Source organism: Hemicordylus capensis, chromosome 4 (assembly GCF_027244095.1).
Source record: "Hemicordylus capensis ecotype Gifberg chromosome 4, rHemCap1.1.pri, whole genome shotgun sequence".
Lineage (NCBI taxonomy): Eukaryota > Metazoa > Chordata > Lepidosauria > Squamata > Cordylidae > Hemicordylus > Hemicordylus capensis.
The window spans coordinates 87,913,510-87,985,598 of record NC_069660.1 but is presented as its reverse complement, the minus strand read 5'-3'; the positions used below and the strand labels follow the sequence as shown (position 1 = coordinate 87,985,598).

General features: G+C 43.1%; 1 long non-coding RNA gene across 2 annotated transcripts; it reads right to left on the bottom strand.

Moving 5' to 3' along the window:
* Positions 1-23,948: 23,948 nt before the first annotated feature.
* Positions 23,949-38,205, bottom strand: LOC128324572 (uncharacterized). Of its 2 annotated transcripts, none has more exons than XR_008306948.1 (3): positions 38,018-38,205; positions 25,427-25,596; positions 23,949-24,265 (listed from the first exon to the last, which is right to left on the bottom strand). It is a non-coding gene; the product is annotated as an uncharacterized LOC128324572 (long non-coding RNA). The 2 variants fall into 2 exon arrangements; XR_008306947.1 differs by having other exon boundaries at positions 25,439-25,596.
* Positions 38,206-72,089: the final 33,884 nt, after the last annotated feature.

Genomic DNA, 72,089 nt, shown 5'->3' with positions numbered 1-72,089 from the left:
TGTATAGAAGAGCAGGTGCAGTTTGTCATGCAGAGGCAAGAAAAGCTGCAGCTACTGAAATTCTTAAAGGTACAGTACTGGAGAGACCTACTTTTTAAAAGATCTCTTAGAGGTACAGGAGACCTATCTTCTTTTCTGTATAGTACCCTAGGCCCACCGGAATCTTTCATCACTCTCTGGCAGGGTTCAGCCTGTTGGAAGTGACAGATCAGTTTGCCAAAACTGGGGCTGGAAATGCTCCATGATCTGGCACACTAAAACATATCACAAAATGTTGAAGCAGGGCTCTTAGAGCAGCCTTATCCTTCTGGGATGTCTCTTTGGGTTGGGACTTGGGGGCATGGTTATATGGTGGCTCTGCTCCTACCTGGAGGGTCATAGTCAGATGTTGGTGCTGGGGGATTCTTGCTATTCTGTCCCCCACGCTGTTTAATATTTACATGAAACCTCTGGGAGATGTCATACGTGGGTGTGGGTGTGGCGCCATCAATATGCTGATGACACCCAGCTCTACCTATCTTTTAAGGCAGCAGACACCAGGGAGGCAGTGGATGATCTGAACCAGGGCTTGGAGGCTGTTCTGGACTGGAGGGGGGCAAAGAAGCTGAAACTTAATCCAGATAAGACGGAAGTGCTCTGGGTTGGTAGAACTGATCATCTGAGTAATGAGGTAAATCTGGTCTTGGATGGGGTCACACACCCTCTGAAAGACAAAGTCCACAGTTTGAGGGGGGCACGGTTTGCTTCTGGACCCAATGTTGCCCTTAGAGGCGCAGGTGGCAGTGGTGGCAGCGGTGTGCAGAAGTGCCTTTTGCCATCTATGGCTTGTACACCATCTGCGACCCTACTTGGAGAAGTCAGACCCAACCTCAGTCACTCATGCATTGGTAACATCTAGATTGGACTACTTCAATGTGCTCTATGTGTGGCTGCCCTTGAAGACTGTTCAGAAGCTTCAGCTGATCCAGAATGTTGCTGCAATGTTGCTGCAAGAATACCCATGGGCGCAAGTCACTTTATCAGTATCAAACCCATCCTGTGGCAGCTTTATTGGTTACCTGTCCGCTTCTGGGCTACATTCAAGGTGCTGGTCTTGACCTTTAAAGCTCTACACAGCTTGGGGCCAGGGTACCGGTTGGACCACATTCTACTCCCATATTATCCTTCTAGAGCCCTCTGTTCATCATCTCAGGCCATGCTCATGGCCCTGCCACTAACAGAGATCTGGGGATTAGAGACAGGTTGTGGCCCCTCAGATTTGGAACGCCCTCCCTGAAGAGCTTCTCCATGCTCCCTCCCTCCTGTTTTTAAAAAACAACTAAAAACACATCTTTTTAAAGAGGCTTTTAAATGCTCCATCTTTGGTTACATCTGGTAGGTTATTTAGTTTTTAGTTTTTATAATTCTCCATTTTTAGTTTTTAAAATAACTTTCAATTTGAAACTTAATACTGATTATGGGTTTTAATCTGACTTTTAATTTATTTACTTAATTTGGTTAATTTTATTACTTTTATTGTATATTGTATCTATTTTATTTTATTGTTGTGATCTGCCTTGAACAGTAGTGTACTGGAGGGGCAGGATATAAATATTATAGATAGATAGATAGATAGATAGATAGATACAAACAATGCAGCTGGCTTCAGGCTTTGTCATCTTCTCTTTTGTTATTTTTGCTAGATGCCTATAGACAAGTGGGCTGCAGAATGTGGAAGATCTGCTTGATTTTGGTCTTTGTTTATGACTGGGGTCATTTTGGTGCAGTAGCTTTCCATCCTTGGGCAATTAGATTAACATGGGATTATTCAGAGCAGATTCCATGCAGAAACACTTCCTGCCATCCGGCTAGCAACAGCCATCTAAAGCCTAGGTCTGTGTTTTAATTCCTCAAATTCTATTAAATCAGACTGCTGAGATTAGTGGATTAAGCTGTTTGTTTTTCTGATTGTGGTTGTTTGTAAAGCATCGAGAGAAAAACATCAGCAACAGAAGACCAAGAAAATATATTTACACCTCCATTGTGCAGTATACTTCACTTTGTAAAACCTTTGCCCAAGCACAGCTCTTCAGTCCAAGGAAGGAACAACAATAGCTACAATTGAAACATTCTTAAAGCATGATTAGGTGTCTAGGTCTGGCCCCTAGTTGGAAAGCTATAGAACTGGTATCAGTTCACTGGTTTTGTTCTCCACTGTAGTAAGGGAGTTATTAGCATTCAAATGAGTTTATTGATTGTTACAATAAATATGAACCAGCTCAACCCATGCAGAGCATCTGTGCACTAGTACTTGATTGCTCCCCTCACTCCCTGCCACAGCCCCTCTCACCTCAGAGAGATCTCCACCCTCACCTGAGCGCTGCACTCCTGCTCCTCCTCCTTCATCCCTTTACTCCATCCCCCTCACCCCTCTGGGTCGCGGCTGCAGCATTGCAGCGCCTAGTGACCAAGCTGCAGCCCCCTATCCTCCCCACCCTCACCCGAGTCCTGCTTCTCCTCACAGGAACAGCAGCAGTTGACCAGGCCCTTCCTCACTACTGCCACCACCATGGCTCCTCAAGCCTCTGACAGGCTTGGGCCCATCCTTTTCCCTTCATTCTTTTTCTCTTCCCCTCCCTTCTTTTACTCTCTTTCTCTCTCCTGCACTCACTCTTCCCCTGTCTTTCTTTTTCCCCTCCCCCCTCCCTTCCTGAGTTAACAGATCTTGCTCATCTTGTTTCCTCATCTAATTCACACAGCGGCAGCCTTTCCTCCCTCATGATGACCCCTCTCTTTGCAGACCCCTGCCCTCTATCCTTTTATATAAATATAGATTCCTCTCCTCTACAATCAAGAACATTTTCTGACCATTAACAGTTGCATTCCAACTGACCTTAACCATCACAGGCTCCTCCCTCCTATCTGCATATGGAATCCCCACTGCCCAATAACCATGGTGCTTCTGCTCGCGAACTCTCGCAAGAGGTGCCACGCACGGGATTAGCAAAGGGTATGCCTTAGAGAATTATATAGATAGATAGAGATCATGTTAAGTATTTTGATTAGCTCCAGATAGATAAATTAATAATTATAGTTCCAGATATTAGAAATTAAAACAGAAGTCCTCACTTTTAATTCAACCATTTCCATTGTTAATCCTTCATTCTTCATAGGCCTTTCTCTGCTACATTAAGACCATTTTGCTCCATCCCAGTGAAAGTATTTATGCATTCCTCCTCCTTTTGATACATTTCAGACTAGACTCCAATTCTAAGTGCTTTTCATGTACTATCTTGTTGATCTATTTTCATCTGCAATAACCACCAGCTCGCCTGTAGTTGCCACCAACTTGTCTGGTGGCTACTCAGTGACGGGCCTTCTCCGTGGCTTTGGAAGATGCTCCCTGCTGAAATAAGAGCCTCCCCATCTCTGACAACTTTTAAGGAGGGAGTTAAGATACATTTGTTCACCCAGGCTTTAAAGTAGATACTGTTTTAATAGTTTGATGGTTTTTAATAGTTTTAACATTGTTTTAAATTTTAAATTGTTGTAATGTTTTAACCTTTTTACTTGCTTTTATTGTTTTGTTGTAAATCGCCAAGAGACTTGTGTTTTTGGCAGTATACAAATATGGTACATAAATACATAAATAAAATATTTGATATTGTTGATGGGTAGGTGTTGCTCATTAAGTGTACAATTAGTTTTTCATTTATTGTATATAGTTTTTCTCAAGGTTGTGCTTCTATTGCGAGGTTGTCACATTTTCCATGTCATTCAAGCAGCAGTGTTTTCAAAAAGCAGTGTGATGCTTTTTACATACTGAGACTGTTTTCACGTGCAGCTTAACCCAGGCTAGGGATGCCCAGTCCAGGTTAGGCTGCGGGTAAGAACTGCTGGGATCGGGCCTGATCCCAGCGCGGCAGCACTGCCTAGCCCCGCTATTTACTCCAGCTGTTAGGGAGCAAGCACTCCCTTATCCCTGGCTACTTGCTCATGTGTGAGCATGGGCTGCTTCCAGCCTGGCCACACACAGAGACAAGTGCCTAGAGTGCCCATCTCTTTGGGTCATGCAATGCATTGTGGGATTCATAGAGGCCGGAACAAGCCCCGCCCTCAGATCAATCCATCTTGCTCTGGAGCAGGGCTGACTGTGTGGGAGCATGCTGCGTGGGAAAGGCAAGGTTTGGGAAGGCTTTGTCCCTCCCGCCTGCCCAGTAGGTTATGTGAATGGCCCCACATTGTTTTTGTGACTATAGTGTTGAATGTGCTTGTAAATATGTCACAGGACCCTAACAGATATTGCTTTCACATAAACAGACTGAATGACTTTCTACTCTGTTGTTAACAAGAACAACTATGTACCAAATGTGGCAAGTGTGGTTGCTAAGGCACATGCATGATAAAATGCATTGAGCCTTTCTGTGTGTCCAGCTATCCACATGAACAGCCCTACCCGGGTTAGGGCAGACCTAAGTGGGTAGGGCTGCTCATGTGCAGCTCCAGGATCGAGGCCAATCCCGGTGCTGCATCTCCAGGTAGCCCAAGTTTTTTACCTGGGCTTTTACCTGGATTAAAGGGTGTGAGTGTGTCCTTTACCTCAGGTTAGGGGTCATGTGTGTGCTTGGGCGACATTTCATTTATTTATTTATCAAATTTGTACACCCCCCCAAGCTTTCATCTCTGGGCAGTTAACAATAGCATAAAACAAGTTAAAACATATACAAAAACTTAAAACAATTTAACAATTTAAAAATCAACCACAAATTAAAACCTAAAATTTAAAAAGCTGAAAAAGCTTGGGTGAAGAGGTGGGCTTTCAAATGCATTTAAAAAATTGTCAGAGATGGGAAGGATCGTATTTCAGTAGGGAGCGCATTCCACAGTCTTGGTGTAGTAACCGAGATGGCCCCTCCCTGTGTGATCACCAGCCGAGCTGGCGGCAAGTGGAGATGGACCTCTCCAGACAACCTCAATGGGTGGTGGGGCTCATAATGAAGAAGATGTTTTCTTAAATACTCTAAGCCATTTAGGGCTGTATAGGTTATAACCAGCACTTTGTATTTTGCCCGGAAACCTATTGGCAGCCAGTGTAGCTCTGTCAGCAAAGGAGTGATGTGGTCTCTCCAAGATGACCAGAGACCAACCTGGCTGCCACATTCTGTACCATTCTGTGCATGCAGCCTGAGAATACATAGAGCCAGGCAGCAAGCCCGATAGCCCAAGGATAGCCCAGCTATCCTCTCCCAGTAGGCTGAGTTTTTTATCCAGGCTTTTACCTGGGCTGAAGGGCATGAATGAGCCCTTTACCTCAGGCCTGGGGTCATGTGCCTGAGCATACACAGAGCTGAGCAGCAAGAGCTCCCAGCCAAGGGATGATCCCTCAATCCACTGCATTCCTGGTGCTGTGCATTGAGGGATGCTGGAGGACTCCCTTCTCTAGCTCCCTGCTCTGCTGCTCGCTGCAGTATGTCTCATGTGCTGTGTGAGCTGCAGTGCCTGTAAACAAAGATCGATGGTGTGTGGGGAGGCAAGCAGGAGCCTGATTCCCTGCCAGCCTTCTGCCCTGCCAGCATTTTGGTCCTGTGCACAACCTTAAAGTGTTGTTTTGAATGAAGTCAGTAGTTTTTTCTAAGAAGAGTATGACCATTAGAAATTCTTATTCCCAGTTTACTTATTGAAGATGTAACTGGGCCAGACAGAGCTCAACTGTAAGTCGAGAGAGAGAGAAACCAGGAAGTTTTGCCAGAGTATAAATTAGCAAATATGACAGAAAATTCAAGTTTGCTCTCTTTTAGGGGGATTCAAATGGATGACATTTCTATTATTTGCTCCAAGTTTTAAAGAAAAACTTGAATTTCATGCTCTCAATTCTAAAAGGAAAGCTTTGGAAATATTTTCTTTTTGTCCTACAGGAAAGCACAAGGAATGTGTTTATTTGGCTGAGATAAAATGATAATTCCTAAGAAATCATTGTGGATTATGAAGTGAAGCGATTAGAGAGAGACGGTTATATTTATGAATGTGTGCATAGGCCTGCTGGTTAAGGGGAGATTAATCCCTCTTAGTCTGCAAAAGGACCCTCAGACTGCTCAAGCAAGCAGTGCTTAGGCACCGCAAGCCTCCTAGAAAGTCCTAAATCTTCACATTAGCTCCCTGCGTTCCCTTCATCTCAAAGTCTAAGCCGTTTTTCTAAAGGATACTTCCATAAACAAGCCCCTGCGGAATCGGCAAGGGTTTGGAAATCCGGATTGGTGGAATTTTTTTTAATCCAAGGTCCAAGTGGATAGAAGAAGATTAGGCTGCACTTTTAAGAGCTGCTTCTTAAAGTGACAGAGCTGTCCTAGATCTCTTATGCCATCTTTAAGGCTGAATTGGAGGTGGGAGAAGGAGGAGGGAACGAACAAAGGGGAAATGGAAAGGAAGGTAAAGAAAACAAATTGGCAACTACTCTTTTGTGTCTGATACTCACTCAGCCATTGCAATGAGATCTAACATACTGTTTTCAGGAAAGTGTGTTTCTGGGTGTATTTGTGCATATGTTTGGCATCCATTTGTTTCTAGCAGTGTATCTGAGATTCTATTCAGGGATCCAACTATTTGTTGTCGTTTGGACTGTGTAGAAACTCTCTGGATCAATTAGAAAGAGAAATTATCTGAGAAAAGTGAAGGTTATAGACATAGAATAGAAAGATTAAAGTAGCTGTAAAGCCTTCAAAAAGGGGGGGGGGGATAAGTAGTAAACTTCTGCCATGATCTGAGAGTTGTTTCACATATTTAATAGTTCCATCAACTCATACTCATGTTGTATACATATTTGAAATGTCAGGTGCACTAGGCACTTGGGATTCTTTTTCCTTCTGGATGCTGCATACTTCTGAGAAACTACCTTCGAAAGGATTGTATAAAGGGTTATGGAAATATGAGATATTAATTAGCCAGGGTTAGGCACTCTGGCATAAGTTTAATATAAACAGAAAAGAGATGGAATGGACCAGGCCTTGTCAGGGCAAAGAGCTATGGAGAGAAATATGTAGTCAGCAAATTGCTAGTAAAACAGATGATAGAAAACCACTTGATTTATCTGATTAAATAATCTAAAACAATATTATTGGGTTGGGACAGTTGGAATAGTCTCATTAGCTACCTGAAAGCCCACCACACCAAACTGTGTTCATCATCTGACTGTGGGAAAGTGAGTGAAGCCGAGAAGAGAGAATTGCCTGTCACTACACGTATGTGGGAGTCTGTGCATGTGGTCTTTGAGGGTAGATGCTGTGTGTTTTTCTGATGAGTCTGGGCAGATTGTGAAGGCTCATGGCCTCGAAACCTTTATTTATTTATTTATTTAAAATATTAATACCCAGCCTTTCCAGTACACTACTTCTCGGGGCAACTCGCAACATTTATAAAATAGTTACAATGTAAAATCAGACTAACAAAATTAACCAAATTAAACTAAACAAGTTAAAAATCCAAACTAAAACCACAATCAGAATTAAAGATTTTAAAATTTCAAATTAAAATTTATTTATTTATTTATTTAAAAACAACAACACAACCCTAAAAACTAAGAATGGTGAAAACTAATTAACCTACCAGATACAGGCAACAGGTGAAACATTAATAAACCTCTTTAAAAAGATGTTTTTAAAAAAACATTGAGGAAGGGAGCATGGTGAAGCTCTACCAGGAGGGTATTCAAGGGGCCACAACCGAAAAGGCCCTGTCTCTAGTTCCCACCAATTGGATCTCTGTCAGTGGCGGGGCCATGAGCAGGGCCTGAGATGATGAGTGGAGGGCCATGGCAGGTTCATGTGCGTGAATCCGGTCTGAGCGATACCCCGCCCCCAAGCCGTGTAGAGCTTTAAAGGTAAAGACCAGCACCTTGAACCTAGCTCAGAAGCGGACTGGTAACCAATGAAGATAGTTATCTGAACATGAAAGGTTTATGAGAACAAACTGCTGGCTCAGCACAGAAGGGCTTCTTGGAAGCTCTTGAGAAGTATCAGAAAAAGTTCTACTTCAAGGGTTTGCACCTGGAATGCCTCATCTGCATCTACCAGATCACAGGCCACAGTTCTGCCCATTCTGCAGCCCACATCCTAAAGATTCCATGGAGCAGCTACTAAAACCAGACTAAACCCATTTCCTACCTGGTACTCCCAAGAGCCTCTTGGTGGAAATGTGCTTGTGCAACTTCTTAGTGATCAAATGTTTCATGTGGAGAGGGCAAAGAAGATGGGTACTATTGCAGCCCATGTCCCTTACAGAGATGCAAAGAAACACAGGCACACAGTCCAGAAAAAACAAATTCAGAACAGCAGTAGCAGTGGATGATGGAACCAGCTAAATCATTCATGGAAATCAATGTCTCAGTTATAGAGTAAAAAGTGTGGATCATCTTCCATGATTAAAACCAAAGAGCTTGGAATGGCAGGTATCTTGTTTTGGGAAGTTGTCTAGGGGAAACCTCCTTCTGCCTGAATGCTTTTTACTTTATGGAAATCCTCCTTGGCCTCATGCTTCTGTGCTTGTCTCAGCTCCACTATGCACACCACTACCTTCTTTGTGTGTCAGGATCTGATTGTGGTCAGAAATCTTCTGTCCACTTGCAGAGCTTCGAGACTAAACGTCACCTGCTCCTTTTTGCTCGATTCCCAGCAGCTCATTTTCTGTGATTTTTAGACCTCTCCCATGACCCAACATACCGTAGAGGAGCTATGAGTATTCCACACATCCACAACTGCAGTGTGTAGAATTTGCCAGGGGTACAGAATTCAGCTTTGTGAAAAATTCCAGTTTTCACTGGCCAACATCCTAAAGAAACACTGGTATAGCAGTGCTGTATTCCATCCTATCCTGACTAAGGCTGAGCCCACTTACATGGTGCAGGAGGGGGCGAATGATATCCTTTCCTTCTGCAGCTGCTTGCATCTTCTGAAAAGTCTCCCTGAGGCTCTGCGACATATTTTCACATGGCACAGGCAGCTGCAGAAGGAAGTAGAGACTGTGTTTCCCACCTGCATGCACCACAGCGCGGACTTAGTCTGAAACGCAACCTTGCTGCAGTGGTGCTTTGTTAGTTAGGAAGTTGGCCACTAGTATTTTTTTTTTAAAGGTCCCAATCCTAGTATGATTGCTGAGGTAAGTGTGGAAACATGTGAGTAGTGTAATGACAACATCTCAGGAACCAGAAGCCCCAGAAAGCAGGCCTGTTTGGAAGAGATGAGGTTGGGCATTGGATGAGTCCCAAGATTACCAAGCACACCATCACTGCTGCCTTTCTCAGGGAGCTTCGTATTTGCTATGGCTTCCTGCTGCATGTGTCCATATTATGAAATTGGTATTTTCATGTCATATTGTGACAAGTGGCCCGAATTACAAGCCCCAGACATTTGGAGACATAGCATCAGTATAACACAGCTGCCTCTGGAATAGGGCATTTTATAAATGTACAGAAATAAAAACAAGACAGTTTGTATCCAATTTAATTTTCTAAAGCAAATACACCATGTACGCAAAAGGGTAACAGACTGATCTTTACTCTGAACTTGTGCAAAATGTCCTTTTGATTATTGTCATAAATTAGGATTTTCCAGAAGTGGATCCTTAAGATTTGAAACTCCTGAGGAGGGGAAATCCAAAATTTCACCCCTGGAGTCTTTAAAGATTGCTAACTAGTCCTAATATCACTTCTCAGACTAATGCTAATGAGATAATATGCAATTGACCAGAAACAAATAAATTATTCAAAATCCACTGCAAGTGTGAAAAGTATTTAAATGCTATTGATAAAATCATCTAGACAGCCTCATTAGAAATTCACTCACATAGCACCTGTATCGATTGGAGAATGTAAACAACAAAAACAAAAGATGGTGGCGAGGGGTGGGGGAGTAGACACAAATCAAACACCCGGCAGTGCCTTTAATGTAGCTACCTTAGGGGGAGGAAGGGTGCTTGCCCAGTTGTAACTTTTCAAGCCTCTTTATAAGGACTTCAGTTCACACTCCAGATAGCATATTAATGTACTTTGTGTGATGAGATCCCAAATCAAAGAGCCTGTGCCAGTATTTATTTTTCATTCTCTCACACGCGAGCAGATTGGGGAAAGAAAGAATCCTGAACTTGTGATTTTGAAGAATTTGCATTCTTTCCCCCACTCCCCACTCAGGTCATAATCACACTCGGCCGCCCAATCACAGGTCATAATCACACTCGGCCGCCCAGCACAGTGTGGGCCGGCAGCAACCACACCGCCCATGGCAGACCAAAGAGGATTTGGGGGCCCCCCCAGGGGTTGTGGAGGCCCTGGACTTCAGCCCCAAAGTCCAGGGGTAAAAGCGCCACTGCCTCCAAATCCCCACCAGACAGGCTCTGAGCTCTTCTGTCAGCAGGTGAGCTGACAGGTACTCTTGCTATCCCTGCCCTTATGCAGCCAAATTAATAAAAGCTGTGTTTAATAAAGTTGTAGTCTGTTTAAACCAGGGCTGCTCAACTTTGGCCCTCCTGCAGATGTTGGCCTACAGCTCCCATAATCCCTGTCTACTGACCACTGTGGCTGAGAATAATGGGAGTTGTAGTCCAAAGTAGCTGGGGTGGGGGCTAAGTTGAACAAGGCTGGTTTAAACCCACTTTTTGTGTTGGTTATCCTTCTTACTGCCCTGGCCTTAATCCATCTTCTCCTGCAAGCACAAGTTGTGGCCTCTTCCACTGAGGTACTTTTCCCACATTGCTGCAGTCTTGTCATGGCTGAAGAATGCTGCTGTAATGGGTGGGCCATTCTCACAGAGTGACAATGAAACCACATAGGTATGAAGTTAATGCAAACTCTAGAACATATCCCAGAATCTTCTGCAAAATACAAAGATAGAGTGGCAGTAGTTGATGCAAAAAGAGTTCTCTGAAGGTAAATCATTGCATTAGGGGAAAACAGTATACACAACAGGATGAAGGATATGGCAAACAGAGAAAACCAAGTAAGGTTGTTGGTACAGCACACAGACTACAAATAGTGAATGGGGCATTAGTGGGGGATAAGCCAAAGGGCAATGATGTCTAGCTTGTAGAAGTATTTATTTATTTTATCATATTTTAATACCACCTAGTATGTACGTCTCTAGGCAGTGTAGAAAATTTAAAACACAATATAAAAGAGTAAAAACAGATTAAAATTCCACAAAACACAATAAAAAAATCTCATAAAACAGATGATTAAAATTAATTCCAGTTAAAAGCCTGCGAAAACAAGCATGTCTTGATGGTCTTCCTGAAAACAGAGACGGAGATGCACTTATTTCAACAGGGAGCATATTCCAAAGCCCTGGGGCAGCCACAGAGAAAGCCTGGTCTTGAGTCGCCACCAAATGAGCCACAGCAACTGTAACCGGACCTCTCCAGAAGATCATTATAGGCAGCAGTGTTCATGACAAAGAAGGTACTGATGGCCTATTGCTTGAGTTGCTTTGATTATCACCCTATACAGAAAACCATTAATAGTTTGCATGTTGTTCGTCTATTCTGAAGGTAGCTTCTCTTACTCTCAGATTGTTGTTTTTGCACTAAACAGGAATGTACAAAGCACAAATTGGGTATCTTAAGGAAACAAAAAGGCTCATATGTGACTCACAGTCCATACTGGTCCATACACAGTCCATACTGCCATGATCTGCCATGTGATGTGAGGATAAGGTAGGGCCTGCTCAAGGCAGACTCACAATATATGCAGACATGCACTGCGTGCACACCTCTCCTGCTTCTTCAAAACCACCACATTATCTTCCACCCCAACTGAAAGCATCCCAGTTGTTTGATAACTCAGTTTCACGAAGGACCATTTGGCAACATTAAATTCTTTCTGCCTGGAGTAGCATCCCACTCAGCAGCAAGCCTGACAGTTGATATTTGTAACTGGTCCCCTGCCTCTCAAATCCCCCCTTAGGCTCCACCAGGCCGGCCAGTGCACCGTTCCTGTTGGTTCTTTCCTGCTGTCACCAAGCAGTTTGCACCAGGGCAATTACCAAAACAAATCAATCTTCTCTTGACAGTTCATTTACACTGAATTAATTTGGAATTAGATGCTACTATTGCAATTGGCAGTTCCCAATATTCCCAATACAACACAGCATCTATGGGGAAAACAGCTCTGCAGCCCACAGTCTGAATTAAAAAGGACAGTTTGTACAGAATGAGATAATAAATGGAAAAGGTGCTTTTAAAAAAATCATACTTTTTTTATTGCTTCATTGAAGTTATCAGCAAATCTTTGTCTGACCTCTTTGTTAAGCAGTCAGTAAAGGATTATTACATCTTGACTTTGTCTTTTTGTTCTGGTTACTTGCATCTGGCAACTGGTCCTTTAGTTGAAAGTAAATTCCATTCATTTCAATTGAACTTTCCTCCCATCCAACATCTAGTTTTTAGGATCAGCAGGAGAATTTTCAGACAGCAGGCTTTACCATGGGTTTACCATGAGACTTTACTGTAAGTTTGGGGCATAACAGATACTCCGATGCAAAAAGAGGATTTTTATTTTTAATACCCTGGACATAAATCGGGCTAGGTTCCAGAATGGAGGGGAAAAATAGGATTGTGTGTGAAGTGAAATATCGCACGGACTTCGGGGTAAATCTGGCCGATATATGAATGCACACCCACTCTCCCAAAGTAAAGTTGTGGTAAAGTTGCCGTCTGAAAAAGCTCCTGGAGTGCTGCTGGTGTGTTTTCTAAATAATCACCAACAGCCCATCCATAAGGCCTACTGCAGTAGTTAAATCAAGGGGTAGTGGGGCAGATGGGACCCTGGCACAGGGGTGTAGCTATAACTGAGCAGATGGGTTCGAAGAACCCAGGGTCCCCAGCTCCTGAGGGGCCCCCAGCTTCACCCCTCCCTATTTTCTTCATTGTCTCCCTCACTCCGAAGGGCTGCCAGGGAGAGGGTTGAACACGGGCGCCCTCTCCCCTAGCTACACCCCTGCCAAGCACCCACTATTATCCAGCAATACGCTAGTGGTGTGCCACCACCACTGCTGCATCTCTTCCTCCTGCTCCTGGTGCTTTAAAAAGAGAGGGGAGGAGCAGAAGAGGAAATGTGGATGAGAGGTTTGTAGCAGTGCTGCTGGTATGCCACTACATGAAAGAGGGGAAGAGGAGAAGACAGTGGTGCTAGCATGCCGTCAAGTAGGAGTCCACTTGGCACAGCAAGGGCCTGCATCAAAGGAAATAAAATTGCCATACTGCCTCAGGTGCTTGTGGGGTGGTTGGGGTCGACCCTGTAAATAATAGTATAGACGCAATTAAAATAGGCCAGATACACTCCACAAGAGTTGAAATGCCAAGATAAACCTAGATTAATCAGCATCCTTCAAGCATATCCTAGGCAGGACATAGGGCCAGACTTTAGGATATTATGTGGCTCTATGTCTAATCTTTGTTTAATATGCTTGAAAATCAGAACTGTTTTCCATTATTGGTTTTCTTTTCAGTTGCAACAGTGTCAACAGGTTGGGAATCTATTTTGATTACTTTCAAAAGCAGGCATGAGGCCTTCTTGTGAAGCAAACCAATTTATTATAGTTCAGAAATTAGATTATATAGTTAATCTGAAATAAAGTAGGAGAAAACTCCCTATCCCACTTCAGTCTTGAATGTATTCCATTATTATGAAAACACATCCCAAACTGAATAACTTTAAAATGCGTAGTGCGTAATTCAAGATAAGCTGGTACACTGGCCTTGCCTATGTCTCTCTTTGTTTGAACGGTCTGCATGGCAGCTCCCTGCCTGTAGTTAGATAGCTCATATATAACAGCACAACTTTACACGTGAACTGGGAGTAGTCCTTTCTCACAAAAGAGTTTGACTTTTAACCTATATAGGCTATAGTTTTGTCTGTAATGTGTAAAACTGGTAAGATTAACCAAAGGCAGCTTTTTTGTGTGGTCTAGGTGATCAAAATGTGGGGCAGCCCCCGCTTTCAAGACACTAGGAAGGGGTGGGGATTCCAGGGAGAAATATGACAGGTGCAGACTTCTTCTCTACCACCTGCTAAGACATGGGTGAACATAATCCACTTGAGGCAGAGTACCCTGACTGACCCATACTCATCTCCCCTGCTACACCATCCCAAACTACTTGGGCAGGAAAGAAGCTCCAGAAACTCATCTGCAGCACCAGTACATCTCATGTTGCACATGCACTTCATCTCTTATGATGTCGGCCACTGTTTTCTTCTAACAATGCTTCCCTGCCCAATCCACAGACTGGGCTACTCAACTGCATGCAATTATCTCTACATGCTCATCTGCAACATAGAGAGAGGGCCCTTGCTTGTGGGGAGAAGATAAACTTAAAAGCGAGGGGCTACTTCCAAAAAGTTTAAGCAACAGCGCCTTATGGAGACATCTGCAAATACACAGCCCATAACGGGAAAAGTGGAGGAAGGGATAACTTAGATCTCTGCCAGACCTGCAGAGGAGCTGTTCACACCAGTGAAAAGAAATCCCCATTACTTTCACCTTGCATGAGCTCTAAAACCGTAATGCCAGCTTGATTGTTCCATGTGCCTCCAGAATTCTATCTGTTGCAGGGCCTGAGCAGCTGAGACCATGGCCCATCCAAGTCCTTTTTCTGTAGGAAATTAATTATTCTTAAAAGTGTACCTTTGTGCCTATCCTAGCCTTGCATAAAATCCTGCTGTAGCAGGTTTCCACTCAGCTCCCCATAGAAACTCTCAGCAGCAAATTGCTGTGGCTTACTCAGATTTGTTCTACTGCTTCTATCATACAAAATAAATATGGTTCGGCTCCCTTCAAATGGCATAGTTTAGTGCTGTGACATACTTAATTTTAACGGGAATTATATTTTATACACACGTGTGTGTGTGCGCGCACACACACACACACAAACAGAGAGCGATGTCAACATTAAGATGGAATAGCTAAGGCCCAGCAAGACCCACTGACTCTGTGAATTCCTTCAATGTCTGAGTCTGTGCAATATCTCCCCCACTTTTCTCTCCGCTTTCAGGCTCTCCCCAACTTCAATTCTATGTTATCATATTATCCTTCTAATTTCTGTATTATATTTTCCTTCTCTAACCCTCACCAACAATAGTCCTGTACATATGCTTGTTTGTAGTTTGCGGAGAGCCTTCTTCAGACATTGAAAAAGGAGGGAGGCTACAGTGTGAATGCAGCATCCTGAGAGTGCACTGGCAATCCCCATCACCCCCACACTGACACACTCACAGGCCCTATAGCCACTCAGCACCCCAGATTTCAAATCATGGAAAGAATCTGTTCACAGATAACAGTGTTTCTCTCTTCAGAAAAATTCTGTAAGCATGGTGGTTGTGGCTCCTGAACATGTCAGTACAGGGATGAGGTTTGCAGGTGCAAGCATACTTACATACAGTGCCTCTCTTTTTTCCAATGTCTGAAGAAGGCTAGTATGTTTCAGTGTACAGGATGCTGCTAACCCAGGGTTCAAATCCCTACTGCTCCACCATGAACTTAGTGGGAGGCTTTCAGTGGGACACAATTTCTTAGTCTCCATTTTCTTGTCTATTTAAGAAAAATAAACACTAGTACACTTTCTCACAGACATCATTGCTGCAATGATAAATAAGATATGGGATTGTAGGGACTGGGTAAGAGACTAGATAGATAGATAGATAGATAGATAGATAGATAGATAGATAGATAGATAGATAGATAGATAGATAATTTATTATGGTCAATGACCAGTCAACATACACACCAAAATATAAATCAGCATAAAACAAAACAAAATCAAAACAGTAAAACTAGATAACAAAACATCAGGTTATACAAAAATCTCAGTCACAACTACTCAGTTGTTCCCGTCTCTGTTTACAGTCTGCCGCACAGAATCTTTCTGTCCTCACTGTAACAACTGTATGTTGATCTGCCAAGAGATAGGAGTTGTAATACTCTTCTGATTGATCAGGCCTATTTTTAAAAAATGGTTCGATCCAGATAGTACGAATGCCCCTATAATAGGCTCAGTGTAAAAGAACATGTAAGACAGACTCAATGTCACCCGGACCACATGGACATAACTGGTTGGTTCCTTAGCGGTATCCCCTTAAATCTGCCATCCAGAATGGCAGAAGGCAAGGCATTAAACCATGCCAGCGAAAATGCTCTCATCTGATTTAAAGTGGTCAAGTGGGTGAGGTATGCAGCTGGCTGGGGGTAGTCTGAAAAACCTCCCAAAGTACTACTAGTGATAACCAGACATAAATCCAATTGCTTCTCCATATCTGCCACACGCTGTTTAATAATTTCTTTGGCAACATCATGACCCAAAGCCAATAAATATGGTGGCAAGAAGCCATACTGTATCTGCCCAAATTGTCATAGAGGCTCTTGCACCAGGATGAGTGAAACTCATCTTTCAGAACCAAGGGGGCAAGGCCCTGGAAGGCCCTGGGGGCAGGCATATAATTTCAGTAGTTAAATATATGAAGCCACGCCTGTGCCTCAACTCTGGACAACCTTGTTTCTAAACACAAGATAGCATTCCATACACATCTGGGAGATACCAAATATTCTATGAATAATTGCAGCTTCTTGGCATACATTGGCATTTTTGGTCAAATATTAGACAGTGTGGATCAGATCTGAGGAGAAGTGCAACACAAGCAAAACTATATTGCAATTTCTGTTATTCCTGTTGAGTTAGTATCAAGAGTCCACAATGCCCTCACTCAATTTGCCACTGACAAGCTCATTTTTTTAATCTGAAAAGAACCCCAACTTCCTCCTGATCCCCCTGACTTTCCCTAGGCATAAGAAAAGGGAAAGCGATCTCACTGATGTCACAATGAGCCTTTTTGCGAAATGGGCCTCCATCCTACAATAAACTGTACACATGAAGACTGGGAGTGGGGAACTGCTCACAGTTCTTCTCCTCTATACATACATTGAACATAGTGAGGCTATTCATGCACACATGCAAAACCGGGCTAAGGAAGTCCAGCCCGGTTTTGCATGTGTGTGTGAACCACCAGGATCGGACCCTGCCTAAATAGCCTCCCTTCAAAATGAGGTTAAGGGAGTGAGCACTCCATTAACCTCTTTTATGCTCATGTGACAGCTTGAGCTGTGGCAGCAGCTGGCACACTCGGGGGGCACACTGCTCATGTGTTAGCAGCTGGCACACTCAGGGGGGATTCCGATAATGCACCACGCACTCATGCAGTGCATTATTGGAGCTCGGGGGGGCAGAGCAATGCACGGCGGTGCTTCCCTGCACCCCAACGCTCAGAGCTGCAGAGGGAGCCACCGCTCATCAGGGTGGGTGATCTGCCCACCCAGGGAAGAAGAGGGGATCGTCTGCAGGGAGGGTGAGTGTAAGCTGCTCTCCCTGCAGACCATCCCAGAGCTCTTCTCACCAGTCGTGAAAAGAGCTCCAACATATGGGTCTTCTATTGTACAAATATAGACATCGCATTCTAAACATTTGCTCAGATCTGGAACACAAGTGGTCTATATCTATGGGCAAAGTGGGTGGCACTCACCTTAAATTTCTCAGTCAGCCATGTTGTCTCTGCCTCCCTTTTGTATGCCTACTGCCACCCTCTGTTATTTCCTGCTGCTCTTGCCTACAGCCTGCTGCAGTTTTAATAGTAGTGAGCGTGGGCAATGATAGCACAGAACAAGTGAAAAGCCCCAGGTCTTTTAAAATATTAATATCAATAAGGCAAGAGCCAATAAGCATGCTCACTTTTGTTTTTGCAAAGTGAGCGGTCCTAAGATTGCCCTATAAAGCAAAGTGGGAGCCCCTTGAAGCTGGGCCAAAGGGAGCTGAGGTGTATAAGAGACTTTTCAGATGTCCCAAACTTCATACATATCTACTAGCTTTGTTAGTTTCGCTACAACAGACATTTGAATGCACTGTGCATGCATGTGCAGTGCTGTTATGGCAGCATGGGAGAAATGGTGGTGGTGGTCATAATATGGTCATCATACTCACAGGGAGTAAGTTGCAAAGAGATTCATTGGAAGTTAAACCTCTAACAAAAACTTTATGGAACTGAGAGGTGTGTCCAGAAAGAGGCTGGAACCTGTTCCCTTGGAAACCGGTTTTCTCCGGAAACCAGTTCTCTTTAACTGCAGTTCCATTAATCATGTTGCAGAGAAGTGATGGTGGCTGTACTAGGCACCAGATTGTGCACGGGGACCGGATGGGGAGGTGAGGATGGCCAAGGACAACAGATGGGGCACAAGTCAGCAACTTCTTTCCCCATTCAAACCTTATAGATTGGAACTGGGAGCCAGGATCATCAGATGAGGCAGCAAGCTTTCCCAGCAAGCCAAACAATGCTTAGCATTTATAGAGCATATTTAAAATGTTCAAAGCTGGCAATGTAGGTCAGTATTATTAGTAGCTTGTTGCAGATGAGTAGCTGAGACTGAGAGGTAGTTGCTTGGCTATGGCTACCTAGTGAGCTCATGACAGAGGCAGGACCTAAGTGAGAGGCATCCCAGCTCACATCCTTAGCCTCTACACAACCTCTTGAATACAGCCTTGAACACAGCTCCGCCCCCTCACTCTCAGAAAAACCCCAGTTAGTGTCTGTTATAAGCAGCTGCCCATAATAAACATCACAGTGGACTACACCATAATTTAATTTTGGTAGCAATTCTGCTTTGAATATGTAATGAAGAATTTGATGCAGCTCTAACACCAATGGATGGCTGCAGAGAAACTGTTTCATTGTGATGATTAACATGACTAAGTCCAAGCTATCCACCAATTGTCATTTTTACTCAGCCTGCATATTCACAGAACTATACAATTCATGGTTTTATCAAGAGCTCCTAAGCTTCACTAGCCAGTGCCTCCTGCATTTCATTTCCCCGTTTCTTTCCTTTAAATAAACCTGCTTCGTTTTCATAACTTTCCAAAGCAGATAAAAAATTCTTGAATTTCTGAAACATGCAAACTGATCACTGTGGCATTAAGAAATCTTAAGAAGACTTATTTTTAAGGGGTTTTATTAGGGAAATTCCTGCTCTTTAAGATATCGGTACGGTTGTCAAAAGCAGTCACTTTTGCAGATGTTGGGGCTTTTCTTACACTAATCTGCGAGGAAAGCCTGAGCCACAGAGATCACTTAGCAATTTTTAGATTTAAGGAGATGAGAGAAGAAAAGCAGGAGAGCCAGTCCCTTTAGGGTCAAGCCTTATTTGAATTCAGCGATCTCTTTCCAAACATGCAACAGTGTGGTTAAGACTAATTAATGCAAGACAGCTTAAGGAGATTTGATTGGCGGGGGGGGGGGAATTGCAATCCAGAGAAGACAAAAAAACAACAGCTCTCTCCTTCCCCCCACCCTTCTTCTTCCAATTCTGATATATCAGTGGCAACAGCAATCCAGTTCTAATCGCACAGCAAAAGTTATTTTGCGCAGGCTTTTAGAAACCATTCTGAGATGTACAAACATTTTCTTCACTCCCGTCTCCTTGTCCAGAGCTGTATCCATCCATCAATCACTCTAATGCCCCGGAGAGCTTGAGATGTAAAGGAATTAAGCACCCTCTCTTATTTATTAGTCTTGCTATTAACTCAGTATTTCTAATTCGGCAAGTCTTTAACACCTTTTTAAGCCTGAGAAGCACTAAGCCAGCTCTGTTCTTGACTAATCATATCAGCTTATTTCTGATATCTGGAAATTACAAGAAACACAATGAAAGATGGCTGTAAACAGTCCGAAACTCTCAATTAAATGAGGAAGTATCAAAGGGAAACCTCTAAACATCTACCATCTACCATTTGCCATCCTTTAACTATGCTTACCATCAAATTGCATTTTATCTGAATGTCATAGGACCCAGGCAGATAAATGCAAATCCAATGTTTTGGTATGAGCTATGCTTACGAGCATTGGTGCCCTATCCAAGGCAACCCCCAAACACAGATACAGCTCTTCAGACTGTCAGATATATATTTTTAACACCCTTCCTCCTCCTGGTTTAAAAGCAATACAGATTAAGTATATCATGGTTAGTTTGCATCCTTTTGCAAATTTGCTGCAATTTTGCAATGTGATATATAAATTTTTTCTACACCCCAAGCAGTTTAAATTTTTATACACACACCTATGACAGTATCCACATGTATATTTCTTCCTGACACATTAGTCCTTTAATATCTGATTAATGTCTATCCTGCCCCCTTCCTCCTGAGTATTTTTCATGCACTGTACTGTATAAATCTGCATACATTTTGCCATGGATCTGGTGGAACAGCTGGATAAAAAAAAATTCCTATTTTGTTAATATGACTTGCTGGAATAAGCTATTTCACCTGCAAGACAGTGTTAATTTTATATCAAGAGTGTAGTACTTCTGGTGTGTGTGTGTATTCCCATTAGATCATTAGATGCCACAGCATAATTTGGTGTCTGACAGAATATGTTTATCTGGGGCCTGATTGACAAGAAGGCATTTTGGAGTTGTCATGTACAGTAGAAATGGCAGGAAAGGGTATGGATATTATTAAATTGCCTATCTACCAATATTTGAAATTCTGAGAGGTACATTTAGGCTCAGCTCCAAATGACCATTTGGTCAGCTATAATACAGACAGTATTTATTTCTCTACCAGAGCTGTTCAACTTTGGCCCTTCTGCAGATGTTGGCCTACAGCTCCCATAATCCCTGGCTACTGGCCACTGTGGCTGGGGATTATGGGAGCTGTACTCTAAAAACAACTGAAGGGCCTAATTTGAGCAGGCTTATGTCTTGACCATACCATGTACCAAGAATTATGTTCTATGTCCAGGCCTTAGAACACTAGCCATGGTCTCTCCCTATCACTTCATTTTTTGCTAAACATTCTCCTGCCACATGCACTTTTGGAAGTTCGTCCCCAAACACCCCTTCTCCTGCTCTCCATTGCACTGTACACAGCCATGCAGAGTGTATTCACACTCATCTGTGTTATAATACCCAGATTTACCTCACCATTTCACTGCAACACCTATAAAGCTGTCAAAACTGTCTTCTGTTTTGCCCATTCCACATATACATTCTGTAATATTTGCTACTTTGTAAAAATGATGCCATCAGAGACTAAAGTGCAGAACAAACTACAGATACATACAGTCAATAAGAACTACCAAGGATTTCAGAGCTTTAAAAAAGCCTTTTAAACATCAGCTGACTTTTTTTAATTGTAACGTTTCCAGTGTGAGTGTCAATGCCCATTCAAAATCCAAACAGCCAACAGTTGTAAAAAGATAAAATCAAAGTAGGAGAGAAGACATGCCTCTGACCATGTCAGTCCATCTCTAAGACAGGATAAATATTAACATAATATTCCTTGAATAATTCCTTAGGCGGATTAGACTCAAACATTTCTGAGAGAAAGATATGGAGATGAAGGTGAGGACTTGCTTTCTGAAAACACCCCTGGTCTTATGCAGGCAACCCCTTTTCTCAACACTCCATCAATAGCTCTCATAAAGCAAACACCATTTTCATTTTCACAGCCCTTGTTTCCATATCTGCTGCTAAAATGTGGTGGATTTCAGTTAGCCACATAATAGTCAGAACCAAGATAGTTGTTGGAATACAGTTTTTAACTACTACTAGACAGATGATAGAAAAACATCACGTATACCTGGAGTATAAAATATAAACCACTGAAGAAGACCAGTATCAGTTAAAAGGCATTTGATGTGTCTCTAGGATATATGAAGAAACTTGGTCTTGGAATCTATTGTTATTTTGAATATTCATAAGAATGTCTACATGGCTTCATTTTCTTTGGATTGATCCAAATAAACTTTCATATTGCGGACTGTGTTCTGGATATTCTTTCTCCTTCCTTCATTGATGAACGACTTCCTTGTTAACCTACTTTTCAGTAGGCTTATGAGATCACCCAGCATTCTGTGCGTGTGTCCATCTGTGTTCCAACTTTGCAACACCTGGACCAATAGGAACAATATGAACCAAATCAGGTACAGTTGTAGGGGCACATAGAGACACCTCAATGGTGTAGTTTGTGATGATGTCATCCACCCCAATCCAAGACAGTGGGCGTGTAAACTTTTGAGGCGTAAGTGGGCTAACTTGTGAACTGCCTAATCGATTTGAACCAAATTTGCTTCAGCTATATAGGGATGCCCAAATAGCGTGGTATGTGTTGATGTCATCCACTCCAATTCAAGATGGCAGTTCCATGAACATCTGAGGCACAAGCGGGCTAATTTGTGGACTGTCTAACCGATTTAAACCAAATTAGGTACAGTTGCAGTGAGTGACACACAGAGACACCTCAATGGCGTAGTTTGTGGTAATTTTTTAATTGGAACAGTCTTACATTATTCTGTTTAATATAATACAACAATACAAAATAGAACAAAACACATCATATTTACAAAATATCACAAATTATTTATAATTTCCCTATTTCATGTAAAAGACCAGAGCTATCTCTATTAAGTTCTATATAGTAAATATATTTTCCCCATAAATGACAGAATTGTGGTTCTTTCCCCTGATTTCTCATTATCCTTTTCTCATTATGCAATATTAGAAATCTTTTCTAATATTGCAATTGACCATACTTTATTCTTCCATCTCTCCATGTTTAGGTTATCCAACAATTTCCATTGCTGTGCTATAATTGCTTTCGCAGTCAGAATTAAAATAATAATAAGTTCCTTATTTTTAAGCCTGGCATTATTCCCTGTGAATATATGTAATAGACCTAACTCAGAGGAGCATTCTACTCTTTGATTCATTATTTTGTTAATTTCATCAAAAATCTTCTTCCAAAAAAGTACAACTTTCTCACAAGTGATAAGTTCCTTTCTGTTTACTTCCCCTCCAACATTGTATAGAATATTGATGAAAAATGTGTGATAGTACCAAAGGTGTTAGATACCAGCGATGTAATATTTTCCATTGAAGCTCTTGTATGGAGGCCGAGATGATGTCATCTACCCCAATCTAAGATGGTGGATGTGTGAACGTTTGAGACGCATGTGGGCTAACTTGTGGACTGTCTAACTGATTTGAACCAAATTAGGTACAGTTGTAGTGAGTGACACACAGGGACACCTCAATGGCATAGTTTGTGATGATGTCATCTATACAGATTCAAGTTGGCGGACGTGTAAACTTTTTGAGGCGCAAGTGGGATAACTTAACCGATTTGAACTGATTTAGGTACAGTTGAATTGATTTGAACCAAATTTGCTACAGCTGTAGGGACACATAGGGATACCTCAATGGTGTAGTTTGTGATGATGTCATCTACCCCAATCCAAAATGGAAGACACGTGAACTAACTTGTGGACTGTCTAACTGATTTGAACCAAATTAGGTACAGTTGTAGTGAGTGACACACAGGGACACCTCAATGGTGTAGTTTGTGATTTCATCCACCCTGATTCAAGATGGTGGACAAGTAAACTTTTGAGGCACAAGTGAGCTAACTTGTGGACAGTTTAACTGATTTGAAACAAATTTGCTACAGCTATAGGGACACATAGGGACAACTCAACGGCAAAGATTGTGATGATGTCATCCACCCCAATTCAAGATGGCGGATGCATAAGCATTTGAGGCACAAATGTATTAACTTGAGGACTGTCTAACCGATTTGAACCAAATTTGGAACAGCTGTAGTGAGTGACACACAGGGACACCTCAAGGGTACAGTTTGTAATGATGACATCCACCCTGATCCAAGATGGCGGACACATGCACATTTGAGGTGCAAGAGATCTATCTTGTGGACCTCCATTTGCACCAAATTTAGTCCAGATGTAGAACAGTGAATGCAAAGTAGTCTGATTAGTTCTTACTAGAAAAACTTGTTGATATTGATGAGATTGGACTTTGGATATATCTTGCCTTTAATCACCAGAGCCTATTATAAAGGAAATGCATATGCTTTTATGATTTTTAAAACCAATTTATTTTTAGTGTTTAATGGTGTATGCTTTATATTTTTAATAATTGTTTTTACTATTTATAATTTTTAATAAATGTGTAATTAGATGTATTACAGCCTTTTTATAATAACAATATTGATTATTTGTAGACCATTGTTCCATTTTTTGAATCCAATTATATTGGACTGTGCTGTTTGTCTCAGATCTGTACGTACATATACTGGCCGACATGACAGGCAACTCTCCATCAACATTAGGGACCCACCATTGCTGTTGCACAATTTAAAAGGCAACTTGTTTCCAATGGAAGGAGCACTGCACAGCTGCTTAGTGAGTTATCATCTGTATAATAAGAATAATAATTACTTGAATACATTTAAACATGTGAGTTATTTCATATAATAATTAGCTGCTTTTCAGCCAAAGCTCCCAGGGTATAAACATATAAAACTACAATATCAAGCTTTTGTGAGGTCTGGCAAAATAAAGATTGGCTAATTCCTATAATTTAAAAAACTGCTAACAAAAATATTAAAATCAGCTGATAAGATGGCCACTGAAAGTGGCCTACTTTCCACTGATGTCATTCTCAGATAATGAAGCTATCACAGGCACCCTTCTCTTGTAGCTTATGCAGATTCATCTTTCATCCAACTTATAGTGGAACAAATATATGCTTCTTTCTTGTTAGACTTTAAGTTCTCAGGTCATAGAGAGAGTAACCACGAGTATATAGAGGCAAAGTGTCAAGTAGGAGGCACAGGCTTCATAACAGGATAAACATCATGAAGACAAGTTTAACTTCTGAAAGATGTACATGAGGAATGTTCACAGAAACCATAGGACAAGATGGACATCTACGATGGCTGTGATGCTACTTGAATTGGGAAACTAGCTGCTTTTCAGCCAAAGCTCCCAGGGTATAAACATATAAAACTACAATATCAAGCTTTTGTGAGGTCTGGCAAAATAAAGATTGGCTAATTCCTATAATTTAAAAAACTGCTAACAAAAATATTAAAGTCAGCTGATAAGATGGCCACTGAAAGTTTAATGGCTTCTTGTACTTTCATCATAGGTGTGATACCACACTAGGTTGAAGGCCAACTATATGTGACATTAACATCTCATTATTGATTCGTTTGTTTATTATTAACAATAGCAGCCATCAGGTGTGATTTGGCTTGCAGCATTTTAACCTTCTTCCCACATAGCAATTCACATGAAAATCTCCCCCCATCCTCCGCCCTGCAAAACTGCTATATTATTTAGGGGAGCTGCCTATGGCACTGATGGCAGTTTCCTTCCTGAGGGGAATAGCAACTTCTGGAAGGGCTAGGTTTTTGTTGGAATTGTGGTGGGGCAAATGGACGTAACCCTCCCCCACCTCCATGCCACAGTACCAAATTGAATCACCTCGTTTGCTCTTTCAAAAAGAAAGAAAATAACAAAACAATGAAAACACAATTACACTTATAATCTAATGTGTAGTTCAACTCTTACTCTGTTTATTACCAGAGATATGGCTTCAACCTGCATGTGTTTCCATTTCCCCAAGTGCTGAGAAATTCCAAGGGTGCAGTGCTTCATGGATTCTGGCTTCTTTTGGAGGAGAGATCACTGGGAGCTGATGATATCTTTGCAAGATTTGTTTTATTAACAAATATATAGAGCTGAAATAGCAAGATATCTGTATAAGCACCAATAGGTTATAAAATTTACCCAGACAGAAAACACAGTGTCCTAAGGTGCTTCAGTTCTCTGCCCTCTCTCTTCCATACTAGTCTCTCTTTGGCATCTTTCAGATGGTTATTACCAAAGGTTGGTGTACTTGGGCACCGCACACCATCTGACGTGGGAACAGAAATCTGCCCCCTCGCCAGAGTGAGGGAACGATTATTCCCTTCACTCCTCTTCCCACAATCTTAGTCTGAAGCAGTGAAGACTGTAAGCATCATGGTAGGTGCTTCCATGATCAGGAGACTTGGCTTGGGCGGGAAAGGGAGTGAAGGGGAATGATTGATGCACCAGGGGTCAGGACTTCCATTCCCACTTCCGTTCCCACACCATCCTTTATTAATTATGTCTGAAGAGCAAGGGCATCATTAGGGGGTGGCCCATGGGGCACAGGCCCCCAATGAATTGCTCAGAGCCCTGTATTTCATCAGCCCAGGGCTGGTGAGGTGAAATTGTTTCTTAGCCTGTCAAATTTCTTTATCTGTTAATATTTTCTGATGGACAAGAATTTTTCATTACCCTCTCAGATTTCAGTACAGGGCAAACTTTCCTGATTGGTTAAAAAAAGCTTGTACTGTAAGTTATCAGTACCCTGTCAGAGGTAAGCTTTTCAAATGGGTAAAGTTTTATGAAGGACTAGACTGAGATTTGTCAGCACCCATGCACATTTCAATACTGGGATAAGCTTTTCCGATTGGTAATATTTTCTGATGTACTGGACCATAATTTCTCATTACTTTGTCAGATTTCACTATTTTTCAGTAATGCTTTCTGAGGAGCTGGACCATAATTTTTCATTACTCTGCCAGATTTCAGTTTTTTTCAGTGCCTGGTCCAAGCCCTCTCATCCTGAAGCCTGAAGTGGTGAGCCATCTCTCCACCCCTCCCCCTAATTGGCCACGTGCCAATCCCCCACCCCCAGCCCTTTCTGATCTGCATCCTCCCTGCACCAGCCAAGTTCATAATTTGTGTTCAGCTAACCTTGCATGGCTTAGCCTTTACCCATTGGAAAAGCTTGTCCCAGTACTGAAATGTGCATGGGTGCTGACAATTCTGTCTAGTCCATCATAAAAGTTCACCCATCAGAGAACCTTACCTCTGACAGTGTACTGAAAACTTACGGGCTTGTTTCCTACCTATCAGAAAAGCTTAGACCAGGCTTGAGAGTTCATCTCCAGCTGATATACTTTTCTTCCCCTAATGTCACATCACCCTTCCTCAACCTGAATGCTTCAGATAGCCTGCAGATGGTTTAAATCTCAGTATAGCTTGCAAGATGTAACCCTTTTAAAAATAAATAAATAAAAATAAAAATTAATACAGTCTTGGGAATTGTGATTAATTTAGTTCCTGAGAGGCTAGCTTTAGCCAAGCTGCAGTGCATGAAGATGGCATAAGGGTCAGGAGACATATTAGTAGCACTGTAAAGCCAATTCTCTATAGTCAAATCATCTGCTAATTTAATGGAAGGAGGATAGCAGTAAGGATACTTCAAAGATTCATATGAAAAAGCAGTCATAAACTGGAGGGAGAGAGTTCAGAGTGGTGTGTGTGGAGGTTAATGTTCCTAAAAGCTCTTACAGCGGCATATCCCTTTAATTATATGGCATTTGCCAATAAGCTTGTAAACAAAATCCTGCAAGGGCAGCTTTCTACAACAAGATAACTGGCTGCTGCTGATCTCAAATACAGAATGGATTGTTTGTACTTATATTTATATTACCCATCCTGCACTCCCATATTCTAGAAACAATAAAGTTTGCAAATTGAAAGATATCCATGAATATAGTTGACTAATATCAACAGTGGGGAAATAATTCTGAACTAGCTTGACCCGCACAGAGCATCTGCGCACGAGTACTTGATTACTCCCCTCACCCCCTGCCACAGTCCTCCTCACCTCAGATATCTCTCCACCCTCACTTGAGCTGCACCCCTGCTCCTGCTCCTCCATCCCGCTGCTTCCATCCCCTCACCCCTCTTGGTTACTCTTCCATCACCTTACTCCATCCCCCTCACCCCTCTTGGCCGCAGCTGCAGCATTGTGGCACCTATTGGCCAAGCTGCAGCCCCCTATCCCCAGTGACTTCCCCACAGGAGCAGCAGTAGCGGTTAATCGGGCCCTTCCTTGCTGCCACCACAGCCACTCATTCCCCTAAGGCCGCTGACAGGTCCAGATCCGTCCCTTGCCTACCTGCCTCCTTCTGCCAATGGCCCCAATAGCCCCAAATAGCAGCAGTGGTTGACTGTGCCCTTCCTTGCTGCTGCCATGGCCACTCATTTCCCTCAGACCACTGGCAGGCTTGGGCTCATCCCTCGCTCTTCCCTCTTTCTCTCTCCCCCTACCTTCTTTTTCTTTCTTTCTCTCTCCTCCACTCACTCTTCCCCTGTCTTTCTTTCCCTCCCTCCCTCCTTCCTTACGCTCTCTCTCTCTCTCCCTTCCTGAGTTAACAGATCTTGTTCATCTTGTTTCCTCATCTAATTCACACAGCAGCAGCCTCCTTCTTCTAAGGGGCTCTTTCCTCCCTCATGACCCATCTCTTCGCAGACCCCTGCCCACTATTCTTTTATATATATATAGATTCCTCTCCTCTACAATCAAGAACATCTTCCAACCAGTAACAGTTGCATTCCAACTGACCTTAACCATCACAGGCTCCTCCTCCTTATCTGCATATGGAATCCCCACTACCCAAGCACAATGGTGCTTCTGCTTTCACAGGCTCCTCCTCCCTATCTGCATATGGAATCCCCACTGCTCAAACACCACAGTGCTTCTGTTCATGAACTCTCGCGAGAACTGAACTCTTGCGAGAGCTGCCACTCATGAGATTAGCCTTAGAGAATTATATATAGAGACTAGCTGGGCCGGGCCCAGAACATCTGTGCCTCCTCCCACCACTGCTATTTTATTTCCCCACCCGCCAGCTCCCGCCACCCCCCTGCCATCCGCTGTTATCTTTTTCTCTCCCCCCCCACTGGCCACCACCATTCTCTTTGCCCTCCCACTGCCCCACCACTGCCATTTTCTCCCTCCCCCCCACCTGCCTGCCACCACTGTTTTCTCCCCAGCCTGCCAGCCGGCTGGCTACCGCCGTTTTCTCCCCACCCAGCTGCCCACCCACCCACAAGCCTGTCCAGTGACACCATTTTCCTCTTCATCTGCCGGTAGCTTGCTCACAAACTCTTGCGAGAGCTGCCATGCATGGAATTAGTGGTGGGTATGCCTAAGGAAAATAAATAAATAAATAAATAAATAAATAAATAAATAAATAAATAAATAAATTCTAGCATGATATGGACTTAAACAGGGGGAATAACAGTAATTTTTATTATTGCAGGATCTTATGTCATCGGACAATACACCATATATAAACATCAGTTCCCAGGGTTCTGTCACTCTGATGTGGCCAAGACACATAAAGCAATGGTGAGGAGAACTGATTCCCATTGCCTCCCACTTAGTTGTATCAGACAAACTAAATATGCTGCAATCAGGAAGACTTTGAGGGAAACCTGCTACTGGGAGACCCGAGTTAAAATCCCCATTCAGCCATGATACTTGCTGGGTGACTCTGGGCCAGTCACGTATCTCTCAGCCTAACCTACTTCACAGGGTTGTTGTGAGGAGACACTTAAGTATGCAGTACACTGCTCTGGGCTCCTTGGAGGAAGAGCAGGATATAAAATATAAAAATAAAACATATTTTTTTAAAAAAATAAGGTTACCAGGCAAGCTTAGCACCTATCACAATGGTGCCTCTAAGTGTGGTCCTTTACTTTCTTCCATATGACTACCATTCACTCTTTTGAGGCAAAGTTCTATACTTGGATATGTTGGGAACAAAACCTACTCACACCCCAGCCCCAGTACTGGGTGGGCCAGTATCAAAAAAATCATAGCATAAATAAGCTAGAGATGCATCTGATTTTATCAGTGCCTAAACTCTTTGGGCTTTGCCATCTGTGGTAAATTAATTCAGGGGCGTATCTAGGGTGGGGCAGGCAGGGCACGTGCCTCGGGCGCCACTTGAAAGGGGGAGCCATTTTTAAAATTTTAAAAATGGCCGCCAAAAACAAAATGGCCACCACGCATGCTCAAATGGCCTCTGTGAGGCCCTAGGCCATGCCAGGCCTCTCAGAGGCTATTTGAGCATGTGTGGTGGCCATTTTGTTTTCAGAGGCCATTTTTAAAAAACTTTTTGAAAAATGGCCACCAGACATGCTCAAATGGTCCCTGTGAGGCCCTAGAGCAGGGATGAGGAACCTTGGCCCTCCAGCTGTTTTTGAACTACAGTTCGTATCATCCCCAGCCATTGGCTGGGGCTGGTGGGAGTTGTAGTTCAAAAACAGCTGGAGGGCCAAGGTTCCCCACCCCTTCCCTAGAGGCCAGCGGGGGAGAGGGAACCTTTGCAGACAACCCCACAGCCTTTAGGAAGCCCCCCAAAAGGGCAACAGATAAATTTAATATAATATAAGTCACTGTACACATATTCAGTTTGGCATTATGTACAGATAATTAGGGCTTGTGAATACTCAGCTGAAGCTTATGAGCTAGGATTGTATTCATTTGCTCTTATTTTGCTTCTTGTGATAAGTGAGTTAAATGTGATGTCTTAATAATATGGCTATTAATGGTGAGTTTGTCTTTGAATCAGTGTGAAATCCTTAGTATTACGGCCCACTGGGAGTTTCTTGCTCTCTTTCTCTCATTTTAACTGTCTTTCTGAAATACTAGAATATATTCCAAGCAGTGACACAGTTTACTCTGTATATCCTTTAATTATTTTCAGAGTATCTGGGAAATGTCAATTTTAAAACTTATGTAATAGTGATGCATAGTAGAGAATTAGACAGGCACATCTGTTTAGTTTTCCAAGTACATCTCCACATAGTATTTGGGTATTTCATGAGCCCCAGCATACTGAAATTTGTAGTTTTCCAGCATTTTTTGGTCTGGCTACATCCAATGCTAAATAGTTTTTGAAATATTAAAAGATTAATGAGCTTGACTTGTATTTTTCAGCTGATATTATGGTGAGGTTATCTGAAAGATGGTTGTCAGATATTTGGACAGGGGGCGCAATTTCAGTGCTTGCCCTAGGTGCTATTTTCCCTAGATACGCCTCTGAATTAATTTCACCTTTAAAAAGGTTTAAATGTTCTATCCTGCAATTATTCTGGAAGCAACTTGGGCTACCAGGCGAAATACAGTATTTGAGAGGTGGCATGAAGAAAGAAGCTGAATGACCTCAACAAAAAAATGGGTTACAAATTTCTCTAATTACTGAATTGGCATGTACACCAGATTTCTAACCAGTATAATAGCTGATCAGTAGTGGAAGCAGAGTTCTGGATTAAAGACTGATTGAGACTCACTTTTCATTAATTTCCATATAATATAGAATATGTCTTATTTCAAAAGACCATGAAGAGACATATTGACCGTCAGAGTGCCTCTTACTTGGTGAAACACAGATCTTGGAATATGGGTCTAACGATATCTAGGGATACAATACTGCAAGCATGATGCATGTAGAAAATTTTAATTAGATACTGGGAAATGTGCTGCATATTGTAATTAAAGGACAGAATTCAGTGAAAAATGTGATATAGAAGATGATGCAGATCAGAACTGATGACCTCAGGGGACACTTTTGAACTTAGTCTCTATGAATCTGTGAATTGCCAAAGACACTAAGATCATATTCAGGATCCTCGGGAGTTAGAGTGGAAAAGGCATCCCAAGAAGAATAAAGGGGAAAGAAAGATATTTGAAATGTATTGGGAGAAAAGAACATGGTAAACCTCTTAGAGGAAATGAAATGAAATGATTTTTCTCAAATAACCAACATAAGGATTTGAAAATGAACATCTTTTAGTATTAATTTAATTAAAGCAGCATGCTGCCATCCCTTATAAAGCTAGAAGAATCAGTCTGTTTAACGGGTTCTCAAGCTAATCAAAAATTAATTAAGCGTTTAGTGGGGATTCCAAATCCCTGAATTGGATTTGAAGAAGGCCGTTTCCATGTCTCTTTGGAACATTGCTTGTTTTACTACAACAGAAGGTATGGTTGACAAATCATTATCCCTCTCTTTTAGGTGATCTTCCCTACAGTTAATTCTTCATTGGTAATTATTTCCTGTAAAGAAACAGAGCAGATCATGCCAATATTTTTCTGTGGATGCAGACTTCAACACACTTTGGAATATTGCCACAGATGTCAATTAGATTATTCTCAAATCAGAATTTGAGTATAAATCTCTCTTTCTCTTGCTTGCCCTACAATTAGTCCTGATATTCACAGGACCAACTGTATATGATTAATGTAACAATAAGTTTTCATACCTTCATTTACCACATTGCAAATATACAGTGACCAGCTAGCACTTCATTGACTCAACATACCTTCTGGCAGCTGACAAGAAGCTTGCAGGAGAGACAAGAGGAGAGACAACATCTGCTCCCAGGTAGACCCCAGGGTGTGAGACTGGGTACCTGCCTGTTTGCGTGTCCTGCTTGTCCTGCTGCCCCTCTGTCTGTTATCTGCCCCCCAGGACTGGTTGCTGTGCTGAGGTGAGGCCTTGAAGGATTGGGGCCGGGGAGGAGGGTGACTTGGCAGTTTCCTGCATTCCAGCTGCCTAGAGCTACCTGCTCAGGGCTATATAGGCTTCTGCCAGTGGCGGCAGGCCCTTGGGGAGCAGTGCCGATCATCCTTGGAACTTCACCTTGCTCCTCTGTAATGGCAGGTTGGTCCAGAACAAATCAGAAACCATCCATGATTTGATTCTGGATGAAGGTGCCAACCTGGTATGTATTACAGAGACCTGGCTGGGGGAGGCTGGGGGCCCAGTGTGGTCCCAGCTTCTTCCTCCAGGCTACTCTGTTGAGGAGCAGGTGAGGGACCGTGGGTGGAGTGGCTGTGGTCTATAAGAATAATCTTTCCCTTACCAGGATCCCTGTTAGAGTGTCAGACCATATTGAATGTGTGTACTTAAGTCTGGGGACCAGGGATAGACTGGGACTTCTGTTGCTGTACTGATCTCCCCATTGCTCAACAGGGTCCCTAACGGAGCTGACGGACTTGGTCTCGGACTTGGTGTTGGAGTCCCCCAGGCTTGTGGTGCTGGGGGAATTCAATGTTCACTTTGGGACCAATTTGTCTGGGGCGGCTCGGGAGTTCATAGCGGCCATGACGACTATGGGGCTATCCCAAGTGGTCTCTGGGCCAATGCACATTGCTGGTCACGCACTTGATTTGGTCTTTCACTCTGATCAGGGTGGTGTTCCGTGGGTGGGGAATCCTGTGATTTCCCCATTGTCATGGACAGGCCACCATCTGGTTAAGGTCAGAATCACAATCACCTCCCACCTTCACAGGGGCAAGGGACCTATTAGGATGATCTGCCCGAGAAGACTATTGGATCCAATAGGATTTCAAGAAGCCTTGGAGGGATTTAGTGTTGGCTCTGCTGGTGATCCTGTTGATGCCCTGGTGGAGAATTGGAACAACAAACTCACTGGGGCAGTAGACATGATTGCTCCTAAGTGTCCTCTCTGACCTGCTTCAAAATTGGCCCCTTGGTATACGGAAGAACTACAGGGGCTGAAGCAGCGAGGTAGACAGCTGGAGCGCAAGTGGAGAAAGACTCAGCTTGAATCCGACAGATTGCAACATAGAGCTCATTTGAAGACCTTTGCTCAGGCGATACGTGTGGCAAAGAAGCAATTCTTTTCTGCCTGTACTGCATCCGCAAGTTCATGTCTGGCGGAGTTGTTCAGGGTTGTAAGAGGACTAGTGAGTGCCCCTCCTCCCTTGAATCAGAATCTGGAACCATCGATTACCTGCTGTGATGTGTTTAATGAATTATTTGTGGGGGAAATCTCTCGTATTCGGGCCGACTTAGACTTCGTCTCCACAATTAACTGAGTGTCTGATGTGGAGGTGTCCAGTGACTCCTCTGGTGTGATTAGGTTAGATCGGTTCCAGTTTGTGACTCCTGAGGATGTGGACAAGCTGATTGGAATGGTGCAGCCTACCACCTGTTCTCTTGACCCTTGTACAACAAGGCTTATATTATCTGGCAGGGGGGTTGTTGTAGAAGGCCTGGTAGAGATTATAAATGCATCTTTGAGGGAAGGTAGGATGCCTCCTTGTCTTAAGGAGGCAATTATTAGACCGCTTCTGAAGAAGCCTACCCTGGATCCCTCGGACTTGAACAACTACAGGCCTGTCTCCAACCTTCCGTGGCTGGGCAAGGTAATTGAGAGGGTGGTGGCCTCACAGCTCCAGACAGTCTTAGATGAAACTGATTATCTTGACCCATTTCAAACTGGCTTTTGGGCTGGATATGGGGTGGAGACTGCCTTGGTCGGCCTGATGGATGATCTCCAATTGGCAATTGACAGAGGAAGTGTGACTCTGTTGGTCCTTCTGGACCTCTCGGCGGCTTTCGATACTATCGACCATAGTATCCTTCTGGAGCGTCTGAGGGGGTTGGGAGTTGGAGGCACTGCTTTGCAGTGGTTCCGCTCCTACCTCTCAGGCAGGTTCCAGATGGTGTCCCTTTGAGACTGCTGTTCTTCTAAATCTGAATTTTTGTATGTTGTTCCCCAGTGCTCCATATTGTCTCCAATGTTGTTTAATATCTACATGAAACCGCTGGGAGAAATCATCAGGAGATTTGGTGCAGGGTGCTATCAGTATGCTGATGAAACCCAAATCTATTTCTCCATGTCAGCATCATCAGGAGTGGGCATAACCTCCCTAAATGCCTGCCTGGAGTCAGTGATGGGCTGGATGAGGGATAACAAACTGAGACTGAACCTGGCTAAGACGGAGGTACTCTTTGTGCGGGGTTGGAACTCGAGAGATTATTTTGATCTGCCTGTTCTGGATGGGGTCACACTTCCCCAGAAGAAACAGGTACGCAGTCTAGGGGTGCTTCTGGATCCAAGCCTCTCCCTAGTGTCCCAGGTTGAGGCGGCTGAGTGTGAAGCTTCTATCAGCTTCGGCTGATACGCCAGCTGCGTCCGTTTCTTGAGGTGAATGACCTCAAAACAGTGGTACATCTGCTGGTAACCTCCAGACTGGATTACTGTAATGCGCTCTATGTGGGGCTGCCCTTGTACATAGTCTGGAAACTACAGCTGGTCCAGAATGCGGCAGCCAGGCTGGTCTTTGGGTCATCTCGGAGAGAACATATTACTCCTGTACTGAAGGAGCTACACTGGCTGCTGATGTGTTTCTGGGCAAAATACAATGTGCTGGTTATAACCTATAAAGCCCTAAACAGTTTGGGCCCTGGGTATTTAAGGGAACACCTTCTTCTGCATGAACCCCACCGCCCACTGAGATCTGCTGGAGAGGTCCATCTGCAGCTGCCACCGGCTCGTCTGGTGGCCACTTAGGGACGGGCCTTCTCCGCTGCTGCCCCGAGGCTTTGGAATGTGCTCCCTAGTGAAATAAGAGCCTCCCCATCTCTGACAGCTTTTTAAAAGTCTTTAAAAACACATTTCTTCACCCAGGCTTTTAATTAATGTTGTTTTAATGGTTTTAATCTGTTTTAAAATATTATTTTAAAATCTTTAAATTGTTGTAATGTGCGGGTTCCCCCCCTCCCCTGTTTGTGTCTTAACAAATGTTTTACTTTGTTTTTATTCTGTTGTAAACCGCCCAGAGACGTAAGTTTTGGGCGGTATAAAAAATTTTTAATTTTAAAAAATTAATAATAAATATACATTATATGTTTTTAGGGCACATATTACTCTTAAGAAAGGATTTCAATTTATTTTGCAGTGTAGTAAACAAGGGCAGCTCCAGAAGGGGCATGCGTGGGCAAGCAGACACACACACGCCCTAACAGTGTCTTCCCTCCCATTGCCCCCTTTTCTAGTTCAATATGTAGGACACAGCTCGCCCACCCATAAGTGAACTTTCCCCCCTTCTGTGCCTCCCTAGTCTTTTTTTTCTAAGTGGAAGCAATTACTTGCTTCTAGTCCTTAAAAAGAGAGAGTGTCAACTCACATTTATTTATTTAACAAATTTTTATACCACCCAAAACTTATGTCTCTGGGCAGTTTACAACAAAGCAAAACAAACAGAAAAAGTTAAAACATTAGTAAAAACAAAATAAATGACAACAGAAAGAGTAAAACGTTAGTTAAACAGAATAAATGATAAAATAGTAAAAACATTACAACACTTTAAAATGTTTAAACAATATTTGAAAACAATGTTAAAATTATTAAAACAATATTTAATTAAAAGCCTGGGTGAACAAATGCATCTTTAAAGACTTTTTTAAAGTTGTCAGAAATGGGGAAGCTATTATTTCACCAGGGAGCACATTTGAAAGCTTAGGGGCAGCAGTGGAGAAAGTCCTTCCCCAAGTAGCCACCAGACAAGCTGGTGGCAACTGCAGACGGACCTCTCCTGATTATCTCAGTGGGAGGTAAGTTCATGACAAAGAAGACATTCTCTTAAATACCCAAGGCCCAAGCCATTTACTGCCAGATCTCAGAAGTGATCTGTTTTAGGCACTTGTATGCAAACCTCTTATCTATTTATTTGCCTATAGCTCAAATAGCTCATACATTTTGAAACTTACCAGATTTTCAGTTGCTCTCCTAAATATATATAAGGTTTTAATTTGTGGATGATTTTTTAAATTGTTAAATTGTTTTACGTTTTTGTATATATTTTAACTTGTCTTATGCTATTGTTAACCACCCAGAGACAAAAATTTGGGGTGGTGTACAAATGTGATAGATAGATAGATAGATAGATAGATAGATAGATGAGTATCTGGATACCATTTTTGTGTGAACTGATTTCCTTATTATTTATCATATTTAATCCTCCCAAGCCATACACTTACTCAGCAGAGTAAGTGTCCATACAACCACCAGAAAGAAACAACAAAAAGGCCAACATCCACATCATGCTGTGTGCTATACTGAGAAAAGATTCTCCCTTGCTACCACATACTCCTTTGGGGATGGGAGATCATCTTCTACCCTTCTAGTTTGGCACCAAATTTGGACCAGGAGAAGTTCCCATACAGATTTCTTCTTAGATGTAGGATGCTATTGTACACGTAGATTCTTTTCTAGATTTTCCTAGGGGGGAAGTGATGACACAACCTTTCCAAAGTGCTAGCTGTGAAATAACAGCGGATACTCAGGCATGCCTATATTCATTCACATAACATCAATTCAAACTCATCTGAGCACCACAAGCAAATGGATTCATGAAGCTATGTTGTTCAATGCTGATTTAAATCAAAGCAAGACTTTTCACTAATGTCAACATGTCTGGTTCAGATAACTGAAAAGTGGTTAAAAGTAAAGGAAAGTGGTTAAGGTTAAAATATGTCATTGACGTCAGTCACAACAGCTGAGGGACCAAGTAGGATGAAGGGCTAGTTTCTATTGGAGCATCTTCTGACTAAGGAAGAGAGGAGAGCTGCTCTTGTGGTAGCAAGCATGACATGTCCCCTTAGCTAAGCAGGGTCCACCCTGGTTGTATATGAATGGGAGACTTGATGTGTGAGCACTGTAAGATATTCCCCTCAGGGGATGGAACCACTCTGGGAAGAGCAGAAGGTTCCAAGTTCCCTCCCTGGCTTCTCCAAGATAGGGCTGAGAGAGATTCCTACCTGCAACCTTGGAGAAGCTGCTGCCAGTCTGTGTAGATGATACTGAGCTAGATAGACCAATGGTCTGACTCAGTATATGGCAGCTTCCTATGGACCAATGTAAGGACTTTATAAGGCTGCCCACACCCAGTCCTCACCAACAGATACTGGTTTAGGAAAAAGGGCGACATGGTTCCTCATACCAGAGGCTGTAAACTAAACTGAAAACCATTTAACATAGGTCGTAAGAACTCAGGGCTTGTGTACCCATTATTGTTTTTCACCATTTACCCTCTAGTAATATTTTGGGGGTTCATATGGTGTGTATATAAAAACAGGATACATCCTGTCTTCCCTGCACTGTCACACTTCAAATGACATACATACAGTACCTGCCCCTACACTGAAGGTTGGTTCCCTCATTGTTCTCCTTCATCCTGCTTCTGGTGGGCTGCTGTTGTTTCTCCTGCTCCTCCTCTTATTAAAATATTTATATGCCACTTTTCAAGAAAAAAAGTTCTCAAAGCAGTTTACATCACAAAAGAGATAAGAAAATACCTTTTTAACTGTCCCAAAAGGGCTCACAATCTAAAAACCTCTCTTATACCCACACACACACAGAGAGAGAGAGAGAGAGAGAGAGAGCAAGCAATGGCTTCTGGAAAAGACACAATGGCCGCCTTCAGACATAAAGAGGAATCTGAGGCGAACTCACTTCAGGTTTGCCCGCTACGTCATCCGAATGATTCTCGGACACAACCGTGATTCCGATTTTGCCTCCAAACCTCAGAACAAACCTGTGATCTGTACTGAGTTTCATCCACCCAACCTAGGATCCATTCCCTCCTCTGTGTCATCCGGATAGGGGTTTTAACCCAAACTGGAGTTAATGGCGGAAGCTCCTCCTGCAGGCTTCCCTCCCATTGGCTGGTGTGGGCTGTGCTTCCAGAGTCAGAGGACACCCACGCAGCCAATCCCGCCCCCATTGCTGGTTCCCAGACTAGGACTCTGATTGTCCGGGAGCACATAGGGAGTGGGGGTGGAGGCAAACTATGGAACCATTGGACACACAGTTTGCCATTACATGCAAAGGGGGCCAAGGTTTGGCTAAATAGACAGTTTTTCTCACCCTGTTAAAAAGAAAAGAAATCCACTACTTTAAAAGGTGCCTCTTAGCCCAGTTAGCAGAGGTCTGTTTGTAAAGTTTGTGTGTGTGTGTGTTTGTGTTTTAAGGATTTTATTTATTTATTTATTATTTTTACATGTTATATCCCGCTCTTCCTCCAAAGAGCCCAGAGCAGTGTACTACATACTTAAGTTTCTCCTCACAACAACCCTGTGGAGTAGGTTAGGCTGAGAGAGAAGTGACTGTCCCAGAGTACATTTAAACAATCAACAGCCCTTGTTTTTTTTTTTTTAACTAATCATTTATTTTGCTCCAAGGAGAGGTGTTTTGTGTTGCCACAGGCTCCCAGACAATCAACACTCTACACAACACATTGTGTTTAAAACTGAAGAAACATTTTACTACTAAGCTTGGTCCTCAAGAGATTGTACATGTGATTACAACGTGGTGCCCAGATTGGAGTGGCTTTTGCTCTGATACACATTGGTACGCAACTCCATGTTCTCTTCAGGAGCCAATGTTCTCATTTAATGCTAAAGATATATTCAGGAAGTAGTTTGCATCGGAGGACACCAGGGATCAATGCCAGTCACTGATATTTATGTGCAGAGTGTTTTTCCCTCATCACAGAATAGCTGCATCAGGTCCCAACTCATCTGGGATTAAGGAGAAAGGCTTCTGTGTCACAGCATATAATTTTTAAGTCATTTTGAATCATAACACTTTTTATTTTAGAAATTAAAAGTAGACTGCAGATACCCTTTAGTAGATTTATGTATAGCTTTAGTGAGCTCACTTTAGCTGTTACCGGGGAAAAGACTAACTGTTATTTCCAGGTAAAAAGCAAGAGGCATTTGCTGCTTGGTATGGCAACTTATAGGTAAAAATATAATGTGTTCACTACCTCTAACACTATCGCTTAGGTTTTCTTTAATTTGTAGTAGGCAAAATTTTGCATTTCAAAGGAATAAGAGGTATGATCTGTGTCACCCATAATGTTTAATTCATTTTCTGGGATCTGTGAAGCAAAGGTTGCCCAGACTGTTACATCTGATGAAGCTTTTGTATCTTGCATTTTCTCTTGGCCTTGCCAATATGAATTTTTGATATGATCAAAATGATCATCATGATAACTGGCAAAACTAGTTTACCATGTGGTCAAAGGATTGTGAGAACTGACCCTATCTGAGGGATTCAGCAGAACTCATATACTGAACTCCTGTACAGAATTCAGGGACTCAGGGACATTTGTAATCCCCCCTATTCAACTGTAGCTATGCCCCTGCATCTAATGTTGTAGGGAGCAGTAACTCCAGCTGCTGGTGCCTACTACGGTCTGGTTCCTGACAAGCTTTCCAGAGCCCATTCATAGATTTGTTTGTCTTCTCCTCACTTGTTCAGAATTCAAACTGAGAGGTTCTTTCTCTCTCTGCATAAGAGACTATAAGTCTGTTTATTATTTTCTTAGCCTATGTTCTATCAGTCTGATATAAAATATATAAAATAAAATAAATGAAATTAAAAAAATAAATGAAATGAAATATATAAAATATCAGACTCGTGTTTCTCATTTAAAGTTGGCTTCTTGTTCAATTACTTATAGAGGATAAGTAATTACTCTGTAGCAGTTGGCACTGGCTGACATACAGAGCAAGGAGGCAGCGATGTAGTGAGAGAGCAGCCTAATAAAGCCCTGGGAAAGTGGCAGTTTTCTTCTCTTCCCCAGGAAATCCTATGTACCACCCGAAAAAAATATGTCCCGGAGGGCTGTGCAATCCTCAGGGACATATTTTTGGGTGGCAAAGAAGCTTCCTGAGGAAGAGGATGGTGTGAAAAATAGCTGCTTATCTATTGCACTGGTGCAGTTAGTTGGGAAGTTCTGTTAGACTGTTCTGTTGCTTCATCAGTGCATTTTTGCTCAGTATGTCAGCCTCTGAGAAGAGTGACAAAAAGTGTGTGGCGGTGGGCAGGGGGAATTAAAGCAGGCTCAGTGATAGTGCAGATGCATATCAGTGGCAGTGAGCATTTGCCTGAGCCAGGCAATGGCATTTGCCTGAAGTTGTCATATGTGGATGCTGGGCCTACTTCTGGACAAATTTAGAAGTTAGGAGAATAAGACCTAGTACTGATTATTTACACACACACACACACACACACACACACACACACACACACACACACCTTAAACATAGATCACCCCAAGTGAAAATAATGTGAAAAGTAATAGAGTGTTGTATTCACCTTTTCACAGATTAGCACTACATGATCCTGGTTCTTCCAGAAAGGGTTTCAAAGTCTGATGATGCAATCCTAAGAACATGCACATGAGATGAATCAATGCAACCATTTGAGCTAGAGTGTGAGCAACCTATGACTACCATCTCAGTCATCTTACCTTGTTTGGCAGGGGCAACCAGAGAAGGACCTCCAAAGAAGATCTTAAGGTCTGAATCAGGACATAGGGGCAAGGCGCTCTCTCAGGTAACTCGGTCCCAAGCCATTTAGGGCTTTAAAGGTAAAACCAGCACTTTGAATTGGGACCAGAAATGGACAGCTGACAAAGCACTGGTGTAATATGATCAAAGCACCCAGTCCCAGTTAATAGTTTTGCAGCCCTATTTTGTACCAACAGCAGTTTCTGGACCATTTTCAAACCCACATGCAGCACATTGCAGTAATCTACGCGATTGGTTACCAGAGCATGAATAATTGTGGCCAAGCTATCTCTATTCAGGTACAGTCACAGTTGGTGTATCAGCCAAAACCGATAAAAGGTGCTCCAAGCCAAAGAAGCCATTTGAGCTTCAGGCAACAATGCTGGATTGATGTGTACCCCCCCGACTGAGAATCTGGTTCTTCAGGGGGAGTTCAACCCCATCCAGAATAGGCTAAACATCATTCACCCTTGCAGAGGAACCACAAACCAGCAGTACTTCTGTCTTGTCTGGATTGAATCTCAATTTGTTCACCCTCATCCAGTTCATTAGCATCCAGGCACTGATTCAGGACAATCACCACCTCACCCGCATCTGATGAAAAAGAGGGATGCTACTGAGTGTCATCCACATACTGATGACACCTCTGGCCAAATCTCCAAATAACCTCTCCCAGTATTTTCATGTAGATGTTAAACAGCATAGGAGAAAGAACAGAACCACAAAGCACAACTGCCAAGAGGTTGAACAATAATCCCCCAGCACCACCTTTTGGACCTTGAGGTAGGAGCTGAACCACTTCCAAGCAGTGACCCCCACTTCCAACTCGGGCAGCTTCCAAAAGGATACCATGGTCAATGGTACTGAAAGCTGCAGTGAGCTCCAAGAAAATTAACAGGGTGAGGGTTGCACTCCCCCTATCTCTGTTTCTACACAGTTCATCACACAGGGTATCCAAAGCAGTTTCTGTTCCAAGGCCAGGCCTGAAGCATGATCGAAATGGATCTAGATAATTCATTTCCTCCAAGAGTGTCTGGAGCTGGTCAGCCACTACACACTCAAGCACCTTGCCCAGAAAGGGAATATTGCCCACAGGCCTATAGTTGTTGACATCCTCTGGATCCAGACTAGGTTTCTTTAGGAGTGGTCAAATAATAGTTGTCTTCAACAAAGCTGTGACAACTCCCTCATTGGCATTTAGAATCTGGTGGACCCAGATAAAAATGTGTTCCCTTCTATATTTAATAAGCCACAAAGGGCAAGGGTCAAGCATGAAAATGGTCAGCCGAACTTGACTGAACACCTTGTCCATATCCTCAGGCACCAATAATTGAAACTCTTCCAGCAAAACTAGACCAGGTGGTACTCTGGACACCTCTCCCAATGACACTGCATCAACTTTAGATGTATAATTTATTAATAATAATATGATATGCATAGGGTTAACCCTCAACCTTCAATGAAGAAGAAACCACAGTGTATCACACCCAGTGTTCCCTCTAATTTTGTTCAACTGTGTGTGGAATGAGTTTTGTTCTGGGTGGCAGTAAATCAAGGCAGTGTGTGTGTACATGCATTCAGAATGAGGCCTTCCTGATTCAAACTGAGAGAGATCCAAAATTAACTGAGTGGACATAAAAAAAACTTGTGAGTAAGTGCACACACTTTAGAGGGAACAATGATCACAGCAGAATTTGTTATGCTAACAGTCAGTGAGAAGCCAGAGGAGATCTGGAAGTTTCCTGAGCTCAGCTCCAAGTAGTCCATTCCCTAGCCTCTTCTTGTGTCTCTCTAAGTAAAGATGACCAGGACTGGGGGGGAGAAAAGGAAGAACTTGCCAAATGGAAGAGCTGCAGAAAGAGATGTGCAACTGGGTCCTCTAGAGCCAGCTAGACAAGACTTTAAAAGAAATGCCACTTCTTGCCTCTGTGCCTGAGCGGTGAGGCGGGGGGCGGGGTTGTGCTCCCGGCACGAAGAAGCAGGCACGGAAGTGCCATCTTGGCCCCCTCCGCGTGACTAGGGACTGTCCAATCAGGTGAGGGGGCTGGGAAAACAGCGTAGGATGCGACCCTGTATAGAGGGGACGGAGTGCATCTCTCCGACCAGGGGAACGAGGTGTTCCTCCGGGACTTGCAACGTGGTCTCCAAGAGGTGCTAGCTGGGTGGGGAAAGCGGGGCTAAACAGAGGTTTGCCCCACTTCTGTGGCAGGAGAGTGCGGGTGTTGGGTAGGTAGATTCAGGGATCGGTGTTTGGCTGGAGGGCCAGTTGGGTGAGGGGGGGTCAAGGAACAGCCTTTCAGGGCTTTGACGGCCCGTAAGGTTGGGAATGGCCCCCACTTGGGGGGTGGGCGCGACTCACCGGCTCAGAGCTTTGACAGCTTGGGTTGGGGGTGTGGTGGACCACCACCCCCTCGGTGGGGTGGAGCCCTGCGGTGAGAGGAGGCCAGGACTTGGAGCCTGGCCAAATCAGGACCCGGCCCTTCGCCCTGGTGTGGGGTGCTCTTCACTAGGAAGGGCCACCACGCGAAAGTAGTACCCGCACTCTAGTGTATTGGGACCTCGTTGCAAGTGTCGTTACCTCTGTACAATAATAAAAGTAGCCCTTATTTACTCCAACTAAGGGTGTCCTGTCTTCATTGGGGGCCTGGGGGTGCAATTGTACTAGGATCCTAGTAGGGATCTGTGGCCCATGAGAAATGTCTTCCTCAGCATTGAATGGTTTTCACAAGGGGCCTGTATGTCAGAAATATCACACACCCAAGGATGCCAGATCTCCACATAAGCCAGATGTGCTTGGTTCAAGGTCACAAGTTTCATGGAACAATCTTTAATTTCAATCATTGTTTAAATAGCTGTCACACTGAATGAGAAATACTGTACCATGAAAAAGCACACTAGCAATGGGGGGGGGAGTAGTTTTGCTTTGCCAGTATGTGACAATTAAAATAACTTCTTGGCCTGATTTACTATTAAGAATAAATTCTTAGCCTGATTTACTATTTTGAGTCATCCCTACTTGTTTCTCACCCTTGGAAAGCTTTTTCAACTGCTCAGCATACTGACAATGTAAATAGATGCATAGAAAGTGTGATGGGGAAAAGATGCAAAACTTCCGTGGGGTGGGGAGGTGGAGTGGTGTGGCACAATTGAGTAATGCTATGCCTACCTGAGCCCCCTTTTTAAAAGCACAACATCTTTGAAGTAGCAATCTGGCAAATACACTCAATCAATTATAAATGAAATAATCTTCTTAAAATATTAGAGATTTGGGTGCTAAGCAATACTGGAAGATTATGGAGAGAAAATCAGTTTTAGAGCTTCCTAAAGTGACAGAAAGAGAATAATCGGAAGAAATGGTGAGAATTTTAAAACGATTATGTAGATTTGTGTCAGTGGAAGTGTCCCAGCAATCCTGAGCTGATCTCTTGTACGCTGGAAATAGATTAAGACCAATCCTTTCTTAAAGGGGCAGGTTGCTTTCAAGTTTATCTTTTTTTTTTAGACGACCTTAACATTATTTTAAAACTGAAATGGATTCTCAGACCCAAGGACATTATTCAGCTGCATTATACCCAAGTCAGGCTGAGAGCAGAAAGACTGGGGAAGTGGGGTAGATAAATATTCAAACAAATTGCACTGAGCATCAGACCTCAACATTAAAAGACCTACAGCTGGATCCTAAACACATTTGCCTGGAAGTCAATCAGAATTATTTCAATAGGACTTGTTTCATAGTAGGTATGTTGTAGTATTGCAGGCTTTGGCTTATTCCACCTTTAACCCAAGCCAATACAGCCCATAACAGGACACAAAACAGAAATAGAACATTATTTAACAGCATGCTCAACTATCTGATGTAGCAGAGATAGAGTTACTTCATTCATGATATGTAGGTTAGCAGATAAAAGTGACCAACCAAATACACTGAATATAAAGCAACTCTTAACATCATTCATATCAGAAATAAAGCCCTGCTACTGCAGCTGAAGGAGGTCAACCTCATTACTGCCATGAATAACAATATAGTTTGATTTCAGCTGGGCAGAGTGCTTTGTCCGATCCTACACATCAAAAGTACCCCACTGAGTTTAACAGACCCTAGTAAATAAGAATAGGATTGTGGGGATTCTGGCCCTACCGTCTTTATCTCAATCATTCTACCAATGGCCATATTCTATATATGGGGAGCCAAGGTGGGACATTGTGTCTGCCAAGCTACCAAATAATTTCCTAGCTGAGATAACTAATCTCCAACTCAGTTCTAACACAGAAACATTGGACTGCGGCAACTATCTCCATTCAGGTGACAGACCGGTCAAGCCTCACTCTAGTTTCCAAAAGGCATATACATTCACAGTAATAGTGGGGGGAAAGGTAATATTTCACAATATAATGGTAATATATTCCCAAATTCATTATCAACATTATTAATGAGTAGTTTCTATCAACATTCACAAAACTGTGCTATTTATTTTATCAATACCTGGGGGTGGCCTAGGTGAGAGCAATGCCCATAGTAAATAATACATCGAGGTTTCCTTTGTTCCAGTATGCACTAAGTTGCTAACCCCTATAGAGTTTGTCTTAAATTTGCTGACTGGCATCCTAACACTTAGTTTATGCAGTGAAAGCATGCCCAGTTGCAGTGGTAGCATCCCTACTTCAGAAGCGCAGATGCTTCCGTGTGTGGGATTTTTGCAGATCTCCACCCCCCCTGGAGGCGCTGTATGCAATCCAGAGTTATGTCCCAGAGAGCTGCATGCCCCTCAGGGACATATTTCTGGTTTGCAAAGAGTGCTTATGGAGGGGAGGAGAAATCAGCAAAATCCTCCCCCCGCACACAAGCATCTACGCTTCCAAAGCAGGGAAACGACTGCTGTGACTGAGCATCCTTTCACTGCACAGATGCAGCATTAATCAGGATTTTGACAACTGATATGTTTTCGTGTAGTGAATTTTGTTCATTTTGATTTTTTTAATGGCTCTCATTCCCCCCCCCCCTTTCTAATCCCACTCATCAACTTTCTTTTGTTGGAATATCCTTCTAATCTGGGTTCTAAATCTTTTATATCTTGGAATTTTATATCTTGGAATCACCACAGAGTAGTAATGTGTTCCCCAATCAGTTCCCATGAGCATCTTTTTTGCCTTTTATATTTACTGGCTGACATCCAGACTAAAGTTACACATGCTGGAAAATGTTTTGTGCACACAATGGAGAACAATCCTCAGGGACATATTTTCAGGAGGCACAGAAGGAAGGGGGTTTAACAAAAATCGTCCCTCCCACATTCCACACTTGAAACATTTTTCAGTATGTACAATGTTAGTGTGCATGTCAGCTGCTGACAATAAACAGACACAAAACTTTTTGCTAAAATAAGTTCCTTATAGATGATATATTCCTTATAAATTCCACTAATAGAATACAGTGTCAATGGAACAGAGAAAGAAGGTGCTTTTTAGCTAGCGCAGAGCAGTTGAAAGATGTGCATACTTGAAATGACTCAGCTATTGGGAAAAATGGAACATCTGTCCAGGGCAGTTGGCCTGCTGCTGCTGTCTTTCTCTGAAAGTGTAAAGCAGGAGAAAGCATACATAGCAACTGCACACCAGAGTGTGACCTATGGACTAAGGCAAAGCGCAAGAGGAAAGAGGTGGGGAGCAGAGGTTGGGGGAGACGGGGAAGAACAGAATACCTAGCTTCCTGGACCTATGCTCTACAAATTCCTAGAAATCTCCCATCTGCTGCCCCAATTTTGCTATGACATAAAACAAAAGTAAGAGAAGCTGAGATTTTATAGATATTAGGGGAATAGAGCACCCAATTTCTGCTGTCATCACTGTAGTACTATCAACAACACTTACCTGATTCAGAGACACTAAACTTGGGTAGGATAAACTAGATAATGTTTGCAAAGCTCTTAGCTGAGATGGGGGTGCTGCCGTGTATTACCTTGTCCTATATTGTGGCTGGATGGTGCTTGATAGTCAGGCATGGAATCAATTTCTGAATAATGGATATTAAAAATGTCAACTATGACACTCAACCATAATGCACAGAGCACACTGACTGCCTGGATATTGTTTCAAACACTTAATATGCAGCTGAAATGCTGTAATCACACTATACTAATCCCCACACTTTATAATCCGCATACATGCACACAAACCTGGCTGCCTGTTTCCCACCTCTGAGTAAAGGTTTAATAGCTGGAACTGTACTGAGTTGTCATAACACCTGGGCTTATTTTATTTTATTTTATTTTAGACAAGGAGGAAGTAGTTTAGAGCATTTGTGCCCACTGGTTCATAAAGGCAGGCCTAACATGCTTTAATACAGGAGTGGTCCAAAGAGTGGACCCTGAAGCATTTAAAGAGGGCATTGTTTGAAGAGCGGAGGCTGCTTTCCACAGAAAGAGGTAAGATTGCCAGGTGCGCCTCTCATCATGTAGTACCCTTACAAGGCTTCTAAGGGCTGGTTTTTAAGGGCTGGTTATCACCTCTAACAAGCAGAAGATTGCCGGTTCGAATCCCTGCTGGTATGTTTCCCAGACTGTGGGAAACACCTATATCGGGCAGCAGCAATACAGGAAGATGCTGAAAGGCATAATCTCAGACTGTGTGGGAGGAGGCAATGGTAAACCCCTCCTGTATTCTACCAAAGAAAACCACAGAGCTCTGTGTGCACCAGGAGTTGAATTCGACTTGATGGCACACTTTACCTTTTATCACCTCTCAAACCCTGAATGGCTTAGGCCTGGGTTACCTAAGAGAGCGCTGACTTCTGCATGATCCCCACTGCTTATTAAGGTACTGTAATCTAGAGAGGTATGTCTCCAGTTGCCACTGGTTTGTCTAGTGGCAATTTGGGACTGAGTCATCTCTGCAGCTGTTCTTTCCTGGGTTGTGAAATGCACTCTCCACAGAAATATGAGATGTATCAACATTACTGGCATTCAAGAGAGCCCTTAAGACTCATCTTTTTAGCAGAGGCATATCTAGGGGAAATAGCGCCTAGCTGAAATTGCGCCCCCTGTCCAAACATCTGACACCCATATTTCAGATAACTTTACCATAATATCAGCTCAAAAATACAAGCCAAGCTCGTTAATCTTTTAATATTTCAAAAACTATATAGTAGTGGATTTAGCCAGACCAAAAAATGCTGGAAAACTACAAATTTCAGTATGTTGGGGTTCATGAAATACCCAAATACTATGTGGACGTATACTTGGAAAACTAAACAGAAGTGCCTGTCTAATTCTCTATTATGAATTGTAGCATCACTATTACATAAGTTTTTAAAATAAATGGAGAATTTGACTTTCCCCAGTTACTCTGGAAATAATTAAAGGATATGCAGAGTAAACTGTGTCACTGCTTGTAATATATACTAGTATTTCAGAAAGACAGTTAAAATGAGAGAAAGAGAGCAAGAAACTCCCAGTGGGCCTTAATACTAAGGATTTCACACTGATTCAATGGCAAACTCATCATTAATAGCCATATTATTAAGACATCACATTTAACTCACTTATCACAAGAAGCAAAGTAAGAGCAAATGAATACAATCCTAGCTCATAAGCTTCAGCTCAGTATTCAAAGCTCTGAGTCTCTGTACATAGTTCCAAACTAAATACGTGTACAGTCTCACACACACACACACACACACACACACACACACACACACACACACACATATATATACATACATACATATATTTATTTATTTATTTATTTACCTGTAGCCTCTTGGGGGGGGCTTCCTAAAGGCCATGGGGGGGCTGCAAAGTTTCCCCTCCCCCTCTGGCCTCTAGGGCCTCGCAGGGACCATTTGAGGATGTGCAGTGGCCATTTTTAAAAATATTTTTTTAAAATGGCTGCTGAAAACAAAATGGCCACCGCACATGCTCAAATGGCTCCTACAAGGCCTGGCATGGCTTAGGGCCTCATAAAGGTCTTTTGAGCATGTGTGGTGGCCTTTTTGTTTTCAGCAGCCTTAAAAAAAAATTAAAAGATGGCGCCCCTCTTCAAGTGGCGCCCGGGGCACGTGCCCTGCCTGCCCTACCCTAGATACGCCCCTGCTTTTTAGTCTGGCTTTCCAGGGTTTTTAAATTGTTTTGGCTGGTTTTAAATGTTTGATTGTTTAATGGTTATTTTAACCGATTGACTGTTTTTATTTATTTAAAATTGGCTGTTTTTAAATGTTTGGTATTTTAATTGATTGGTTATTATTTTAACTGATTGTAGTTTTTTATTTATTGTAAACCTCCAAGAGCTGAGGTGGTATAAAAATATATTATAATAGCTGGCCTGGAGCAGAACATCTGCGCCCTAGATCTCCCAGTCTCTGACACCTCCCCTTGGCTCCTGATCTTTCTTGGCAGCAGCTGCCTGCCTCAGCCCAACTCCTGCCTTCTTTCTCTTCGCCCTTCCTCCTCCACCACCCTCCTGCTCCTCCTTGGCTGAGTGCGGGTGAAGTGTTTAAGCCCCCAAAGCACTCGCCAGCCCCAAGATGCCAGCTTCGGCTGCCGCCATCATGCTGCCCCAGCTCTCTTTCGCCACACATGCACTTAGCACTGCGTGGGCAGGGCTTGCCACATACAACCTTAGCATATTATATAGATAGAGAGCTAAATAACAAGGACACCACACAAACAGACCAGGTTTCCAGCAGCCCTTGGCTTTGCAAGGATTGGACTGGGAGCTTTCTATCTGACCCTTGTAAGATTCTAAGAGGCCACCCTGCAGAGACTGCATAGGTTTTGCAAGGACACAAGCAGGAAAGGTTGCAAGCTGCCTCCAACTTTGTAACAGTCACATCGGGAGCTCCCAATTCCACCTCTGGAAGGTTTTGCACCTTGTGAAGAGGGAAAGTTGCCTGCAGCCTCATCCTCATGTGGTGCCTTTCTAAAGCTTTGGAAGGGCCAGATTGGGAGCTCCTGATCAAACCCTTGCAAGCCCTCAGAACATAAAGCAAGACCCTCTACCTAATAGATGTGGCACCAGGAGCCACCACTGCTCTTGCTCCTCTTTCTCATCATGCCCCACCCTCTACCTACTCCAAAAGCAGAGGGTGGGGAAGTTGAAGTGGTAGGCATTGTGTTTAATTACTTCCTGCTGTGCTAACTTCCCCACTTTCTATCTTTTGAACAGGAAGAGGGCAGGACATGGCAGAAAATGAGGAGGAGCAAAGGAGATGCAGCAGCTGGCATGTCACAATGAAGAATGTTTCAGGAGTGGCAGGTCCTGGCAGGGCAAGGCGAATAGAGGAGGCAGCCAATCTGCCACTTTAGTCATTCTGTTGCTTGAGACAACCACCTCACCCTGCCTCATTAGCAGGCTGCCCCTGCTTTAATATACTTTCTTGCTATGCATGTTGTCACAGCAACAAAGCACAATCTCTGAGATAAGGACAATCCTTTCAGCTAAAGCTGAAGCATATCTGAACTATCTAATTATCTCAATTTCAGGGCCCAAACTCAAATTTTGACTGCAACAAGAAAGGTGAATTTTCACAGAAATTTCAAGGAAAATTCCTTGTCAAGCATGGGCTCCCTCACAGTTAGAGATTATTGTGATGGGCTAGAAACAAGACTTTTGCTTTGCTTTCTGATGCAACAGTCATTGCAAATGGTTTGCAATGAACATTGTGGCGCCTCAGAAGATTATCATGAGTTCCTCAGTAAGAAGATCCGTGAGGGCAGACAAGCTTCCGAGAAAGACAGCATGCTGCTCACTACAGCCGCTCTTCCTTTGCACTATATAAAAATAGAGAAGTATTTCGTCCATGAGCCAGGCCCACAAATTTTGGCCACTGGTACTATCTCAGGCAACAAATGCTCATAGTGATCTTTGACAATGTTGACCCCTTTAGAGACGGGAAATGGGTGATAGCAAATGATGCACTTACAGCATTCTCTGTATTATTACACCTTCTTTATCCCTACCCCCAAATGATTAGGTTAAAAATTGAAGTCATTTTTCTCACAGAAGAAAAGGTTATGGTAAGAGTTAAGGTCAGAGTTTGGGCAACAAACTCTGATTGTACTTTCTCCATGTAACCTTTTGAAGTACTTTCCTGCCAATTTCCATTTTCATTCTTCTGACAACACCGATAAAATGTTATAGTAGTTTTTGTGTTTTAAAAACTTTTAAATGCTTTTTAAAAAACCATTGTAAATTTGGCCCCTGCAGGCCCAATGGCCGGAGCAATAAAAGCATATTTTGCACACTGAAAGCAGTAAGTATTGCAAGCTATAACCTATTTTCCCATTTCATGCAGAGGCATATCTAGGGGAAATACCACAATGCACATTCATCCCACAGATGGTACCAACCACTCCAACTGGCTCATGTACTAATTCTAGGATTTCTCTGCTTAAGAATGACTTCTGGTAAAAATGTTTGCTGACCATGGAAAGAGAATTCTTGCTCTATTATAGTAAAATTATTTACTATGAACTTGTATCTGGCAATGCTCCAGTTGATGCCCAAGTCTTTATGATGACAAAGGTTGAGGGGCATCCAATGGTGAACCTTTAACAAAGTTAGAGGAAGGGCGGGCCAGGTTTAAAACATAAAAAGACAACATCAGTCTCTCTTCACAATGGAATACAACTGAGAAGGCATTGGAAAGCTTTGCATTAGAGCCATTGTCCATGTCAGGCTCCTTCAACCGAGGATCAGAAAGACAATAACTAATTAAATGATGACAGCAGTAGACATGATGAAGAAAATTAATTGAAGTAGTCCCATTGAAATTAAAATTGCCTAACTTGTCCTTTTAATTTTAAGTGGAACTGCTTTGAGTAATTTTCCTCAACCGGTTAGCCAACGTTAGCAAATTGAATATCCATGATATTTTGGTGCAACTCCCACCCCCCTGCCCCACTGAACATCCGGATAAGTTGCCTCTCTGGTGCTCTTGTCTAGCTGTTTTTGTCTCATATATCCATTTGACAACTCTCTTGCTGAAGCCTTTGAAAGCCTGCTTAGCAAGACAGATAGTATGGTCATCTGAAAGAGCTCCAAGTCCACAAACTCAATTATTGCTTAACTTTCATGCCAAGCCTTAAAGTTGCCTTGCTCTAAATCATTCCCCATTGATCTGTTCACATTATAAAGCTCCCCTCTCCCTGCCGAGCATGCTGCTCCAGTGCAATTGAGCCCAAGACCCTAAAGATCAATACTAAAGCAACCTTAGGGTCAGAGGTCAATGAGGTCTTTAACAAACGTGTCAGGTGCTCTTGACTTTAGCAGGCTTCGGCCTACTTTGAATCCCTCTCTGATCCATCATAGGTTTGTCCAAGTTGTCATAAAGCAAATTTGCCACCATTGATTCAGACAGAATAAAAGGTAAGAGCAAAAGAGAGGGGGAGAAAATACCCCAAGAGAAAGAATGGTAATAGCTCGTGGGCAACTTATGTCAGATAAGAGGCAAAAGGGAAAAAAAATTATGGAAATGGAAATGGAAAGGGACAGGGAAAGGGGACAGGGAAAGAAAGAAAGAAAGAAAGAAAGAAAGAAAGAAAGAAAGAAAGAAAGAAAGAAAGAAAGAAAGAAAGAAAGAAAGACGTTTCCATACACAGAGAGAGGCAGATGTCAATCCTAAAAAAAAAGAAAATAAGAGGATAAGTAGTAATAACAGGAATCATAACACAGTTTCCCAAGCAATGAGGTTATCTTAAAATGTATTTGTAGAACCATATGTTGTGGCCCAAAAGGCTACTTAAGGTTTAAAGGATCACTAAAACTTTTTTTTTTAAGTATGCTTTCAGGTGGTTGTAAAGCAGCTTGTTGAAACTGAGGATCTGGCCTAGAGAAACTGAATTTTGAACAAAATAAAGAGGGAAAGAATTATTTCCCCCCTCTAAGATTCAGATGACAAATGGCCCTTCGTTCTGCAAAATGTATTAACGAGGCTTCACTATGCAACCAATTGCACAAAAGCCAATTTAATTTCATGTTTGGGTCATTTATCTCCCAAGCTTTTTGTTACCTATAATTTGGCTCCTGATCTTTTTCAAAACTCATTATGAAATATAATCAAAATTCACATTCCTGTACTGGGACAATGCTGAATTTTATTTGAAAAGCACAGGGCCCCCAATATTGGCTGCTAATGCTTCTGAATTCTGACAATGCCAAAAGGATTCTAGACACACATTCAGAGGTGGTTAACATCAGCTGGACCAAAGATGCATTTCATATTATAATAAACTGAAATTATGAAGATACACAAAACTGGATCAGAAATTGTTTTATGGGTTAGCCTGCTATATTTAAAATGCTCCTGGAGGAGAGCTGGTCTTGTGGTAGCAAGCATGAATTGTCCCCTTGGATAAGCAGGGTCTGCTCTGGTTTGCATTAGAATGAGAGACTACATGTGAGCACTGTAAGATATTCTCCTTATGAGATGGGGTGGCTCTGTGGAGAGCATCTGTATGCTTGCATGCAGAAGGTTCCAACGTCTCTCCCTGTCATCTCCAGATAGGACAAGATTTTTTTTTTTTTAACAGGACAAGGTTTTTTTTTTTAAATTGAACCAACAAACTACCAAAGCATACAATACGTTGCCTGAGAAAGACTCCTGCCGGTAATCTTTTAGAAGCCATTACCAGTCTGTGTAGACAATACTGAGCTAGATGGACCAACGGTCTGACTTGGTATGAGGCAGCTTCCCATGGTCCTATGAGTATGATAGTGCTTGGGGCAGTCCTGCTTTCCTCTGCCAAATAAATAGTTATAAACACAGGGGGTGCCTGGACTGAAACCTCCTTTATGGGGGTGGGGGGCATCCACAAATGCAGCATCAAACACTTAGCTATCTTTGGACTGGAGGCAGAACTGCTCAGAAACCAGACCACTCGATGCCAGGAATCCTGCCAACCCGTGCCTAGCACTAATTTGCATATACATAGGGAATGTGCACACAGCTTGTTATTAAGGAGTCCATCCAGCTCATTAGTGGGGTCACAGGAGCTTTATTTGGATTGCTAGGGTGCACCAGCAGGGACACTTTTCTTGTTGCAGATTGACATAAACAGGTAGGCCCTGCTCAATGATAACATTTTGCTGCTGTCTTCTTATGTAAAGTTTGGATACTGCTAGCGTAACTCCCCTATATATAATGTTTCTTCATAGTCTCTTATTGAGCTTTGATGGCCATCGAATTTATGTCACATACAAAAATTATATGTTGGAACCTTTTTGTTACATTTCAGATCCCTACTTTTGGTTTAGAGCTTCATCCGTTTATTTTACTTTAGTCATCCTGGATAATTGCCATATGGATATTGCATGCTCTAGCCATAGGGCAGTGTCAAACCATCACAATGCCATGTTTAATTTAAACATTCAGCTGACTTGGCTTTTTTGTCCCAAAAGGGAGTGACAAGAAACTACTGCTTTTCATTTTGATTATTTGGTCTGACTAGTTTATATAGAGATTATCTGGAAAATTCATATTCATCTCCCCTCCCCTTCTGTGTTGACAAGCTCAAGTTATATTGGAAGCAAGCAAAGGAGGAGGGAGGTGTGGGATTTGGGATCTGTGGAGAGGAAAGGAGGGGAAAGCCGAGATTTCTCCCTGCCTGTTTCTCTACCACAAGGGGGCAGAGGAAGCAAGCACGGGTGGGGCGGGGGGCAAAGCCAGAGTTGCCAAAACCTAAGGGGTATACTCGTGGGTCAGATGGGCCGTAAGCCAGAATTTGGCTTTTTTAAAGCCAAATCTGGCCACCTAGCAAAGAACTGTCCATACTGCTACACGCTGCAACACAAACTCTGTTGCAAGCCTCCCTACCACGGAAAAATACAGCTACTTTCCTGCCACATGATTACCACATTATAGGGCCATAACACATCATTAAAACTTGAAACAAGGCATCAGAAATGTGGACGGCACCCTGCTGACAGCACAGCGAGCGCGATGTCAAAACACTGGCAATACGGAAGGGCACCTATGGGACACGTGGCAGCGTATAATATGGAAAACGCCCAGTATCATAAAGATCTTCCTTCTAAGAAACAGCTTTTATTATTTCTTTCTTATTGTCAGACAACAAAGATAAACTCAACAGAGTTCTCTTAAGTCAGAGAAGCAAGATCTACTCAAAACTCCTGTAATTTTCTCAAATAAACAGTATTCTACAACTATGTGATTCTTGATTGACTGGGATCCCTATTCCCAGGATGAATAACTCGAGGGTTGTTTGTTGTTGTTGTTTTTTAAGGCACAGAAGTAGTAGCCAATGAATGGATGGATTGACAGACAGTGAATAGGGTGACCCAAGAGGAATTCTGGGGGAATTACAGCTTCCCCCAATTCTACTACTTTTATGCCCCAATCAAAATGACCAGTGCAGCACACACACACACCCAAAAAACACTGAAGTGCTTCATACGAGCAGTGTGAAGCACCATGAGGGCTTGTGCAGGGAGAGCGGGCTTGTTCCGCTCTTCCCGCACATGACCAGGGAGCTCCCCCTGGGCAGCCGGATTGGCAACCCACATGATTACCGGCTCCATCACAGAGCCGGTTGGGGCGGGGATCAGGGGCCACCTGGACCCCAGATGTCCCAGAATGCCCCGCGCAAGTGCGTGGGGGCATTTTGGAAGCACCCCGACACCGGGAGGTTTGTTGTAGCCTCCTGGTTGGGGGTCTCCTTGTGAGTCGCCGCAGCGCAGAGCCGCACCATGACAACTCACAATCACAAAAATTGGGTTGGCGGAGTACTTGCTCCACTAACCTCATTGGGGCGGGCATTTTAGAGAGCTGGCTGCTGGGAGCTGTGCAGCTCCTGTGACAGCACACAACCAGCCAAAACAGGGCTGGGCTCCCTTAGCCCAGTTTTGGCTGGTTGTGGGTGTAGCCTCATTACCTGTGTGGGGACAGTACAAGAGAGCAGGTCTAACAATGTTTGTTTAAGAATTAGAGTCCCACCTGGCATGCTGTATTTTGTGGGGGCCACGTTCTCCTTTTGCTATTTTCTTGGCGGGAGAAGATTTAGAAATCCTGAGAGATCATATCATATGCCAATTTCAGATTAAGTAAATCAGAATAAATATCACCACTTGGTTCAAAGGTCATTCACACGACTGCGTGGGTTGGGTGGAGGCCGAGCAAGGTGGTGGGCGAAGGCTGGTTAAACTCCCCTTCCCTCCAGATGAGTGTTTACATGTTCCTGGGAGTGTGGACTGCACACCTAGATGACCCGCACTGCATGCCGCAGTGCGGAACTCCGGAGGCCGGGACAATGTGTCCTGGCATCCATGAATCCCATAATGCACCACATGATGAGTGCAGTGCATTGGGGGATTTCCCCAGGAGACGAGTGCTCTAAGAGCCCATCTCTGTGTGCAGTTGGGCTGGAAGCAGTCTGAGCTCGCACACTAGCAGCAAGCCCAGGTAAAGTGCTCGTTCCTTTAACCTCAGCTAATAGCAGTGTTAAAAAGCCAGGCTAGGCAGTGCTGCTATGCCAGAATTGGGCCCGAACCCGGCGGTTCTCAAGCTGGCCTTCCCTAGTCTGGGTCAGGCTGTGCATGAGAACAGCCTCAGTATCTTATGAGGTTGTTCACGCAATCAAAAACTGTGTTCTACCCAGGTTTGGTTGCTGTGTGTGTTCCCAATTGTCAGTTGTGTGGAAACAAGATAAGAGGAAAACCTGTATAGAAGTGATTGTGTTGAAGCAAGGTAGGAGGAAAACCTGGGCAGCTTTTCTTCCTACCTTGCTTCCATACAACCAAAAATTGGGAGCAGACACAGCACCCAAACCTGGGTAGGACACAGTTTATGATTGGGTGAATGATCTCATAATACGTTAGAATTTATATTTAGTCTCTATTTAGAATTTTTATTTCATAGCATGACTGTAGACATGTAGATCTTAGAACCCTTGCTAATTCAAGAAGGTAGACTCAACATATACACAATAATCAATAATATTATGATCAGTCAGGCTTTCATTGGTCTGAGCATTTTTGGAACAAATCCTCATAAGATAGTCCCTTGCAGCCACTGGTGAAACAACTTCATTTCACCCACAGAAAATGGGCCATCATAAGTCTAGGATATATTTTCAATGGAGAAAATTACCTGTCAGCCAGATGATAAACCTGCAGTGTCCTTTGCTGGGTGGAACCTATTTGTTTTATATGCTAAGAAAAACTCTGAAGCAGCATGGTGCCTTCTATAAATTCTCTTGATCCCAGCTGAAGTGACAACGAGATCTGTTACCCAATATTACTTTTAAGGCAGTTGGTAAGCTATTTGTATATTGCACCCCTGGATGTGCTTAGAATGCTGTGTCTATAGGTATCCAATGAATCATATGGATTGCCAGTCTGACTTGTAGTGGGCTGTACCACTCTAGAGAAACTCAGGGTTTTGAAATTAGGTGCAGTGCACAGATGGAACAATTTGGATCTAGGGGTGTGCATACATTTTGTAACAAATGGAAAACGAACAGAATAGGTGACATTTGATTCATTTCCCATTAGCTGCAAAATGAATAGGGGCCCTAATTAGTGGAGTTCTTTTTCAGAACCCCATTTGCAATCTATTCATTTGCATACATGTTCTTAAAAACAACAATAATAAATTATAATATTTAATTCGGTTTTATCACCACCTGTGTTAGCGACAACAGCCCCTGGTGGCGCAGTGGTAAAAACTGCCACCCTGTAACCAGAAGGTTACAAGTTCGATCCTGACCAGGGGCTCAAGGTTGACTCAGCCTTCCATCCTTCTGAGGTCGGTAAAATGAGTACCCAGAATGTTGGGGGGCAATATGCTAAATCATTGTAAACCGCTTAGAGAGCTTCCAGCTATAGAGCGGTATAGAAATGTAAGTGCTAACAGGAGCTGCAATCCACAACTACTACTACTAACAAACTTTCTCAAAGTAGTTTGCACATCAAATAAGTTTAGAAATGACTCCCTGTCCCAAATGGGCTCATGATCTGAATAGAAACACAAGGGAAACACTAGCAACAACTCCTGGAATGATACTGTGCTGGGGTTTGATAGGGACAATTGCTCTCCCCCTGCTAAATATAAGAGAATCACCACTTTAATTGTCCCCAAAGGCAGAATCATGGCAGTCACAGTTTTTTCATGGCAGCAACCACTTTTTACCCACACAGCCCAAGAACAATGGTACTTCCTGGAACAATATGAAAACTCAAGATGATGCCACTATGTGGTGGCTGCACCTTGCAGTTTCTGCCACTGACACAGGCAGTGGTGGCGGGAGGGGGGGAAGTAAGTAAAAGAAAATTAGCTTCTGAAAATGCATTAGGGTTCTGAAACAAATTAGGAAACAAATATAGGACCAAAATGGACCCTATAACAAATGACACAGGAACTAAATAGATCTGGAGAAAATGAAGTTGTTAATAATGAAAATGAACAAGGTTACAAAATGAAATTTTTTCTCACACACCCCTATATGGAACTATTATTATATACCTTTCAATAAAAGGTTCTCAAAGCAGTTTACATAGGGAAAGGAATGAGAGCATTGTTCCCTGCCCCAAAAGGATTCAAACTCTAAAAAACAAAAACAAATGAACCCTCAAGCAACAGCCATTGGAGAGGCACTATACTAGGCTGGAAAGGGACTGCCCCCTTTCCCCTGCTTAATGTAATAGAGCCGTCACTTTAAACAGTCTCTCTTTGCCACCACTCACTCGAAAGCTCTCACTTTGCCACCACTCATCTCTTTGCCACCACAAGATTCACATTGGCCAGGGTCTCAGCATCCAGTCACTGGCCTTTTGGTGTCCTTGGGTCCCAGACCAGTGCCTGACTTGACTAACCCCCAATTCCAGGCCTGCAGATATTAATAGGAAGATTGTGGGAAAGCCTGTACATTTTAATGAACTATGAACTCCTTCAGGACAAACCCAGAAGTGGATTCCTAATCAGAGAATAGGATTGCCAACATTTTCTGGCTAGACTACTTTATTTTAACAGCTGCACTGCAATTCCACAGGTGATGTTCCTCCAGTATGCACAGGCACTAATGAGGAAAGCTTTATCTATTGACATTTGCCTCTTGTGAAGCTGACATCCAGACTAAATTACTCAAAAGTAGGACAGCTTTAGTCTGATATCCAAACTAAATTATTCATGAGCAGGACAGCCGTCAGAGTAAGAGTCTTTGGAGGAGGTGGTATATAATAAAATTTAAACAAACAAACAAGGATGTAAGTGTGTAAGTATGTGCATGTCAGTGCAAACAAGAGCTAATTACATTCAACTAGATATATGAGTGTAGCCAACACAACTAATTATCATTGGGATTAAGATAGGTAAAATGGAAGTTTAAAAATGAAACAAAAAGTCAGTATTAGAGTACTTCTTTGCCATATTTCATATTTTCAGAGGATTAACAGAGTTCCTTTTTAGCTTATATTAAAAATTAAACACATTAACTCAGCCAGTCCCAAGTTCATCTGCAGCTCCATTCTGCCCTCTTCATCCAAAAGGAGGAACCTGGAACCCTGGACTACATCACCAACTCCAGGAAACAGAAGAGTCTGCTGAGCAGAAAAGGGGCTGCTTCTGCTGGCTGGCACCTTTAACACCACCTTTAACATGAGTCCATTTGCAGCTAAATTATTTGCAGCTATAAACAATATCATACCTTTCAATTATGATTTACGTTGTAAACCTGGGAGGCTACTCAAGCTAAAAGGCAGGATAGACATAGAATACAGACTAGAATGCAGTCTACAGATATTTATATACAGCTTCTCAACAAAAGTTATCAAAGCAATTTACACAGAAAAATAAATAAATATAAATAAATAAGGTATGTACCTGTCCTGCTGTGCTGGGGTTGGACAGGTAGATGTTCTCCCCTTGCTAAATAAAGTCAATCGCCACGTTAAAAGTGCTCAGCACTGCAGGGATAAATAATGTAATAAATAAATGTTAAATAAAGTAAATAAATAAACATACACAAAGCCTTTCATTCTTTTCACATGAACACTGTGGTGTTTGTTTGTTTGTTTGTTTGTTGGTAATCCATTCCTTGATCCAGGCCAGCTTTTGAATGGGGCTTTAGTTACTTGTACTATATTCCAGTCCTGGAGTAGAGGCAGGGCTAACAAACAGCCAGCAGCAAGAGCACTAAAAAGCAGTCTGCATTTGCCTCTCTGTGCATAATATCTGTTTCATTAAACTATTAATATTCCTGATTCCACTCCACAGCCTTGTCTTTCCATACTCTTTCCCTTGGATTCTACAAACACCATATCATTGTTGCATTTTATACACCTCACACAGAGAGAGTAAATAGCTTCTTGGCATTGCCTCTGATCCTGCACTGCTGTGTGCAAGATACAGAAACCCACTTTGAAGGAGCTGCTTAGAATTTATAATGTATTTACTTATTTCGACTGGGTGGATTTTGAAGCTGAGCAGGGTAGCTTCTGTTCTTCATTTGGGCAGGTGACTTGTCTTGTCTTAGGGAGAAGAGATGATTGTATAAAGACAAACCTAATGTTTTGCCGGCATACGTAACGCTGTCCCTGGGTCACAAGAACACGTATGTGATGCAAAGCTTCCAGAGGACTGTGGGACCTGAATACAGATAATCCTTGTAAGCCTGGCAAGATGGTTTTGTAGCATCTCTAGCAAGACAGACATAGATGTGCTATTATCAGTCTTCCACACAAGAGAGAGGCAAAGGAAGACTCCAGCACCCTTCTGTGTCCTGCCAAGCTTTTACAGCAAAGTAGCAGTAATAAGCAATCAGCTGATTGAAATGCTGCATTCCAGCCAGCCAGCAGAATAAGCAGGCTTTCCATCAGGATTCTCCACAACAGAGTCCTGATTGTGATAAATGAAGTGAGGAGGGAGACAAATGAATATAACCTACCACTGTGCATGGATTCATCAACTCAGAGAGAGCTTCTGACATAACAGGAGCGGGGGTGGGGAGTGGAATGGAGGAGGATTCTGCATTAAGAGCTTTTGTAAGATGAGGCAGAGAGGAAGGTTACTCTTAGCTTGTAAGAAGCACGTCTGCTGAAAAGGATACCTTCAGGGTAGGTGACACATTTTCCCAAGAGTTCTGGACCAGATTTTCAGAGGTTCAGCTCCCAAAATCAAGGCAACATTTTAAGGAGAGCTCAGGTTGCAAACCAGGAGCCAGTTTTGCAAATGCATATATGTTTAATTGTGAAACCAGCCTGTCATCTTAGATATGATGAGTTGCCATCCATATGATTTTGCCTACAAACTCCTGAAACTGGAGAAATGCTTTGAATCCAAACTATTGGGGAATGCAGGTGTGTCAAGATCAATCAAAGATTAACTTTGCTATGAACAAATGCAATAATTGAAACAATAGGCAGGATGCCTCTGAGTACCAGTTGCAGGGGAGTAACAGCAGGAGAGAGGACATGCCCTCAACTCCTGCCTGTGGCTTCCAGTGGCATCTGGTGGGCCACCGTGCGAAACAGGATGTTGGACTAGATGGGCCTTGGGCCTGATCCAGCAGGGCTATTCTTATGTTCTTAATACTTGAAACAAGCATCTTAGAACCTGTTTTAAAAGGTATTAGAAATGGTAGGTGCTCATAGGTTAGGTGGGTAAACTGTATTTAATGGGTTAATGGGTGATAATAAATGACAGCCTGCAGATAAAGTTGACACAGAGTTGACACAGAGAGATAAAGTTGACACAAAATTGTCCTCTGCTTCCACGTATAATTGGGCAAGAAAAAGTGGCTGAGTTTAGTTAGAAAAAAGTAGGTTTTGGACAGATATTATGGGAAACTTCCAAATATTGAAACCAAGTAACAATATTGAAACCAAGTAACCAAGTTTGTTCTAACTGCTTGAAGATCATCTTGCTTGGACACTAGCTAGATCTGGCAGAAATGGAATAGGTATATTGTTGGGGATTACCCAGACACTGACCCAGGGAGACCAAACTGAAGGAAGAGGGGAGTCTACCCCAACTTGGATTCCTCACCCCAAGACAGCCCCCTGGGTCCGTAAGAGCTGGAGCTGGCTGCTCCTTCAGAGGAGCCATGGAGTATTTGTGGGATTCCAGTCCCTTACCTAGAACCCCTTCCATTGGCCCTGGGTTCCCAGGAGCAGATGCCAAGCTGGGGCTGAGCTCCAACTCCAGAGGCAAAGCACACGCCTGGCAGTTCAAGGCCTTCCTCCTCCTCCTATACAGAAGAGACCAGCTCAGGTACCTCCTCAGGACGTCTGCTCCAGAAGTCCAAGAAGAACAGGCTCTTGGCCAGACATAAATGCTTTCAGTTGCTGCCAACTCTAGCCTGGTTCAAAGGAGTGTGTCCTGCTCTGTTGCCCTGCTGAATTCAGGCTGGGGCAGATATCAAATCCTATTGATATAAAACTGGGAGATATTTAAACAAGTGCTTAAATCTCCCACTGAAATTTTCAAAATTTCACTTTTAAAAGTGCTCCACTTTGGCCAGATTAGACCCTTTGGCAGCAGTAATAACTAAGGAACAATTATTTTCCATGTTACATTTTTTAAAAAATCAAAGTAAAAGCCTATTCACACAAGTACTGGGCGGGGGTGACCATGGGGGAAAGCATTTTGAAAATTCTACGAGTCAGCTCCCAGCCAGCCAGTTCTGTGCACACACTACCACCTGCAGAATCTCCTTTGACACAATAGTGTAAATGCCACTTGTCAGCATTTGATTTGCAAGATTTTGCAACAGGTTCCCAACTGTTCATTTTTTTAAAAAATCAACACACAATTAATGCTGGACATAATGATTAAGGGAAATTGTAAGGTAATTTAATTTTGCATTCCATAGGTGACAGTTAAAAAGTTAGCCCCGCTTTAATTCCCATTAGGGATGTTTTGAGCTCAAAATGTTTTGAGCTCAAAATGGGCCATTTTGAATGATTCAAGCTCAAAACAAAATGCCCTTCAAATAAAAGGCCTGTTTCGAGCTGAAAACAAAACAACCCTGCTTCAAATCAAAATGTTTTGAGTGTTTAAAGCACCATTTTGGAGGACTGTTTTTCCAGGATGAGCTAGTCTACTGATTGAGATCAGCAGGTAGACCAGTCCTCTATGGCGGACTGACACACTAGTCTGGAGCGGAGGCCTGGTCTACCCACATCATGTGGTGGGTAGGCCTGTCCTCCAAGGCGGGCTGATGCACTAAGTTGAAAGTGGAGTCCTGGTCTACCCCTGTGTGGGCAGGTAGGCCAGGACTCCACTCCAGACTTAGTGTGTCAGCCCACCTTGGAGGACTGGTTTACCTGCCGACCCCAATCAATAGACCAGCCCTCTGCGGGAAAACAGCCTTCCAAAATGGTGCTCGAAACACTCAAAATGTTTTGAGTTTGTTTTGTTGAAATAGCCAGCTTGGCTGCTGTTTTGATGAAATGTTTTGAGCATTTTGCATTTTGTTTTGAGCGCAAAAGGAAATGCCACATCCATTTCACTCACACCTTTGCTCCCCACCACTAGTGAGCGGTGTGATTTGAATTCCTAAGCATTGGGAGCTGTCCAGCAGGCGCCGAGCAAACCAAAGCTGCTGAACCAGCAAGGGAGCTGTCCAGCCAAGGAAACAGAACTGGAGAGCAAGACCAAGACCTCAACAACAGGAGAAATAATTGCACTGGCAATATCCAGACAACACATGAGAGATGAGATTATATCTGGCTCTGCTGGCCCACCCTTTTCTGGAGTAGGGCTCAGAAATAGAAGGCTTTGTTCTCCCAGAAGAGTGTTGTGCCTTTTGACCTGGGCTTTGGCCTCTCCCCCCACCTCTCTCTCTCTCTGCTCCTGAGGTTCTAGGGTTGATTGACAGGATCTGGAGGTGAAGTGTGTGACCAGTCAGAGTTTATCAGGTCCCCTGATTCTGCAGACTCCCAAGAAATGGCATCTTCCAGGGTGATGGCCTCAGAATGTCTGTTAGGATGCACTGACTTCCTTTGTCCCCAAACTATGCATGGACCAGTAATGGGGTCCTCCTCTGTGGAAAGGGTTTCATTTTGATTTTGGTGAAGGTTTGGCATCAGGGATTGCTAACTCAGGTATTGAGCAAGAGCCCAGGAGCACCAAAAGGCCCCTGCTGACCTGTGGGGCCCTGGTGACAAACGATGGCAGCTGCCAGCCTGATCACTGAAAAGTGCTCCAAGCTGCTGCTATTGCCACTGAAGTAAGACTGCCCCAAACCCTGGTGGGGGTTTCCTTCTTGTCAGCTCAGAGTGCTCTTCTGCAGCTGCCATCTTCCTTTACCTGTAGTACAATGCCCTTGCCATTGCATCCAGTGATGCAAAGGGGGGGGGGGGATAGGGGCAGCATTCGAGGGGGGGGGGGAAACGCTGGTGGCCAGTGCAGCTGTCCCCCCCCCCCCGCCGCCCCACTGCTATAGAGGAGGCTTGCAAAGCTCTTGGCTGGGGTCTACACAAACCAAAAATTGTGGTTTGTTTTAAATTCAAATCCCGAATATGGATCCCCCCCCCCGGCACAGCCCAAGTGCACATGATGCCTCTTTAGCAAGCTGCCCATGTGGTGGCAGCACAGTTCTGGTTTCTGCAGATGGGCGGAGGCCATTTGCATGGCATCTGTGCATGAACAGATGCTATTTGCATTGCCAAAGTGCATGGCCACACAAATGGCAACCACAGATGCTTGGATGCCATGCAAATGGTATCAATGTATCTGTGTAGGCCACCCCTGTGCCACCGCAGCATCGAATAGTTTGGCATTGAACATTTTGTGTACACCCCTACTCTTGGCCAAGGTCCCCACAAACCAGGTGTCAGCACTGGCTATGCCAAGTTATGCCAGCTAATATTTAACTAACGCCAAAGCAGATGAGCAAATACGTTTTTTAAAAAATGTTCTGATTAAATATTATTTCCTTGTATTATTGGTACAAAAGCTGCAGAATCAATCAGCAGCATGATTTGTAACAGGGCTAAATAGAAGTATTTGAGTTTAAGATGGTTTAGTCCCATTGGCTCTCCTGTGACTGAAGGCTGCTCTGATTGCCTGACCAGAAGGGATCTCTCTTAGGAGCCTGCTGGTGGTCTCTCTCAAATGATGCCTTTGTAAATTACTGAACAATTGATAAACAAACATCTCTTCTTGTAATCACTGTAGTCCTCTGCAGCCCTTTTGCACTCCATCATGAGCGTCAGCCCATCTCCCATGGAACCTCTGGGTTATGAGACCACTGCTGTGAGGTTTGCCCAGATTTTTACACGCCCAGTTGGTCTCAGCAAGACACCATTAATTTACAGAAGGGGGGGAAAAGAAGCTCCATCTTGGGCTCTGAAAACACAAGTCTGCCATTATCAATTGGCAGGCTAGGAATATGTCTGAGCAGAAGGCGGGGGTGTTGTTTTGCAAGAAAGCCTCTGTTTCTGTCTAAGCTACAACCTTAAGTACATTCATGCAAATACCTGTTCTACTTAGGTTTATTTTCAAGTGAAAGGACTCGGTTTAACAAAACAACATTCTATAGAGCAGGTGCATACAAAATAAATAAGCAAAAGAAAACCCTTTGTGTGTGCATGCACATGCATGTGTGTTGCACATGCATCCAACACAGAGAGAGAGAGAGAGAGAGAGTGTGTGTGCGCGCGTGTGTGTGCACACACATGCACACATACGCATACATGTTCTAAAGTTTCCTTCATGGTGTGTGCTTAATAAATAAACCCAATAAATAAAACAACACAAAACTCACAATCACAAGGCATATTACTCATCTTTGATGCTTTATAGCATCCATAGGCAATCTTGATATATTATAACATCCACAGACAATCTTGAAGTAAATAAAAACATGGCATCTATTCTGAAGCTCTTTCACAGCTCTCTGGCATCTGTTTCATTAGAGTTACAGATGAGATGAAATTCATTTCAATTTTCCTTTCATTACAAAATGAATAAACACACCTAAAATGAAAGACAAAACTCCAGGGGAAACTTCCCTGTAGCAATGGCTACTGGGAAGCATACTCAGTCCCCTCCCCACTATCAACTTCACTGTCTTGAACAAGGGCGGGGGGAGACCAGTGGCAGCCTGGGTTCAGCCCACTGCTACGGCCCCCTAGCCCCACCGCCTGCATCAGACATAAGTGGCCGCGTTTGCGAGGTAAGTCTGGGCAGCGCCACATATGCAGCACGGCCGGAGAAGCTCTCCCTGCTTCTAAAAGGAGAGGGTCCATTTGGATCCTCTCTCATCCTTCCCCCAGTCAGTGTTTCATTGAAACGCTGGCTGGCTGTGCTTCCCCACCACCACCACAGCCAACGAAACCAACGCAGCCCCATTTATGAGCAAAATTTGGCCAGCACTGTGTTTGCAGCGTGGCCGGGAGCAACTCTCCCCTAATGAACAGTTTGATGTAAGTTAATGTTTATTACTATTATTGTTATCATTATTAACAACAATAATAAATAGAATAATAGTATATTGCTAGCGAACCATAAAAGAGTAAACTGCAAAACAGTCAGAGATTCTTGTTTTGACCACTACACCACGCTACCTTTCCCTAACATTAATAAAAGCACAGCATGGCCTTTCCTAATGCTCAGTAAAAGGACTCTGGTTTACCAAGATGCCCATCTGCTTCTCAAAAGAACCCACATGAAAACAAAGAAGAGACTATAGAGATAAATAAAGAGATACATCCGGGTTCAAAAGAAGCTTAAGGGGATGGAATAATCACTAGGAGAAAATCCCGAGGAAAATGTCAGCAATGCTTATGTTAAGGGATCCCAGCGATGTATGAGCTGCTGTTTTTACAAAGTCCCTCATGGCTGCAGAAAGAGACCAGGGTTAGGTCAAAGGCCAAGAGAAGGGTCAGTTTCCTATTGAAAGTGAAAATTGCTCATAATGTGCTTAACACCAGCTTTAGGAATATTAAAGAACAATCTGGGTTTTGTCAGTTAATAAACTGTAGCGAGCACTTCATGCATCAACGGTGGGCTTTTATTTTATGTATGTTTCTATTTAATAGCCCTATGAATCTAAAATTGCCATTTTAAAATGGGTCTGTAGCTATCATGTCTCATATTAAAAGTTCCTTCGAGAGACTATAGATATGATCTAACTATCCATTCACTGATGTAAATATTAGACTCAGAACACTAGAGAGTGCCTCATCAATTGCCAATTACTTTTTGTGAACATTATCCTGGCCTTATACATTTCTAATAAATCAGAATAAATCATATGGCAAAAAAAGATGCTCAGCTCAGTTGAATTACAAGGCACAAATCTGGATGATGAGACCCTATTTAAAGGACAATTGGTCAGGGTCCTTATTAAAAGGGGGGTGGGAGGAACCCTGTGACATCATTAGTTATAATATGAGAAAATAAAATGATGCAATATGTAATAAAATAATAGATCTGGAAATCAAATATTGAATTTGCCTGGTTACATGTGATTAGATGTCAGCACTCTGGGGTACATTACTTTATCATATTAATAGTGAATTTTAAAGACTTCTTGGGTTTGCTGTTGCTTTTTTAAAAAAAATCTTGTTCATATTTGTGACTATGACTTTACGTTCTAAAAAGATCCCAAAGACAAACTGACTAAAGCAACTTCAAAAAACCATGTTCTCAAAAAAGAACAGTATTTTAAACATTGCCATTTCAAAGAATATGAAATAAGAACTGAAAAATATCTATGCATTTTATCTCTAGATTTAAACCCCTTAAGAGTTGGGATTTTTCACAAAGTATTGAAATCCCATTTATTTGTTTGTTTTTCCTTTTTCTTTTTCTTTGTGTTTGTTTTGTTTATCTAGACAGCAAACTACTGTCTAAGTAGTTTTTAAAGGTGTTATGCAGAACTTTGCAGGATCAGGCCCTTGGTTTGTATTGTTCCCTTTCAACTTCTGTTTTTTTCTCCCCCCGCTGCATGGGTGAATCTTTCATTAGAGCCCTGTCTAGTTCTCAGGATCATCTGGGATCAATCAGCAAAAACGTCACTGCGTAGAGTTTACCTCCTGCTGAGTGTCTAACCACCCCACACCCCGTGTTGCATATCAATATTCTTTTAAGACCCATCTCTAACCCAATCGGTTTTTGCAGTCCACCTGATGGCCATATTTGAAACACACACACACATACACACACACGTATTTGACCCTCTCCCCTCAAGTGAAAACCTGTAAATAAACCCTCCAGTTGCCAATCAATGGGCAATCTTTCTAAGCCTTGGAATTGTTCTGTTAGATTAAGCCCTCCTAATGAATTCCTCATTGAGCCACTGAACAGAAATGAAACCTTGTTAGCTCATTATCCTCCTAATTAACCCATTCTAAACTTGCTCCATCCTCATGGGGAGGAGCAGGCATGTTTGGGTTTCACACTGAGGTATATCAATGCTCTCCCAAGAGCCTTTTGTATCGGTAACAGAGATTTATTTGCAATGACTAGGGAGGGCAGCCTGCAGCCTATTCTCTGCCAGATGAAGGCCTGGACATTTTGTTACCCTCCGGCTACAATTTTCCCAAGGACAGGCCATGTGGACAGAGCACCACCTTTTCCCCCCAGTGACAAATACCCTGTCCTGCTGCTCTTGTTTGCATGCTGATCAGAGGGCTTGTTAAGCTGATGAAGCCTGACTGGGTAGATCAAAGAGATGTTGCACTCTCTGTGCATGCAAAGATACACAAGAACACATACCCCACCCATTAAAGTAGAAGATTTCAATAGACAGCTGACTTGCTTCATAGATCCAGGCAGTTTCCCATACCCCCAGAGCATTTGGTTCTAGAACCTTTTGGGATCCCACAGGGTGATGATTTCAAAAGTTTTAGTAATGAATAGGGATCTGCAAGCCCACTTAATTCAAACCAGGGTTTGAATCAAGCTGACCCAGTTTGGGCGGTTTGAGTTCAAACCGGATTGGCCCCGGTTCTAAAAGAACCGGTCCGGTCCAGTTTGGGGATATACTTGTAAAGGGGAATCTGGCGAAGATTTCCCTTTACAAGTAAAGAGGGGCATTCCCTATAGTAAGGCCAGGGGACGGGGGTGAGAGGCCATTTGCCTCACAGAGACAATTTGCCTCACTACACATCATGTGGTGACACAAATGGTGAAAATGGCTCCTGCACATGTGCAGAGGCCCAAACCAGGCCATAACTGGCCCGGGCTGTCCTTCAGGCAGCCGGCAGGGGTGTTGGAGAAGCCCCCACCTCCGCCACCTCCAATGTCTCCACCACCTCCAGCACCGCAGATAATGTACAAAGTATCCTTTATCTCGCCCATCCCCCAGCCTTACTATAGGGAATATCCCTCTTTACTTGTAAAGGGGAATCCTCGCCAGATTCCCCTTTAGAAGTATATCCCCGTACTGGCTCACGAACCAGTTTGGCCCAGTTCGGCTGGACTAGTTACTGGACTGGGTCAGTTTGAATTTGGTCTGGATTTGAATCGAACCAGCCAAACCGGTTCCATGCACACCCCTAACAATGAACCCAGTCTTGGACAGCTGCTTGCCATGCATATGTGCAAAACTGGAAATATGGGGCGAGGGGAGATACTTTATGGGGGGGAAAGGTACATTTTCTTGAGGGCACATGGTTAAATGCCTATCGTACATATAGTAACTCCATCCTCGCTGATCTTGCAGTCATCAGCTTTTGCAATGGGGACGGATGCAGGCCGGCAGGTGGTTTGAGAGAGAGAGAGAGAGAGAGAGAGAGAGAGAGAGTGTGTGTGTGTGTGTGTGTGTGTGAGAGAGAGAGAGAGAGAGAGAGAGAGAGAGAGAGAGAGAGAGAGATTGGGGTTGAGAAGCTGGTAGACCACAAGTAGATCAAATAATTGGAAATACATCTGTCCTTTTTTACAACCATCATGTGGTTGCTCTTTATTTTGTACTGTAAAATAAAATTTTGTTTTATTTACTGTATTAGTAAACCAGACAGAGCGAATTCCAATCTAGTTTCCAATAATAATAATAATAATAATAATAATAATAATAATAATAATAGTCCTTGGGAAGGACTCGATGTCTGGATAAAACAAACCAGTCAATAACACCTGTCTGACTGTGTAAAATAATATAAAATAATAATAACAACAACTTTATTTGTTAGCTGCCCCATAACAAATTGTTCTCTGGGCAGCTCACAACACAGCATTAAAACATCAAGTAAGAACACATAACACATGAAATCACAACAGACCAAAATAGGACTGGGGGCAAACCCATACAAAATACAATACAAAACAATTTAAAACCTTTTTCTTTAAGTCAGTTTTTAAAAGCAAATTTAAAAATCAAACTTTAAAAGGCCTGAGTGAACAAAAAGTTCTTTACCTGACATCTAAAAGAGCAAAGTGATGAAGTCAGGCGAACCTCACTGGAGACACTATTCCATAAACGGTTGGCAACAGAAAAGACCCCCTCCCTAGTAGCCACCCACCTCACCTCACCTCAATTGCAAGGGGCACTCGGAGCAGGGACTCCAAAGATCTTAAGGTTTGAGTCAGGATATATGGGGCAAGCAAGGTGCTCTCACAGGTAACCCGGTCCCAAGCCATTTAGGCCTTAAGGTTAAAACCAGCACTTTGAATTGGGCCTGGAAACAAGACTGGGAGGGAGCCAATGCAGGTGATAGAGCACTGAAGCTAAAAACAGTTAAATGACCAGGGCTGTATCCAGGCAAAGTTTAACTGGCTCTTTTTAAGCATGGATAGAACTTGCGTCCATATCTTACAGCCAACAGCTGGGACAGGGGGGTATAGGGAAGCAAACTGAGCTACTGTTCGGAAATTCACCTTCTCCGTCTTTCCTTGTTCCCCTCCCTCCATCTCATTCCCCTTTGTAACCCCTACCGACCAGTCCGAAGGGGATCTTTAAAATTCTATGAAAAACATAAGCAGCTGTTTTCAACTGTTAAGAGAGTCTGTTGATATCATAGTTCCAATAAAAAGGAAGGGGGAAAAGCTGTATGTGCTTTCTACAGCTTCCCTTCGAAAATAATTCATTTTTCTCTGCATTATATTTCATGGTAACCTAGAGACTCAATATGTTCTGGATTACTGCATCCATTTCTGCTCCAGCCCTAATGGCCCACAGGAGTGCAAACCTTCCAACCAGAGTCCTCTAAATCTGGCAACGGGGGAGATGGTTGTACTTCCTTGTTTTCCACTTGATAACTAGCCCCTTCCAGCATTGCTTTTATGGCAGTAATCTTCCTAGGCTGGCTGCGGATTGCTTGTCCTGCTTCTTTTCCCCCTTCTTTTCCCTACCCCTCCCTCCTGTCCCCTCACCAGTAGAACCATTGGTCACGGAGGACTATTCATCACTTTGTTTTGTTGTGTCAGGCCAAGTCCGCGAGATCTGTTTACACTGGTTTCTGAATGTCCCCGCAAATGAAGCAGCACCAGCTTGTGTCAATAATCTCACCCGCAAGTCAGGGTGGCTAAAATGGAGCTGGGGCTGTGTGCAGAGCCATCGACAGACAGCAGGATTCAGAAAGTGTGGTCAGATACTTGGCAGCAGTTTTCATTCTCTGGATTCTGAACAAATGACTTAATAACATTACACAGGAAAGAAGGGCAGTGTTAGAATGAGTGTTGGGAGGAAAGAGGGCCATATCTTCCGCTAGAATTTCTCAATAGTACACCTGATGGTATAGCTATATCCAAACTGTACCGGCCCTTGGAATGAAAAGGACAACTGTCTGCATATTTATGCAGGAAATCCCTAATAAATGCTGCTTCTTGCTCACCCCATTCAAAGCATACCTCTTGAACTCTGCATTAATATGAGTTCCCAAGACCCCAATATGCCTTTCTCTTGTATCAGAACAACTGGTTACAGTTCCCTAAAATCCTCCACCTGTGGTTGTCCCAGGGAACACCTCTGTGTTTAATCTGTGGTGACCATTTATGCAAATGTAGTGAGAGAGAGAGAGAGAGAGAGAGAGAGATGGCTGAGGGGACTAGAGGTGGCAGGAGGAGGTGGGGCGAGAGGCAAGGCAAGGCAGGGGCCACCATTGCAGTCTGTGCAGGCCACCAGTGGCCTGCAGGCTGCACAATGAAGAGCAGTGGTCTAGGAGATAGGAGAGATAAATTAGCTGCTGTGTAGACTCATGTCAAGCCTCTAGGGGGCTTGCGTGGTTGTTCTGCCTGTAGGATCTAGCAAGCTGGCTGAAGTGTCCTGTCTGCAAAAGGCCTTCTCAGGCCTAGTCCTGAACAAGGCCTCTGGGACTATAATAACCATCCA